Source organism: Elgaria multicarinata, chromosome 16, assembly GCF_023053635.1.
Source record: "Elgaria multicarinata webbii isolate HBS135686 ecotype San Diego chromosome 16, rElgMul1.1.pri, whole genome shotgun sequence".
Lineage (NCBI taxonomy): Eukaryota > Metazoa > Chordata > Lepidosauria > Squamata > Anguidae > Elgaria > Elgaria multicarinata.
This window is the reverse complement of record NC_086186.1, coordinates 13,580,994-13,653,082: the sequence shown is the minus strand read 5'-3', so window position 1 is coordinate 13,653,082 and position 72,089 is coordinate 13,580,994. Positions and strand designations below refer to the sequence as shown.

Below are 72,089 nucleotides of genomic sequence, written 5' to 3'. Positions count from 1 at the left end.
TGCAATCCCATTCTTGCCTACTCAGGTAAGTGGGTCTAGGCTTGTGGTTTGTGCTAGTACACTGCCCAGAGAAACCAGCATTTCCAACCATTGCTACCACCACCACCACCACCATCAGCATCAGGAGAAGGAGTGTGTTTAGGGTGACCAACTGTCAGGATTTCCCCGGATTTGTCCTGGTTTTTGTTCTTTCCATGGTGTCAGGGGGGATTTTCTATAATTTTCAATAATGTCCTGGAATGACACACCTTCCCCTTTAAGGCTGCCATTAGCATGGCAGGAGGGAATGGCATGCTTTCTTGAGGCACATCAGTCCCCCACCCCGAGCTCCAATGGAGGTCTTAAAGGGGAAAGTGGGTCATTCGTGGACATTATAGAAAAGGCCCCCAGTGGAGTGGATGGTGGTGGTGCAGAATGAAATCCTTTCCCCTCCTCCACTCCAATCGGGTTCTTTAAGGTGGCGGGGGAATAACGTACTTTCTGCAGGACTCAGAAAGCTGCTTCCCCACACACACACTGGGTGTCCTCTTTTTTGGTTTCCCAAATATGGTCACCCTAGTTTAGACAGGGAGCAGTAAGACAAGAGGGAGCCTCCATCTTAAACAGGAACTGGCGTGTGACGACCTGATTTTGGAGGGAGCTGGCCATTTTAATTTGAGATGGTCACACTGGCATGGATGCATTTTTGGACTTGCAGATATTTGAAGAGTTAGTCCAGGCTAGTGGCAACAGAAATGACTGCCCGATTTGGAGGGTTGACAGCAAACCCCACAATTCGAGGAACCACAGCAGTAAAGACTGAATTGCCTTGGATTAAAGTTAACTTTTTGTAACCAAGCTCTGTCTGGGGCTATGAGGCACCAGCAGATTAATTCATAGCTCAAGGCTCATTTGGCAGGTAGAGCATTTGCTCTCATTGGTGTGCATCGGAAGGGAAATGTTGAGAAGCTACAGGAAGTAACAGGAGCTGATGCCAGGGGGAATTCCTCGTTCATATTTGGAACAAGCTAGCATTGCCAGCAATTCTCGAGAGTAAGGAAATGTTACGGTGTTGCTTGTTGTGCCTGCACAATGTTTATAGAATGCTCTGTCCTCACCCACTCTGTCAAAACTAGGGATTCCATCTTTGCTACCAGCCTCTGTATTTTATTTATTTATTTATTACATTTTTATACCAACCCAATAGCCGAAGCGCTCTGTCATCTTCGAAAAGTGGATGGACAGAGCTGTCAATTTCAGTTTCTCTCCATTCCTCATTTTTCCAGTCTTAAAATCAATCCCCCCCCTAATTTTGAGAATCTTTTATTTAATTTCACATAAGCAATTTGCGCTCCTTTCTCTTAATCCATGATTTTTGCATGACATTTTAGCTAGCATACATATATTTTGGCAAGCAATTCTCCTACTATGAGGTTTTGAATGTTGTTTTATTTGTTTAAAATTATTTTTAACAGGGGTGGAGAACCCCTTTCAGCCCAAGAGTGGAATTCAATAAAAACAAAGGTTGCTGATTTTCCCACTCCCCCACCCAAAAAAAATTCAATAGAAACAGAAGTTACCTAGAATGAGCACTCCAACAATGTATGGAAAGACCAGCAAGAACAGGTGAGTCTTCAGAGCTTTCCTGAAGACCTGCAAAGAAGGAGCCTGAGAAACCCCACTAGAAGATTATTTCAGAGGTGCAGAGTCACCACTGAGTAGGCCTTCTCTCTTTTATTCATCAGTCTAACCCTCCTTGATGGCAGGCCAGTGAAAGGGCCTCTACTGATTATCTCAGAGTGTGGGCAGGCTCGTACCGGAAAAGATGGTCCTTCAAGTAACCTGGGCGCAAACCATTTAATGCTTTCAGTAATTTTCACTAATATGCACAATATTTGTGTATACTTTCCCTAATGCACACATATTTGTATGTTAGTTTGTTTGAAGAACTCCAATCGTAAAATTTGGGAAAGTATGAATTTTGTAGAATAACTAAGTTTGCATGTTGGTTTGAAAGTGTGAAATTAGGTACATTCACATTAAAATATGAGCTGGATAGATTTCTCCCCCATCTTTAGGGTCAATGACATTAACAGTTAATGCCATTTATTCCTATGAAATTAAATGCTTCTCTTGTGGATTTCTACCATTCAAGCTCCAGCCAAAAGAACCAGTCCGCAGGCCAAGCTGGGAGGTTTTTCTGATCAGTTGGCAACCCTACTCAAAATCAATATGCAGGTCTAAGAAGCCATTCCAATGAGTGTCTCTTTTAGTGATGAAATTACAGCTTGAGAAGCACAGGAAACCACAGCATTATTGATCACTAGGTGACCCAATGTCATTGTTCAAAGAAAGCTAGCAAGAGATTGGTAAAAGTAAGGACCCTAATGGAGAAAAGAGAGGCTGAAATATTCCGTGGCCGAAGCAAAATGAATTGTGGGTTTGAAAGAGACAGACGGAAAGGTTTGCTCAGTTGATTTCTGGGGAAGAAGCGTTATTGGAGGATGAAAGCAGGGAGACATTTTAGGAAGGTGGGGCGGGCCGGCCTGCCTTCCCCTGGGATATTTAGTATGTCCTTTACAGAGGTTATTTGAAAGTGTCCTCTATTTCTTTTCTTTTTAATTGTTTTTTCAAAATTAAAATACATTGAACTCAAAAGAAGACTACACTGATTAGTGCTTATTCCAAATCCCTCCCCATGCTTAGTCAATTACAGAGTTTTCCTTCTTACATCTTTCATTTTCTTATCCAGGGTGGTATTTTTTAGAGAAGAGCCTAAGGGCTTTGCTAGACCTGCCGGGTTATCCCGGCAGGGAGGCGGAGCCGAGGCGCGCTAACGTTAGTGCGTCTCACCCAGGATTCCAGACGTCGGACGCGCAGGGACGTCGGATCCCTGCGGCGTCCGCCATTTATTTATTTATTTTTTAAAGGGGCCGGGTGCGGCCCGAAGACGGCGGACTGGTAAGTCCTTTTTTTTGTGTGTTTTATACCGGGGGGGGGAAGGATGGCAGGGTGGGTGGCAAGGGGGGGGTGAGATCGCGCCGCGAGCCGCCACCTCCCGAGCAAGCAGGCGAGTGGCGCTTGCCCAGGCAATGCCGCCCCATGCCAGGCATTGCCCGGGCAAGCGCCGCTCGCCTGCTTGCTCGGGCGGCGGCGGCGCGCGGCGTGATCTCACCTGCCCCCCCTTGCCACCCACCCTGCCATCCTTCCCCCTCCCCTCTCTTCCACCCCCCCCAGGCCGATGGGCACAGCGCTCGTATGAGCACTGTGCCAGGTCCGCAGCTTTTTGCGGCTACTTGCGAGTAAGCGAGTAGCCACAAAAAGCCTCGGAAGTCACTACACTTCCCCCAGCCCCGGCCTGAGGCTGGAGCTGGGGAAAAGGCGCGCCATAAGCAAATTTGCTTATGGCGCGTTAGACCAGGCCTCAGCTCGGCCTGCTGCCGGATTCCCCTGTGCGTCATGTGGACGCAGAGGAGGGAAACCGGGTCTGAAGGCGCGCTAAGGCCTCGTCTAGGAAGGCCCTAAGGGTTTTACTGTGCTGTCCAATTACACGGCCATAAATCTCTGGCCGAGAATGCAAGCAGAAGCTAGCAGCGGTCTTGATTCATAAAGCCAAACAGAGTCCCGATCACACAGAGTCCAGAGCCAAGCCGAAGTCCAAAGTCCTGTCTTCTCCAAGAGCCGAGTCCATTGTCCAGAATGCCAGGATCACACGTACAAGCGAAGTCAGTTAACCGGTCCGGGTCGAGAATCCAAGATCAGAAGCCGGGAACAGAACAAGGAATGCACTGGCTACCACGAAACCAAAAGGTGATTGCCAGATCGACCCCGCGTTCGGCTTCCTCCTTTTCAAGCCCTGCCAGCATGCCCCCACCCTGAGTCCAGCTGTGCCTCATTACTCCATCCTCTGACCCAGCCTCCTATTTAAGCTTGGCGTCTTTTCCCAACTGGTTTTGCACGCACAAACTCCTTCTCAATGCCTGCGTCTGCGCTGCCCTTTTCCTACGCCTCCGCTCCCGAGGGCTAAGTGGTCTCCCCATCTCTGTCTCTGATTCTATCTCTGGAGCGTCAGACAGGGCAAGGGTCTGGTCAGCCCCCGGTTCTTCCGAGGGACCTGCATCACCCTCCCCTGCTTGGCTTTCTTCTTCCTGCGTGCCTGCCTCTGGCCTGGCTGTGGGGGTAGGAAACACCCTCTCCTTCAGGTAAGTTCGCCGCCTCCTCTTCATCTGAGGAGGCTTCCTCGGGTGCAACCCTAACACTATTATAAATTTCTATTTCATTTATTAATCAGGTGTGCACAGCTCATTTCATTAGGATGTACACCTTAAAGGCCCCGATTGGAGCAGTGGGGTGTGTGTGTGAGAAAGTGCGCTTTCCAGAGCCTCCAGAAATTGCGTAATTCTCCCCCACTATGCTAATGGTGGCTCCCATTAGTGTGGCGCCCCCCCCCCCCGAAATTACACACTTTTCAGAGGCCCTAGAAGTGCCCTTATCCCTCCTTCATTCCAATTGGTGCAGTGGGGGTGGGTAGGAAAATGGAGGTGGCCCTGGGAAATTAGGGTGTTCCTGGGCACACCTGGCACACCCCATATGCACTCCTATGTTAATCATCTGCTTTTCATGAGTCCCACAAGTTTCTATAGGCTTCTGCCAAAGTTATTCTGTCTTCCCCACCGTGGTGAAATGTATTTACTGTATTTCTATTGAAATTCTAGTAATCTTTCTTTCCAAACGTTCATCTCCAGCTAGAAATTAACATATGCCAATGTTCTGCAAATTGGTGCCCTCTTTTGTTCGTTTGTGGGTCATATATTTCCAGCCTCCTCTTTGGTGATGTGTAAATGGCTTCTTTAGGTGGTGGTTTCTATAAGCAGAAGACTGTCTGGGTCACCCACTGGAATCAATGGAACATTAAAATGAATGAAATACAAAACCAATGAAATTCAAACAAAAGCAAAAACGGAACAAATGGAACTTTTTAAAAAATGAACGGGGAAGTGATTCCTCCCACCCCACACTTGCACAGCCCTGTGGGTTTGACACACATAGACCTCAGTTATGAATGGTGGTCCATGAGTACTTCAGCTCCGTTGGATCAGGGCAACAGTTCTGCACATAAAACAGTAGCTACCACATTTAAGGAATCCATCTCTTCTTCCCATAATAGCAGGAGAATGTTTCTAGTGTCAGAGTGTGTGCCACAGACATAATTCAACAGGCAGTGGACCACACAGTAAAGTTCTGTGTAATTTTCTTTTCTTTACTTGGAAGGTTGTAGAAGTACACATAATTTGATTTCTTTATGTTGCATATTCCTACGACTGCACATCAAACAGCTTTATGTCTGGCATGGTGGCACAATATTTATGAGAGAGAGAGAGAGAGACTGCTTGATTGCTGCTACTGCTTCTTTTTTAAGAGTAAATCTCGGTCTTTCCGGCAAACAACTTTTTAAAAAAATTAGTTTGCAAACATTTCTAACCTGATCCCATCTTGTCCATCAGATCTGTACCTCCCCTCCAGCCCAAAAGCCCCAAACAGTTAGGATGGCATACGTCGAGGGCTTTAAAAGCCAACTAGAAAATTCCTGGAGGATAAGGCTATGAATGGCTATTAAAGGCTATCAATGGCTGTTGGTCAAGATGGTGGCACAATTAGGGCAGGACCACTGTGAGGACCTGCAACCTGCCCCCACCAAACAGTTGTGAGGCCAAGAGGGGGTGAAGCAGAGTTGGTTTCAGGTTTGCAGGAGGTGGGGCTAGAGATGGGTCTCCTTCAGCTTACCTGGTGGTAGAGGAGGCAGTGGTGCCAGCTGCAGTGGGCATTGGTCTAGACACCACCATTTTGAATTCCCTCATTGCCCCAGAATGGCACCATATTGGGGACGTTGTTCCCAGAAGCCACCATTTTGAATCCTACATTGCCCCAGAATAACATCACAGTGGGGGCATTGATCTCAGAAGCCATAATTTTGAATCCCCACATTTCCCTGGAATAACACCACGTTGGAGGCATTGATCCCAGAAACCACCATTTTGAATTCCCACATTGCCTCAGAATGACATCGTGTTGGGGGTGTTGATCCCAGAAGACACCATTTTGAATCCATACATCGCCCCGGAATGACACCACACTGAAAGCATTGTGAGAAATTAAAATAGCCACTTATGGGGCCCAGGCCAAGAGTTACCAATGAACCCTTCTGTGGGGCGCTTCTCTATGATGGTGTGTGATGATACCAGGCCTGAGACTATGGGTGCTTTTACTAGTCCAACAGTGGAAACAGGGTGGCTAATAGAACCCATAAAGGATGAAGTGGAAGCCAAGAAACTATTATGAGAAAGTAAGGTATAGCACCTCTAATGTTTCCTAGCAACCAGCCTTCCTCTGCTTTCTGAGGAGAGCATGAAGCTGAGCTCCCCCGTCCATATGCATCCGATCTGAAGGTTGGAAACAGGGATGACCCACACTTGGGCTCTGTGCGAAAAACTGTTTCAGAGCCCAATAAAACATGGCTAAGTGTCAAGCGGCATCTGCCAAGGGCGTTTATTTCATTTAAACAGTTAGTTGGTTAACTCTTTGCAGTTCTCTGCTTTTAAAAAAAAACAGATGCAAAGAGGTAGCAGAGAGATTTATAAAATAGAAGATAAAAAAAATGAGTGAACAGAGAAAATAATTCACACTTTTCCTAGCTAGCTAGTTAAAATTCACTGGAGGCTGACAGCTCTGATGTCAATGGGGCAGAGAATCCGCTCCCGGTTTCAGTCAGAACCCTAAAGCAGCTATCCAAGGTTGAACAGCTCCTTTAGAGTTCTGACTAAAATCCAGAGTGGATTCACTGCCCCACTGACATTGGAGCCACCAGCCTCCGCTGCTAAAATTAGTTTTAGGACACCTTTATGGGCAGAACTCTGGAAATACAAAATTTCTCTGCAGAGATGGGCATGTAGGAGATTACACATTGAAAAGGGGAGTTCAGCAGGTGTCATTTGTATATATGGAGAACCTGGTGAAATTCCCTCTTCATCACAACAGTTAAAGCTGCAGGTGCCCTGCCCTCTTTTAAATCTGGTCACTCTAGTATAGCTCCTGCAGCTTTAACTGTTGTGATGAAGAGGGAATTTCACCAGGTTCTCCATATATACAAACGACACCTGCTGAAATTCTCTTTTCTATGCAACTGTTAAAGATACAGGAGCCCTGTCCTCCTTTTCATATGGTTACCCTATTTTTTAAAACCACTATATCAACTTTAGAAATGATGACCACCACCCCCAAAAAAACACCCCAGACCCAGGCTCATTACATATTGCTAAATGCCTGGGAGAGAAGAAAACTCTTGACTTAGCACCGAAAAGATGACAATGTCGGCGCCAGGCAGGCCTCAGCAGGGAGATTGTTCCACAGTTTGGAGGCCACCACAAAGAAGGCCCTCTCTCTTCTCTGTGGACATTACTACTCCCTCTTTTGTGGACATCCTGACCTTTCTTTTATTTTCATTTTTAAATAAATAAATAAATAAATAAATAAATAAATAAATAAATTGCAAAATATATCTATTTCACAGTTTTAAAAAGAAGAGAAAAACAAGAAATCAGGAAAACTTGAGCTCAAATATCTTGATGCCTTAATGCGGATGTATAAGACACTCGTCAAGCATGTGCACTAAGTGACACTCGTGGTTTGTTTGTTTGTTTTAATTCCTGCTTTGCTTTAAAAAAAAAATCTAACAACCAGACCCAAATTTTGGCTTTTAGACAAACAAAATCTGGCAACTGGCCCAGATGTTTAAAACGCAAACAAAACGCTCGGCTTTTATTTTCTGGTTTGTCGGTTGGCACTTCTACCAGTGTGAGTGCTGGAGTGAGCGAGAAAGAGAAAGGAAAACAGACAGAGGATTGTGATGTGTGAATGTAGCTGTGTGTGAAAAAGATTAACGCAGTTCTATAGAATTTCGTGGGTTTCCACTTGAACAAATCCATAATTATAGCAATTTTTCCTGAATGCAGGAAGAGAGGGAAATCAGGGTGAGGGTAAACTGCAGATGAAACAAATTTGAGCTTCCCAAAATCAGAATACTAATAACAAGGGGGGGGGTTTCCTCCTCTTTGGAGTTGATGGTATTTGTGGACAAGTGCTGCACCATCTGAACGGAGGCGGATGACCCATCAGTTTTCAATTCGGGGGCTTATTCCCATTTCCCCAAGGATACCAAGTAGGAGGGACAAACGGAAAGGTCCCATGGGGCATGTTCCATCTGTGGGTGGGGCCAAATGTGTCCATTGCCATTTTATGCCTACTCAGAAGTAAGGAGGACGGAATCACTCAGCAGCACTTTCGAATAGCATCCACTCTAAGTAGGATTTATGTTGGATCTTACCCATCTTTCTGAAAGATAAAATATTGCGTAAAGGGTCCCCTCCCCAAAGTTTCTACAAATTTCCAATGTTTGCATGTTTTTCCTGATTCTCTTCCCCCACTCCCCATTTTCTTGTGATTTCGTATCTCTGTTCTTCCCCCATTTTATTCTCGGTCCACATCTCTGACCCGAGGGATCAGATGATTATCTTTGAAGGGTTGGCAGCTCCATGGCATCACTATGCCCCATTCCATGACATCGCCATGTCCCATTCTATGACATCACTGTGCCCCACAGTGGAGATCTGGCAACCTTAGCTTGGTCCTAAGAATGCAGATTGTTTAGAGCTGGACCCACATTCTTATAAAATGATTTGGGCAATGGAATCGGTGTTAGGGGAGCTGTCTGGAGGGGTTTTCACACAGTTCCCCTAACACCGATTCCATTGCCCAAGTCATTTTATAAGAATGTGGGTCCAGCTCTAAACGATCCGCATTCTTAGCACCAAGCTAGGTGCAACGCTTTTAACACAATTACCAGTTGCATGAGAGGCTTAAAGGGCGGGGGGATTGCAGATCCTGATCCAGATCCAGATCTTGGCATGAGGGGTAAAGGGGCTTTTAATCCTTTCCCCCCCCCCGGTACTGATCAAAATTCAAGGCCTTCACATAGTGATGGGAGAGAGAATTTGTTCATTTCACATTTGAATGTGCACTTTCCGAATTCTGAACTTTAGAACCACTTTGTGAACCGAAATTCACACTTCTCCAAATTTTGCAATAGAGTACTACAGTGTGTATATTAGGAAAAAAAATGTCCAAATGTACATCATATTAGGGCTGTACACCCCCACCCCCCGAACCGCTTCGGATCCTGATCCGAACCTTCTGAATTGGGCCCGAACTGGTTCGGCTCGATCTGGACCTCCCCTGATCCACTCTAGAACCAGGTCCGGAGCAAGATCCAGAGGTCCACATTGACATTTGGCCCCCATTTTGCCCCCCTTCCCCACTTACTTGCCTCCACGGCAGTCAGCGAAGGCAGGTAACTGGGGAAGGGGAAAATGGGGGCCAAATGAGCCCCCTCCCCCTTTACCTGGCTCCACCGTCCACCGCTGCAGACTGTGGCGGATGGCAGAGCCAGGTAAGCCCCCCTCCCCCTTACCTGGCTCCGCCACCGTCACCGCATGGACCATGGTGGCAGTGGAACCAGGTAAGCTCCCCTTCCCCACTTACCTGGCTCTGCCGCCGTCATTGCACAGACCGCGGCGGCAGCAAACGGGGGAGCCAGGTAAGCTCCCCCCCCCCACTTACTGTTCCGAACTGCTTTGGGTCGATCCAGACCTCCCCCGATCTGATCCGGAACTGGGTTTCAGAGGTCCGGATCGGCCCACTCCACTTCAGATCCAGGGATCCATAATGGAGGGGAGAACACCCCTACATCGTATTTGGGAAATTGCCTGCAAAAATGTGTTTATTAGGCAAAAATGCATTTTAAAACTTAAGGTCTTTGAAGAAATGTGCACAAAATTGCTTATGAATTTGGGGGGAAACCCTTTTTTAAAAAGCCCTCAACGTTTAAGACAAATTGAGTTTCAGACTGGAAAAATGTGGAAAAAACAGGTTGACAGATTCACACATCTTTAGCTGCACACCATGCCTGCTATTTGCATGGGGGGGGGGGAGCTTTCATTGCAGTGAATGGCATCTTTCTTCCTCAATGCATATTGGGACAATAGTGGGGAGGGCTTTAAAGCCCTCCCTTCCTCCCCATGCCAGGGTTCTGTTCTGGATCAGGGGGGGAAATTCCTGCAGGTGTTTTTATAAGCATGTATGCACAAGCCTATCTGCAGTGTGCAATGTTCTATATGTTTTCCAATGCTAAAAATTCCATGCTACTTTAGTAATGTGTTGGCTAGTATTATATTTTACAACCTCCTGAAGAAGGCCTTAACATGCAAATAGGCTGAAACCTGGTGGTCTTTTTTTAACAAGTAAAATCTTTATTTCGGTGTCTTGAGGTGTTTCTCTTCTGTTCCCAGATAAGGAGGCCCATTCTGGCAATTCACTTTTAAAAAGCAATTCACGCAATTAGTAATTGGGCGAGTGTTGCTGCATCCAGTTTGACCCTGGGTCGCAGAACCTCAAGGAGCAATGTTTCAGCTCCCGGTGACTTCAGTCGCAATGGCAGATTTTCAACCCGTTTCTTGATCCGAGCCTTCAAACAGCAGATGTAGGGTTGCATCTCCAACTAGAGCATCCAGTCTCTGCTATTGGAACAGACATCTCGGAAGTCTGTCGTCTGTGTGTGGGCTGCATCATTTGCATTTAGCATCTCCTTACACCTTTCTCTTACACTGGAGTGATGGATAGCACACACACAGGCCGTGATTCTTTAAAAACAACTGGGCTACTTACGTGAAAAAGGAGAGATGCATATGACAACAACAACAACAACAACGCACACCAGGTTTGGGATTTTGCTTTTGGAAAAAAGAGGACTTTGAAAAATACACACACACACACACACACACACACACACACACACACAGTATCATCGTAGCCAAATCTATCTTCTGCAAGAAGGTGAAGGCCATGGTACAAAGGCTATAAATTCTGTGTGCAATTTGCAAGGAGTATTTCCCTGGAAACATGTTTTTTTTAAAAAAGAGAAGATGAGAAATGATGAAAAGGATCAGCAAATGACGCTCGTTCTCGGCTGTAAAAAGGAAGAAAACAACAGGGCAGTCTGAGGCCATCACAAATTGGAGTGTCCTTTTCGTACCGTCTGGAACTGCACATAAAGAACATGTGGAGGGAGATTAGGATCATCCCCATTGGGTTGTAGGTATCCAATGTAAGTCCTACTTAGAGTAGAGCCATTGAAATGAAGTTAGGGGACAGAGCAATCCTACAGGCATCTAGCCCATAGGACACCACACCCTGATGTCGGAATGGTCCAAGAATCCAAAGCCCCACCAGCAAGAGCCAGGCAAGGCAGGAGGGATGGCGGAGGTGGTTTTCCTTCATATGTACCTGTCTGGATCCTAAGATCATCCTCAGGGGTCCTTCTCCATGAACCCCTGCCAAAGGAAATGAAGTAGGTGGCTAACAGGCGGAGGGCCTTTTCTGCAGGGGCACCCCGGCTGTGGAATGAGCCCCCTAGAGAGGTTCGCCTGGCACCTACTTTATATTCTTTTCAACGCCAGGTGAAGACCTTTTTATTATTCCAGCATTTTACCATCTAAGTTTTTTTAATTTTGCTGTTTTAAATCTGCATTTTAAATCTCTGCATTGCTGCTCGGTTTTATTCCGGTTGTACTTTTACGTTGCATTTTTATATTGTGGTTTAAATTTTATACTTTAAGTTATACTTTATGATTTAAATTTTTGTGAACTGCCCAGTGAGCTTCAGTTATTGGGTGGTATAGAAATGCAATAAATAAATAAAAGTATTTAGAGCCAGACAGGCCTCCGAGCCCTCCTAGCTTGCTCACCTGGCAGTGGGCAGGGATGAGAACAAGGAGAGTTCAGAAGACACCTTAAACCATGGCTTTAACCAAGGCCTTAACCAGAAAGCCTTATTCACCATGGTTAAAGCCATGTTTTAAGGTGTCTTCTAAACAAGGCCTGGCTTTCTGGCTTCACCACCATGGTTAAAGCCATGGTTTAAGGTGTCTTCTGAAAAGGGCCTTATGAATCCAGCAGCTCTGTGGCTTCTCCTCTCCCCTCTCCAACCACTGGCACCCACCTTTTCCACTATCCACATTCTCGTCCGTGGTCACAATGGCATCCTCGGAAGTGAAACCGCCATGCCCCCCCCCCCAGATGTCATTAGAACAGCCACTTACAAATCACCAAAAATATTACATGCGCCACCAAATAAGGGAATAAAAGAGGATGCCCATTTGCATAACATTTACATGCGCTGATTTATATGTATAGATGCAAACTGAGAAATCATTGCTATGATTCAAAGAGAAATACAACCTCCTTCACCATAGTGTGTAACACCACAACCAACAACCTCCGGAGGGCCACAGGTTCCCCAGTCCTGCTGCAAGGACCTGGAGCGAGTTCAGTCAATAGTCTTGTACAACACCCCTGTAAGGTAGGCCAGTTCTAACACCTTTCAGAAAACCCCTTCCCCGCATGTTCAGCAAACTCATGAGTGGAGAGTGGGATTTGCTGGAGATGGGAGAGCGAAGGTGAGAGATGAGGGCTCCCCTAAGACTGAAACAAGGACTTCCTAGTTCACGCTGTCTTGGGACACCTGTTTGAGCTTAACACGAGAGAACAGGAGTGTTAAGGCTTTGGAATCTCCACTTTAGGAACCTGCTTTTAAAAAGGTAAAACCAAAGTTCACGTTTTGCAAATGTTTCCGAGAGACCAGAAGAGAACGCTCCAGCTTGCGGTTGAGGGGAGGGGTTAGATTCCAGTCAATAGGCCTCACAGGCAATGGTTGGCCATAAATAGGGTTGCCAACTGATCAAGGGAAACAATTCTGCCCTGCCTTGCTCCTGTGCCTTCAAGAGCAACTTGGTCTATAGCAATTGGCGAGGGCTTTTCATAGCAATTGCCTTTCACAGAAATTGGCTTTTCATTATTATTATTATTATTATTATTATTATTATTATTATTATTAATTTATATAGCACCATCAATGTACATGGTGCTGTACAGATAACACAATAAATAGCAGGACCCTGCCGCGTAGGCTTACAATCTAATAAGTTGTAGTAAACAATAAAGAGGGAAGGAGAATGCGAACAGGCACAGGGAAGTGTAAACAGGCACCGGGTAGGGTGAAGCTAAACAGTATAGAGTCAGAACAAACTCAATATTTGAAGGCTATAGGGAAAAGAAAAGTTTTTAGCTGAGTTTTAAAAGCTGTGGTTGAGTTGGTAGTTCTCAAGTGTTCTGGAAGAGCGTTCCAGGCGTAAGGGGCAGCAGAAGAAAAAGGACGAAGCCGAGTAAGGGAAGTGGAGGTCCTTGGGCAGGCGAGAAGCATGGCATCAGAGGAGCGGAGAGCACGAGCGGGGTGATAGTGTGAGATGAGAGAGGAGAGATAGGCAGGAGCTAGACCGTGAAGAGCTTTGAAGGTCAGCAGGAGAAGTTTGTATTGGATTCTGGAGTGAGTTGGAAGCCAATGAAGAGATTTCAGAAGTGGAGTGACATGGTCAGAGCGGCGGGCCAAGAAGATGATCTTAGCGACAGAGACCAGCGGACTGATGTGAGACGAAGGAAGGCCAGAGAGAAGAAGGTTGCAGTAGTCCAACCGAGAGATAACTCATAGCATGGGATAAACATATCACCTGCGAAGGGTCTCTAAATTAAACTCTTGTTCAAAGTACAAAAAAATTCAAGCTGGATTTTATTTATTTATTTACGTTGGCAACTCCAGCAGTGAATCATCTTGGATTGCGAATTCATTCTGGTTAGTGGGCATGTGTCTTTATCAGTCACAATAAGAATGAAGTTATAGCAATGGTATTAACTGTTCTCTGCAGCTCTAAGAACTGCTGTGCTTCACGTGGAGTGCATTGCCAGCCCCAGAAACACTTGTGCACCACCAGGATGCCAAACGGAGACCATTTCTATAACCAGTCAGGCCTAATTATTGCCATTGGGCTTGCAGTATGATTTTTCCCTTAACTCCAGCAGAGTAATTAAAGTCTTAACCAATTTAAATTAGCACTTTCTCCCTGCAAGTCATTTAAATACAACTATTACTAATTGTCTACCCCATTCAGTTGCTTTTGTACGCATGCATATACAAGCAATATACAGGCATACATAAGTATGTATGTAAGTATGCCCTAAACAACTTGGGACCAGGATATCTGAGAGAGTACCTTCTCCCTTACTAACCTGCCCGGTCAATGAGGTCATTGCAGGCCGTGCTCCCAGTGGTTCCGCATGGACCTTTGGCCCGATTGGAGTCCTCCAGGAGAAGAGCCTTTAGTGTGGTGGCCCCTTCCCTTTGGAACTCCCTGCCCCTGGAGGTCAGGCAGGCGTCAACACTGTGCTGCCTCTGGCGCCTCTTGAAAACAGCTCTTTTCCAGGAAGCTTTCCTCAACTGAACAGCCACTGTTTTTATCAGTCCGTTGTTTTAAATTGAAAAATTTTAATTTGCTGCTTTTATTCTTCTTTCTTTTTTCTGTTTCATTCCTATGTGCATCGCTGCAGAATCTATTTTAGATATAGAGCGGTATATAAATATTGTAAGCAAATAAATATTGGAGGGAGGAAGGGAGGGCAAGCATGTGATGTATAGAAGCAGGAAATTAACAGAAACAAAAGGAAGCAGGCACAGAGGTGTGTGTGTGTGTTTGCGTTATCTTTAAAATCTCTGGGTCAGTTTAGGGGTGCCAAAACTAGGGGGTGGGAGTGGAAGAGACTGAGGCTACAACCCTAGGCTGGTGCGGGTAACAGCAGCAGTTCAGAACAAGCTGTTGCAAAGGATATCGTGACTACAATGTCCAAAAGGTAAAAAAAAGAAAGGGAGCCAGACCAGTGAAACTTGTTAAGAGAACAGGTGTTAGAAGCGAGAACTGCAACAAAATGTTGCAGTGTGAAGGGGCTCCTGTTCACGGTTACAAGCAGTCCTTTTCAGTTCTATTCTCACTCCAACCTGGTTTTCTGTTGCCACCCCCCACCCCCACCCCCACCAAAATCAATGGGGTGGCAGAATATTTGTATATTCTAGTTTCTGGGCAGAGATGCAACGTTAGAAATGATTACTACCGTCTTAAAAATAATAATACAATACATGAAAACCAGAGTGAGGCTAACTGACCAGGGGACCTGTTGAGCACACTGCTCAGTCTGTGGTCTGGTTGTTTCCTGCGGGGGGGGGGCAAATTCAAGGCCCCTGCAATCTTTACTTATGATGCTTGATCTTTAAATTGGACTTGGACTGGCCAGTCCAACAATCCCAGCAGGGCGCTGAACCATTTTTGGGTGGGCGGCTGAGTTGCCCCCAAAGGACCCAATGTCATCATGGGAGAGAAGGGGGAGCAATTCGTCTGGGGAATCTATGGGCTCTTCCCAGCAACTTTCAAGAAAGAGGCAGTGGAGGCTGGCGGCTCCGAGGTCAGTGGGGCTGTGAATCCACTCTGGGTTTCAGTCAGAACCAGCCAGGGCTCTAAAAGAGCTCTCTAAGGTGCTCAACCCAATCCCCCAAACGGGTTCAGCACTTTGGAGAGCTCCTTTCAAGTCCTGGCTGGTTCTGACTGAAACCCAGAGTGGATTCACAGCCCCACTGACCTGGGAGCCGCCAGCCTCCCTTGGAAGGAGGTCATCAATCGAATCCGAAGCGAGTTTCTGCAGCCGAGCAATGAAAGGAGGGGGGGGGGGGCTGGATATCAATCCAGCTGAATACTAGATTGGGACCGGGGGCGGGGGGAGCACTCAGGAAACAAACTGTTCCTGCTCCTGCTCCTGCCTCTGCGTTCCCCCCACCCCCTCCCGGGCTAGTCCTCAAAAGCGAACCAGCGCCGCCCGATTCCCTCCTTCGCTCCGCCCGTGGAGGCAGCCCAGCGCGTTTTTACGCGAGCGGGAGGAGGCGCGGCGGCGGCGGCTTGCGGCGGAGCTGATCCGGCGCTGGGCTGGGAGGAGGCGAGGCGAGAGGGCAGCCTCTGGTCTCCCTCCCTCGCTCCGAATCAGCCCGGCAGCCCACTCCTGCAAGCGGCAGCGGCGGCGAGGCAGCGGCGCTCCAGCGCGATCCGAATTAGTGCCGAGCAAAAGGCGGTGGCGGCGGCTCCTCCTCCTCCTCCTCCACCATGGATTCGGATTCCGGGGAACTGAGCGACGGGGAGCTGGTTTCCTCGGCAGGTAAGCCGGGCACTTTCGGGGGTGGGGTGCGGGGTGCCCCCTCTCCCAAGGCGAGGGGAGGCTGGGTACCCCTCCCGGGCTGCAGGCACGAGGGAGGATCTTCGAGGGGGGGGAGAGTTATTAGTAATTGCGGGGGGGGGGGAGAGCGCTTGGCTTCTTCAAAGCCCGGTTGAGGGGGAGGGATTCTCCGGATTTGCTCCGGCAGAAGCGCAGCGACGAAGTTCTTCCTCCTGCCTCCCTTTCCCCCTCGCGCTTCCTCGCGAGGAAACTCGCCTTGGAGTTCGGCCGGACGTGGCCAAGTTTGGAGACCTGTGGAAGAACGCCCCGCCGTCACCCGTTCGCACGCTTTCTGCGCTGGCTGGGTTGGGCGGGGGTGGATGTACATCTCTGCACATGCTCAGAGGCCCGCTGGTTTGGGGAGGTTTATCAAAGGTGGACCTGTAACGTGTGCCAGGTGTGTGAATTTGTGGGTGGCGTCCAACATTAGGCCTGCGTAGAGCAGATCCGTTGAAATGTGTGGGATTTAGGTGAGGCATGGTTAACTTATATCCCATTCAGTTCAATGGGGCTACAATGTAAGTCTAACCTGTAAGTATGCCCTGTAGGGCGAACCATTTTGGCGGCACTGGAGGAGAGGAATCCGGTATTATTATTATTATTATTATTATTATTATTATTATTATTATTTATTTATTTATTTATTTATATAGCACCATCGATGTACATGGTGCTGCACAGACCACACAGATGGTATACTAGCACTGCTACCTTGTATAGGACATAGGCAGTGTGGTGGAGTGGTTGGAGTGTTGGACTTAGATGAAGGAATGCTCCTCCTTTCAGATCCTCACTTGGCTATAAAGCTTACTGAGGATGTAGCTAGACCTAAGGTTTATCCCAGGATTGTCCTGGGGTCAAACCTGTTCATCTAAGTGCCACACAGGGCATCCAGCGCTCAGGCAGGGATGAACCCGGGATGATCCTGGGATAAACCTTCGGTCTAGCTACGGCCCGCTACTTCTCAGCCTAATCTACCTTGCAGGGTTGTTGTAAGGCTAAAAGAGGAGCATGTGGACGAAGGGGGTTGTTTTTATATTCCTCAGGTGGGGTTTCCTAATACCAGTTTTGGCCCCAGAGACATAGTTTTGGACTTCAGCACAAGGGGTATGGGTGCGGAGTAGCCCTGCCGGACTTTTAAAATGGAGCTGTATCTAGAGGCACCACTTTCTGCTCCCAAGCCTTTACTGGTACTTCTAAGATGTATGGATTTATTGCCGTGAGCGTTAGCTTTACCTGTTCCAGAACTGACCTCAGGCAGTGGCAAAATCACTTTTTCCCGGGGGAGGGGGGGCTATGCTTTGGTGAGATTAAAAGCGGTGACTGTACGGTCAGGTGTGGAAATTGTTTGTGTAGCTTTGAGAAAGGAGGAACCTCTAGAATTTTGATCATTCTTGCCTATTATCTGGATTGATTCACACACACACAATTGCCACCACTGTGAAGGGGGGGGGAGGGGAAGCATCACCTATCATAATTACCCACAAGTACTATATAAAGGGAAGGGGTAGAGTACTTAGAGTAGACGCTTGGAAATGAATGGGAATTATGCTAATATCGGATACTACCTGTTCACTCGTGTGAACGTCCAAAGAGCTATCTAGTCCAGCATTCAGTTCCCACAATTTATTTATTTATTTTCCTTTGTGCTCTACCTTTCTACAAAGAAAATGGCGTCCGAGGCGGCAGAGATCTACATAGGACGCCCCTGAGCAGGACATGGGCGCAGACACACCCTCCCGCTCATGTTCCCCAGAAACGGATCAGTACCATTTAATGTGAACTGCCCAGGGAGCTTTGGCTATTGGGCAGTATAAAAATGCAATAAATAAATAAATACCATGCTACCTTTGCAGCTGGACGTTCCATCTAGCAATCCATGCTAATGGTAATGGTCTCTCCTGCTTTGAAAGCCCTCCAAAAGTGCAATCCTGTACATGTTTAGACAGGGGGGGAAAGTCCTACAATTCCCAGCGTGTCCCAGCCAGCTGGGAATTGTAGGACTTTTTTTTTCTGCCTAAACATGCACAGGACTGCTCCCGCAGCCTCTGACCCTGGCCGCATCCTGTTGCATTGATTCTTAGCACGCCTTGAACTAGGCCCTGCGTCTGATGCTCTTTCTTGAAGGGAGATACAACCGGTTCACATATAGCACTTTTTCAAAACAGCCCCTATGTCAGAAAACAGCCGTGCTGTTAGTTAATTTCAGACTCTCTTTAGATCCGTCCGCCTCAGATGTTTCGAGCCCCCCACCATCCCTGATCGTTGGTTCACCTGGGTGGGGCCGGTCGGCGTCTGCAACATCTGGAGGGCCCCAGGTTGGGGAAGGCAACTTTCAGTGGTGCAGCGCATTCCTCCATTTCTGTTATGATGTGCTCAGCTTCTCCTGCTGTGTTTGGGAGGTCCTCTTGCCCATTTTGCTGAGTGGAGCCCTGGACCTCTCCCCGAAGTCCTGCTCTAATGGCGCTGCTCTTAGTAAGACGGCTTTGCCCAGACCATGTGTGTATGTGTAGCTGTGTGTCGAGACAGTAAATGCTCATCTTGCAAACGCACCACCATCAAGAGAGTCTCGCCTGGCGCCTGCGTGGTGCTCTTTTCAGCGCCCCTTGGAGACCTTCTTACTTCCCCATGCATTTTAGTTTTCTCCGTTTCTGTTGCTTTAACTCTGTTGCTATCTTTTAAATTGTTGCACTGCTGGCAGGTTTTAGTTTAGTTTTATTTTATTTTATACTGTGGTTTAAAACTTTTTTATGTATTGTTTTATCAGGTCGTATTTTATGGTTTTAATTGTTGTGAACCGGCCGGAGAGTGTCTGCTATCGGGCGGTATAGAAATGTAAGAAATAAATAAAGAAGTTCCATGAATTTGTTGCGGGGAGCTATTTCTGCTCCCCGCCAACCATATATGAGTGTGTTCAGAATCTGCCGTGCATTTCTAAAAGCAGCCTGTGCTATGGGAATGTTTCGTTTTGGGAGACTATCTGGAAACCCACAGAGAAGTATGCTGAAGGGGTCTGAAGGAACTGTCTCCCCACCCCCCAAAAAAGTTTAAGGACACATCCTAGGCATGTTTAGACAGAAAGAAAAAGGCCTACAGCTCCCAGCATTCCCCAACTGGATATGTCTAGCTTTACTCCCATGTATGTAAAAACATGAGCATGCAAGGAAAAAGGTGATCTAAAAGAGACATTTGCTTATTTGCATGGAGTGCTTATACCCGGTGAAAGACCCTAGGGTGCTCCCCATTTCACATGCTTGTATGTAAAGTTTCTTCCAATGGCAACTTGCATAGGAAGCTGTCTTCTACCAGCTTGGATTATTATTGTTTTATATAGTGCCATCAATGCACACAGCACTGTATGGAATAAAACAGTAACAGCAAATCCCATTACAGGTGATTTGCCCATCCAAGCCGGGACGGTCTACTCTGATATAACAGACGCTCGTCAGGGTCTCAGCCAGAGGAAGTTTTCCCCATCACCTGTTACCTGATCCTTTTCTGTGGCAATGCCAAGGACTGGGACCTTTCTGCATGCCAAACAGGTGCTTTACCACTGAGTGACGGCACCTGCATTCTTACCTGGGCACTAGCATGGGTAAGGTGGGTCCATTTTGCCCAAGTGCTTTCCCTGGGATCTCTGGCCTTTGCCACTTGGGGCGACCCTTTGTCACTCCTGAAGGGAGAATCAACATGCAGGATTTGGGGTTGTTTCACTGTCAAACTGAAGCTTTTATTTCTGTTGGGTACCTAATGTAAGCTTAAAACCGACACTGGATGGAATGCTTCTCTGCACCATGGTGGTGTAGAGGAACAAAGGCTCACAGGGATGCAGCACTGGCATTTTTTTATTAGTGGGATTGCTGACATCATCTCTCACCACCTGAGACTTCCCCGTTCCCTCTGAGCTTGGCTGCATGCCTCACAGTATCTGGGGGGAAATGAATTTTCCCTGCAATAATATGTTGTTCCCTGCTGTAATGCAAAACAGTTTGGGTTAGCTTGGTCTTAGAATGTCTGTCTGTCTCTCTACTCATCAAAAGGTTTTATAAATAAAACGAATGTTTCTGTATCTTCCTCCAGCCTCTTCTGATTTGCCAAAGCTTCCTTATCTGGTCGCCTGAGTTTGATTCTTACTCGCCATAGGAAACCAGACCAGTGGCTATTTTACATATAGATGGTGTGAGCCTCTCAGGCTTTGGAGAGATGGGGCAGAAATGTCTTAAATATGGAACCCTAAAACAATGTCTGTTGCAAGGATCCAATTTCCTCAAAGATGGCATTGGAGTCTATTAGGTTTTTGATCCATTAATTGGATTCATCCGAACAACAACGAGAACTGCCTTAAATAAACAAGGAATGCAGATGTCACTTTTTCAAAATGCATTCTTCACCAACAAATGCCGCTGATGCTCATGCCTTGAGCATGGGTGGCATTCTGTTTTGAGCTGATCTGGCAGCATCTGAAAAGCAGCCGTGAGCTCTCGCCTTGCAACTTGTGCCGCTGCTTCGTGGAGACTATATAAACCAGCTGTTTTCCATGGATGGAAAACAGATAAGGCCTTTAAAAGGCACCGGATGGAGAAATGTGTCCCTCCCAGATCCAATCCCTGCGTAGTGAACAGATCAAATGAGTCATCATTGTTATGTCCAGTACATCCAGACAGCAATGGCCCTCGTTGCTGGGAGTCGTTCCAATACGATCTATAAAAGCATTATTACCTTCCCAGGGAAGGTCCCACCCACCCCGCTGGTACTTAACTTCTGTCACCTCATATGAGCTGAGATGGCTTATGACTTGGTAGAGACTGAATTCACTCCAGCTGATGGAGGTGAAGGCACGCTATAGGTCCAACCACAGTGTAAAAGCAGATTGCCCAGCCGGCTGTCTCAAGGCAGAGGACATGGTACACTTCCTAGCAGAGGGCCCATTGTACGCAGAGCTGAGGAAGCAATATCTTTGAGCCCTTAATTGTTGGGTTCAATTATACCTCCTCTGCAAACATAACTCTATCACTACTGGCTGGTACAGATTATTACATGTCATATAGGACTACCAAGGTTGTCAAACGGGCTCTGGAGACACGAAAGTCACTGGCAGCCATAAAAGATTAAACTTACTAATATAATATAATATGTCAGCAAATATTTCCAGGATTACAAGATGTTACAGGAAGCCAGATTCCGGCTGGACATCAGGAAAAACTTCCTGACTGTTAGAGCAGTACGACAATGGAACCAGTTACCTAGGGAGGTTGTGGGCTCTCCCACTCTAGAGGCCTTCAAGAGGCAGCTGGACAACCATCTGTCAGGGATGCTTTAGGGTGGATTCCTGCATTGAGCAGGGGGTTGGACTCAATGGCAAGCTTAGACAGAAAAAAAAGTCCTACATCATCCTTGGCTGGGAGTTGTAGGACAACTGGTTAAGCCTCATTTAGAGTATTGTGTCCAGTTCTGGGCTCCACAGTTCAAGAAGGATGCAGACAAGCTGGAGCGTGTTCAGAGGAGGGCAACCAGGATGATCAGGGGTCTGGAAACAAAGCCCTATGAAGAGAGACTGAAAGAACTGAGCATGTTTAGCCTGGAGAGGAGAAGATTGAGGGGAGACATGATAGCACTCTTCAAATACTTGAAAGGTTGTCACACAGAGGAGGGCCAGGATCTCTTCTCGATCCTCCCAGACTGCAGGACACGGAATAACAGGCTCAAGTTAAAGGAAGCCAGATTCCAGCTGGACATCAGGAAAAACTTCCTGACTGTTAGAGCACTGCGACAATGGACTCAGTTACCTAGGGAGGTTGTGGTCTCTCCCAGACTAGAGTCATTCAAGAGGCAGCTGCACAACCATCTGTCAGGGATGCTTTAGGGTGGATTCCTGCATTGAGCAGGGGGTTGGACGCGATGGCCTTGTAGTCCCCTTCCAACTCGACTATTCTATGATTCTATGTTTTAACCTGCTCTTGTTAGTCATTTTATTAACACTTTGTATTTTGGTATTCCCTCTGGCATGAGGAGTATTTTATTATGTTTCTGTATGTGCATGGCCTGACTGGCTAATAAGCAATAAACTGTTGTTGTTATGCCCAGTAAGGAAAGATGCACACAGGCGAAGAAGCCTGTGGATATAATTTTGGATCGTATCTCCTTGTTGGGGCCATGATGGTACCTTTCCTTAGGTAGGGCATACTCTCCGATATACCCCAGTTGGAAATAGATAGGCACTTGTAAGCCTTCAATTCTTATCCACCTCCCCCTTCCTTTTATAATATATATATAAAGAAATACAGATAAGCTATAAACGATATATAACATATATGCCAAAAACAAAACGGAAACCCCCAGTACCCATGTTTCTAACATTCACACAAAATATTCTAAACAGCGATTAGAGCAATTAAAGCAAAACAATCAATCAGTTGATCAAAAATTGGCAAAATCCACGTCTTTATTAGACTATAGCAAGGAAAAAACATATCTGTCAATATCCAAGTTTTATCTAGCCCTAATAAAGACAATAAAAGGGCACCAGACATTGGGGGAGAAAACAAGGGAGACTTTTGCCCACCGTCTTACTCATCTCCGTTACGGCTTTTAAGGTTGTTTTTAATGATTTACTCTGTATTTGTTTATCAGTTTTGTTCTCTGATATATATTTTTGTAAACTGCTTTGGTATAGGCAGTATACCAAGGCGGTATAGAATGCAGAATAGAAAGGCAGTATAGAAATGGAATGAATGAATGAAATTGTAAGTATTAGTGGTGTGGCCACATTTGAAGGAAAACCAGGCCAGGCGCTTTCCAGGGAGGACTTTCTCCCAGCCACTAGTCCTGCTGGCCACTCTGATTTTACTTTTAAACTTTCCTGCTCCTCCACCTCCTGCCCCTGCTGGGTTGCTGGCAAAGGAAAATCGTGTAGTGGCATCTTTCTTCAGCCTTGCGCCATTTTAAATTAGATTCCTAAGTTTAAGCTGGACCAATCAGATGCTGCCTTTGGAGGCACACGGCCAATGAGGGATCTTAATCAGTGAGGGATGGTTTTCTAGCTGCTCCATTTCCCAACTGGCAATGGCGCTCCACGGTTTCAGACCTAAGTCTTGCAAAGCCCTATCTGGAGATGCCGGGTATTGAACCTGGGACCTGCTTGCCTCGGATATTAGAAGTAGCATAAAGCCATCAGGACTAGTAACCATGGATAACCTTCTCCTCCTTGGATTTGTCCAGTATTTATTTTGTTCGTAGCGCCTCTGAGCCAGAGTCCACTTGATCACATGCATGAAATGTTACCCTCAATTGCCAGAGATAATACCCACCTACATATGTAGACCAAAGTCGGGGGAATGATATATGAAAGTGAGGCCCAAAGGTCCAGCAACACAAGAGATTGTTGTGTTTGATTATTATGCAGATCCCAAAATGAAAATAAGATCCAGGCAAAAAGGGTGGATCGGTGGGTGGGAGATGATAGATACATGGAACAGATCCCTGTGCCGTACATAAACCGTTTAGGGTGACCCTATGAAAAGGAGGACAGGGCTCCTGTATCTTTAACAGTTGCATAGAAAAGGGAAGTTCAGCAGGTGTCATTTGTATATATGGAGAACCTGGTGAAATTCCCTCTTCATCACACCAGTTAAAGCAACAGGTGCCCTGCCCTCTTTTAAATCTGGTCACTCTAGTATAGCTCCTGCAGCTTTAACTGCTGTGATGAAGAGGGAATTTTAGCAGGAGCTGCATACAAATGACACCTGCTGAACTTCCCTTTTCTATGCAACTGTTAAAGATACAGGAGCCCTGTCCTCCTTTTCATAGGGTCACCCTACATAAACCTGCATCGACAGAGCAGGTGAAAACTTCTCTCTCACATCCCATTGGCTCCTTTGATTGTGTGTACTAAAGGTAACAGATGTGCTGAGGTTTGGTTTGGGTGTGCAGATACAAGAAGCAATTTCCTTTTTGGAGCAATTGCACTTGTAGATCATCTCACACAGGTGCTGGCAAGGTCCGAAGCTTATTTCCTGCATTTACGGTCCGACCTTTTTCATTCTTTGGGTCACAGAAATAAGGAGCAAGCTGCCACAACTCCCATCGGGACTGATCTTGGCGCTACGAGAATCTTCTTTTCTTTCGTTGCCTTTTAATGACAAAGGAGTTGTGACCCCCTCTTCATGACGGGATTCATTTAGCATCTTCGTACATTAAAGCAACGCAGAGACATTTCCCTCAAGTCTTCTACAGGAGAACTGCTTCTTTCTCTTATATATTTTTACATTCCAGCAGCTGTTCTACCACGAGTTGCACATATTTTTCTAAGCCGCTCCACCAGTTGCTGGGGAACATGAGTGTGTGTGGGGGGGGGGGGATGCTGTTGCACTCATGTCCTAATTTTGGGTTTCCCACAGGCGGCTGGTTGGCCTCTGTGTGAGCAGAATGCTAGACAAGATGGACTTTTGGTCTGACCTGGTAGACCAAACCCAGGTCAGTCTGGGTTATGAAATGATCAGTCTTAAAGGCTGGCATTCATTGGCCACATTTGGAATGGACCTGGCCTCCCACGGGGCTCATGCATGCCCCCCCCCACTCCATCAGCACAGTTTGTTTTGTTTTTGATGAATTGTGGCTTGTCGCAACATCCAAACACAACAAATGGTGGTTAGTCTGAACTACGGTGTGTTTGAAACAAGCCAGCTTATTATTATTATTAATAATAATAATATTTATTTATGAAGCGCCATCAATTTTCATGGCGCTGTACAGAATAAGATAGAACAAGACAATCTTCTATATGGCTTACAATCTAAAATCACCGTTACAGACGGGAGGGAGGGGAAAAACCGATAGGGGTAGGGACATTAAAACTAAATATAGACTAGTATGACCATGCTACGGTTAAAAAGCTTTCGAGAAAAGAAATGTTTTCAAGTGAGAATTAAACACAGAAATTGACGTCGTGGTCCGCAAATACAGTTGAAGAGAATTCCAAGCATAGGGGGCAGCGAGCGAGATTGGGCGAAGGCGAGCGAGAGACGTGGAAACTCTTGGGCAGGTAAGAGACATGGTGTTATTGGAGTGGAGGGCACAAGCAGGATAAACCACCATTTCTTCAAGATAAACCACCATTTCTTGGATTTAGATGATGCGGCAGGCCATGGTTCATGATCTGTTCCTCACAGCCACACCGTAGGAGAATAGTGGGTAGGGACACGCCAGCCCTTGGGGAAGCTAGATTCATTCCTATCATGATAAACCATGGTTTGTCATGATGTCCAAACATAGGCATTATTTTCTAAAGGGAGTTGTATCTCAGCACTTGAGATAACTATTAATATGTTCTAGTTTATGACTAAATAAGAGACCACTTATCCAGAGAGAGTTCTCTACAAGAACATGTTGCCCCTGACTTGTAATGCATTGAGAAACACTGTGTGCAGTTCCCCAGGTAGCATGTGATGATGCACTAAGTTGCCACAGGCAGTGGTCTTCCTGGACTGGAGCAAGAGCATCCATGGGCTTTTTGTGCATTACATTTATGGCTTATCCTTTTTTCCCTCGACCCAGACTTGCTTAGCTTTGCAAAGGTGGATACAACATGTCCTTTCAAATTGTGCCTGCATTGTGTTCCAATACAAAGTTTATCCATGTAATAACCTCCTCCCAAAAAAGGCAACTATTGGGCATTGCCAAACATAAGGTTAAAAGAAGCATTAGCTGTATTATCCCTCCAGCAATTAGCCCACTTAGACCAGCCCTTATTAAAGAGACATTCTGGCATCCAATAGACACAGAACAAAAGGTTTTGCTGAATAAGGCATAGCCTGAGATCCATAAAACACTTCGCATACAGACGCTAAACCAGAGATCTATTGATTAGGCAATCTATTGATTAGGCAATTGATTAGATTATGATGCAGAGTTGTTGCAAGCCTCTTGATGCTGGATTTTGTTGGTTTTTCTTTAAAGCCTTTATTTATTTAAAGCCTTTCTTCAGCCAAAAATGTTCCCAGAGAGGTTGACGCAAGATCAATACCAAGTAAGGCAGCCTCTTCCCACAGAGGCTCGCTAAATGAAAGGAAAAGGGGATGAGGAGGGAAGGGGCGGGGAGGAAAGTTGGGTGCCAGTTCTTAAAATTACGGCGTTCTTTTAGACCTTGTTCAGACCACAGGCGAAGCTAAGGCTTAGCGGCCTAACCATGGCTTGGCGTGTTGTCTGAACGAGCCTGTAAGGACCAGTAAGAATGGAAACAATTCAGGGGAAGGTCTCTGGGGAACAGAGCGGGCCCAGCGCCCCATCTTTCCTTCTGCAGACGAGGGAGGGAGGGATGATGATGATGATGATGATGATGATGATGATGATGATGATGATGATTTACCTACTTGGCTCTGCTTTTTTCCCCCTCATTGATATTATTATCGTTGCACTGTTTTCTTGGTTTAAAATGTTAGTAGCCATTTGGGGGGAAAGGTAGGGTAAAAAATACTTTCCATTAATAAATCATTTCCACCTAAGGCAGGCACCTGTATTATTATTATTATTATTATTATTATTATTATTATTATTATTATTATTTATATAGCACCATCAATGTACATGGTGCTGTACAGAGTAAAACAGTAAATAGCAAGACTCTGCCGCATAGGCTTACAATCTAATAAAATTGTAGTAAAACAATAAGGAGGGGAAGAGAAGGCAAACAGGCACAGGGTAGGGTAAGCAGGCACAGGGTAGGGTAAAACTAACAGTATAAAGTCTGCACAACATCAAGTTTTAAAAGCTTTAGGAAAAAGAAAAGTTTTTAGTTGAGCTTTAAAAGCTGCAGTTGAACTTGTAGTTCTCAAATGTTCTGGAAGAGCGTTCCAGGCGTAAGGGGCAGCAGAAGAAAATGGACGGAGCCGAGCAAGGGAAGTAGAGGCCCTTGGGCAGGCGAGAAACATGGCATCAGAGGAGCGAAGAGCACGAGCGGGGCAATAGTGTGAGATGAGAGAGGAGAGATAGGAAGGAGCTAGACCATGAAAAGCTTTGAAGGTTAACAGGAGAAGTTTATAGTGGATTCTGAAGTGAATTGGAAGCCAATGAAGAGATTTCAGAAGCGGAGTAACATGGTCAGAGCGGCGAGCCAAGAAGATGATCTTTGCGGCAGAGTGGTGAACAGAAACCAACGGACTGATGTGAGAAGAAGGAAGGCCAGAGAGAAGAAGGTTGCAGTAGTCCAACCGTGAAATAACCAGTGCATGAACATAGGAAGGGTTTCCTTAGAAAGGGTGGTGGTGTAATACCAAGGGAAGGAAGGTTTGAATTCCCCCTCCAGGCCTGCTGTGATTGCGACCCTGATCAACTCACTTGCCAGGTGACGCTATTTGTATGTTACACACACACACACACACACACACACACACGGCATGTTAAATGCAAAGAGGCATTTTATATTTTGTATGGTTTGGCCCCCCAGGCGTTCCCATACTGCTGAAGGCTCTTTACAATTCCCTCATCGGAAAAGGAGGGGGGATTGTTTTACTATCTGCTCATTATTTGTTTGGATCCACAGAATACGTTTCCCTGGCTGCACTGTTCTTACGCCGCTCTCTTTCCGCCCACCTCTCTACCGTACATGGTACAGGACGCAGGTTTCCGTGGGAGTTTGATACTTATGCTGTCAGTCACCACTTGGAGTTTAGTTTCTGGAATAATTGTCAGAACCGTTTTGACAGAGACAGACTGAGAGCAATACTCCCGTGGAGGCAGCCGGAGGCATTTAGCCCACGGGGTCGGAGGCAGATTAGCGCAAAAGCCTCCAGGGAGGCTAGAATGGCTGAGCAGAAATTCTTTTGCGCCGAGGTCCTTTTCAGAAATTTGGCATGTCGCCCCTTTAGCTCCAGATCCGCGGGGTGGTGCTTGTTTATTTGATGCTATATATCTCCTCCTATCCAGCCAAAGTTGTCACCTGCCCCCAGACAATTCACGGTAATTAAAAAATTAAAGGCAAATTGGCCTCATCCAACCGCTGTTCAGCTCCTCCCATTCCAGTGTGGCTGAATGCTCCTCCTGGTCGTGCTGGTGTAACTTAATTACATAACAGTATGAAAGAGTTGGGATCTGCCACTCACTTGGTTTCCTTTTACTTCGTTTTTTTATAAAATCACTTATCGGATCTCTTAGGTTCTCCCCCCTCCCCTCCAGCCCCTTTTCGACACCCCTGTTGAAATCGATGGAGCCGTACCGCTCCATTGACTTTAATAGAGGTAGGGGGAGACGGCCTTGCAGGTACTTCAGGAAAGTCACGGCAGATGCTGGCCCATCCATGGGTGCCACCTTGCCCAACCCTGTTCTAAGCCATTCTTTTAAACCCTAACCCAATTGGAGTGCTTTGGCAGAGAGGTGGCATCTAAATGTATTCAGAGAGTTGATAGAACGCCTGCTCTGTGGGCCTCATTTTTGGAAACGCTTCAGCTGAAGTCATTGGAGGTTAAGCCTGCGACAATCCGGCATCTGCAACCCCAGACAGAGTCTGCACATGGCAGCAGAGTTGTCTAAACCAGTGGTTCCCAATTAGCTAAGTACTGCGGAACTCTTGTTTTTCAAGTGCCAAGCCATGGATCCCCTCCTTTTGAAAAAAAATGTTATCTCTATGGTAGTTACCTGTGCGAAGCAATTTTTTGGGGAGAAAATAAGGGGTAGCCCCTAATAAGCAAAGGATTTTAGCTATACTAAAAAACAGACCATAAAATTTGTGGTATTTGTGATATTACCACGCAAAAATGACAATGATTTAGTTAGGAATATAAAGACGAATTTAATTTTACTAACGTCTAGTTTACAATTGAACAAATTATGACTTGTCTAGCAGCTACTAAACCTAAATGTGATGGGAGAAATCATGCCTCTTTTTGTCCTGAGCAATCCCTTCCACATCTGGTTCAATATTTCCTACTTTTAATCTCAAATCTGGATCGACATCGAGCCGATTTCTGTGCTTGTTCTTCATATAACAAAATGTCGAAAAAGTTTGTTCACAAAGATATGTGGAACAAAAGGGAACTAGATGTTTCAAAGCTTTTTCACTTAACTTCTTATAATCAGGAAAAACCTTCACCCAGCATTGGTCCAGTCTATATTCTTTGAAAAATGATTTCAATGAACCATCACAAGTCCCGTCAACAAGTGCATCTTGCTCTTCCGCAGAGAGAGTTGTTAGTTGTACATCACCACATTCGAAAGGATTCCTTCTCCATGAGTTTTCAGGATTAGGTGCGGGGAAGGAATCTCTGAAGCTAGTCGCTAAATCACGCAGGTGCTCAGTGATGTTATATTTTACTTCTGGTAGGAATTCGTCATCAGTGGACTCCAGAAATGAATGGTGAATATGTGAATGGTGCCACGGACCCCCTGGGTGGGTTATGCGGACCCTCTGGGGTCCACGGACCACCAATTGGGATCCACTGATCTAAACCCATTATATGCCTAATCCCAAGACTCTACCCTCTGCCAGCTGCAGCCTCCAGAACCATTCTTGCATCTTTTATTCTGCCAGGAAAGGGTTGATTATTATTATTAAATTATATGATGTATCATCTCCATCGGATGAGGGGGGGGGAGAAAAACGTTGCCAGTAAACACAGTATCAGATTTAAACATTATTTATGATAGGAACTCAAGCTCTAAAGACATGCCATAATTTATTTGTTTTGCTCAGTACCTTTTATTATCTAATTTGCAATGCCTAGCAAATCATTTTCTCTGTAAACTGTTTATCATACTTTATGATCTGCATGCATCGGCCGGGGCAGAGGGGGGCGAGGAGTGTGGCGGAGGGCGGTCGACGCTCAGACCTGTTTCAGATTATGTCTGTCTCCTGGGCAGAACCAGGGTGTGTTGCTTCTCTTTATCAAATTTCCCTCCCCATGAGTAAGAATTTCCCTTCCTGGAACAGCATTTCCCACCAGAGTTGCGTTTAAGTTATTGGAATAAATTGATAATAGTGCTGAGCGAAACCGTTCCTCTTCCTTCTCTCCGGCAATCCTCTTTGCATCCTGAAAAGTTTGGCCGGGAGAGAGCATTCCGGAGAATCTAGAAGTTTCTTCTAATGCAGTGGTCTTCAACCGATGGGTCGCTACCCAAAAGTGGGTCGTGCGATCAGACCAGATGGGCTGCAGCAAAACTGTTGCTGCCATGTTGAGCAAATGTGAAATTGTGAATGTGGGTCCCATGCTGCAGATTGGGAGTCTGAGGTGGGTCTCGGGTCAGGACCAGTTGAGAACAACTGATCTAGAAAGTTTTCCCTATGTACCAGTGGGTCAGTGTCAGTAGTTGTGCTTCTTGGTACTGCTGGATTCCATTTACAAAAATCTCTTTATTTTTACTCACTAGTCACTACACTGGGAGCAAGAAGCATTCCCTTGCTCTGATTTTGCTTCCAATGTTACCAAGTAGCTAAATCTCATTGGCCAAGTGATGGCGTCATGAAGCCAAATCGGAGTAAAGGCAGAAAGAATGCTCCCTGTCCTCACTCTGATTTGGCTTAATGAAAACACCACGTATCTTCCTGCCCTCTCTCTCTCTCTCTCTCTCTCTCTCTCTCTGATTTGGCTTCATGTGTGTGTTGGGGCGGGTGGCTACTTTGGAGCCATAAAAAGTTCACTTCATTTTCAACTCAGCACAGATTTGACGTACTAAAAATGACCAATATAACTCATACCACAGGTCAGCAGCGAGGCATAACTGCTCACCTTCCCAGTTAATCACCAGCATCATTTTTATTCATATTCTGCTTTTTCAAATAATGCTCAAAGGAACTTGTAAGAAAAGTAAACAAATCAATATATTCTGCAACTTGAATAGCTCCTTTAGAGTTCTGACTGTTTCTGATTGAAACCCGGAACGGATTCATAACGCCCCACTAACACCAGAACCACCAGCCTCCACTGGTTTAGCAGTATCTCTGTTTTGATCTTGTTATGTTCTCTACTTCCTCTTCCTCCTCCTCCAAACTCTCTTTTTCCTGTGCCGTGCCGAGCAAAATGCTGCTTCTGAGTCTTTCTGAACACCTTTTGCAACACCAACGTTGATTTAAAAGCCCAAAGTTGCGTTTCACAGGCAGAGAGCATGATGCTTTCTGGGGAAAACACACCTTACTGGGAGAGAGGGGTTGTAGATTGCCAGAGGAGCGATCATTTTTGCAATTGTTTGCTGCATGTTTTATGACGGCGATCCAAAGAAACACCTCTCACCGCGCAGAACAGTACACAGGACTGCATGGCGTTCATTCTTTCTCTCCATGTTTCTGCTTTCCTCTCCTGCCGCCTCTTTTGTGCTGCAGACATATGAGTCAGCAACGTTTTAGGGTGGCCAGTAGGAAGAGATTGACTTGGCATTGCCACGATTCCAAAGTATTTCTCAAATATCCGGGCAGCATATTGAGAAAAGGTTGCATAAGCTTCCGCCGATGCTCACGGGCCTTTTTGGAGCAAAACCGGTCCTGCTGATCGGATAACTGCAGAAGACCCTTTTGCTCTTTGAGGTTTGTAATGCTTGCCTCCCCCTTGAAAGACTCCCAGTATATCCTTGGCTGTCACCTGGAGCCCGTCTACACTTGTCTAGATGAAACGTAACAAGTTGGCAGAGATGATGTCAGCAGTCACGTGATGCTGTTGTTGTTACGTTTCTTCTGACTTTTAAAACCGTTCCACTTTCTGTTAAAATCGTTTTAAAACTAACAATGTGCCCCAACCTTTCGTTGTATTCAATGCCGTCTTTCAAAGTCATGTCTCGTGACCATGGTCTTTGCTTCCTGATTAGGACGTGAGGGCTTTTCTAGAGGAGGGAGAGCTGGCACAACGAGACAAGGGGGAGGGGGAGAGGGAGGGAGGGCGGTGAAAGAGGGAACAGAGGCTTAATTTTTTTAAAAAAACGCTTATCTTTCGGGGCGCACGTGGCCCCTTTAAGACGCTGCAGGGCTTCCCTCGTCCCTACGCGTCGCCCCGCCTCCCTGCCGGCTTATCCCGGCAGGTCTAGCTCAGAGTCACCGGAAGAAGGAGGTTTACTTCAGAGCTAATGAAGAACGTTCTAAAGAAGAGTGTGCCCGGGTAAAACGATAGAAGAAAAGGTATTTCGATTGAGTGGGCTCAAGTTGCATTTTGTAACGTAGCAAGGGAGGACGCAACAATGCACTTAAACAACGGTGTAATGAATAGTGTAGATCCTGCCCTGCTCTCCACGCTGTGCTGGCGTGAAATAAAAAGTTGTGCCTCAGGCTCACCGAAGCGGCGCTGAATTCAGCAACCTTTTATACGTTATAAACAGTTTGGAACGTAGCAAGCTGCCAAATACCAAGTCAGACCCCGGTCCCTCTGGCCCAGCATTGTCCACACTGACTGGCAGCTGCTCTCCAAAGTTTCGGGCAGGATTCCTTCTTTGCTCTACCACGAAAAGCCGGGGATCGAAGCTGAGGGCTTCTGCATTCAAAGGCAGGCGCTCTATCGCACTGAGCTGTGCGATTCTGCATAAAAAATGAGACCGTTCCCAAGAAAACGGCTCACTTGGAAGCAGGCTTAATTTTCTCTTAACTTCTCCCCATCCCAACCCCCTCTCCCCATACCAACCCCACCACCCAGTTGCCATAAATATGAGATAGTGGTTTTAAGCTCCTTCCCTCTAATAGCAATCTCTAGTGATGAGTGCCGACAGGACAGCAGGAAAAACGGGGGCCACTGAGAAAGGAGAGGGAGGTACGGGCATGCTTTGGGGAACCGCATGGTTTGCAGGACTTCAAAACTTCTGTGAGAGGGCAATAGAGACACACACACACACATACACAAGTAATCCTCAAAGCTTTATTCAGTAAATAAACACCTGTTTGCACCTCAAGAGAATTTAAACCTAGGAACCTTCCTCTAAGGCTAACACTTGACTAAACTAAGCGAGACCATTGTCCTTTCAACAAAGGCGGTGGCCTTTTCCCTGAGTCCCTTTCACTTCAAGGAGGATTTCTTTGAAGAAGCCTTTGGCAAGAAGCAAGCTGAGCTTGACCACCTCTCGCCTACCTTTAGCTCCACCCGTTTGAACCTACAGCATACTCTGGGACAGGTCAGCTCTGAAGTCCCCTCCCCCTCAGAGGATTCCTGAGTTCCCACAGGCCGTGTGTTGTTAATGTTCTCACTGATAAGGTCCTGTGAAGATTCATCCCTGGCAGGTGAAGAGCCTGGGAGAATCAGCTTCCTCATTTCCTGTGTAAGGTGGGATGTTTCTGGTCCTGTTCCTTATTTATTTATTTTATTTATTTATTACATTTTTACACCGCCCAATAGCCGAAGCTCTCTGGGCGGTTCACAAAAATTAAAACCATAATAAAACAACCAACAGGTTAAAAGCACAAATACAAAATACAGTATAAAAAGCACAACCAGGATAAAAACCATGCAGTGAAATTGATATAAAATTAAAATACAGAGTTAAAACAGTAAAATTTAAATTTAAGTTAAAATTAAGTGTTAAAATACTGAGAGAATAAAAAGGTCTTCGGCTGGCAATGAAAGGAGTACAGTGTAGGTGCCAGGCGGACCTCTCTGGGGAGCTCATTCCACAACCGGGGTGCCACAGCGGAGAAAGCCCTGCTCCTAGTAGCCACCTGCCTCACTTCCTTTGGCAGGGTCTCACGGAGAAGGGCCCCTGTAGATGATCTTAAGGTCCGGGCAGGTACATATGGGAGGAGGCGTTCCTTCATCTTCAGAACTGATTCTGATTGATAGCCTGAAACTCCTTCCCCCACACCAAGGGGAAAAGGCCTGGTAATGACATCATGAAACGTTAAGTGTCCATTGGTAAAGAAAACAGAAGTGGAGAGAAATGCCCCCCCGCTTCTGCAAAGCATTCTTGCAAAGCTCTGTGTAGCAGGTCCTGTTAAAAAGGAGACTGTGGAATAAAAAAACCCTAAGTCATCTTAATCACAGTTGACATCTTTTGCCAACTGTAACAAAGACAATTGGGGAGGATTGGGTGGGGTGTTTTTTGGTTTTTTTAATGAGTTGTGACACTGTGAATCATGCCAGATAACATGGTGAACGCTAAAGTCACGGTAAGGAATTCCTGTTTCCCCTTCAAACAATGCAGCTAAAGAGGAGTGAGTAATGTTTTTTCCATCTTTTCATTTGCTACTGATTCAGGCTGTTTAGCTTTTCTGGCAGGAACTGCATCTTGGGAATAAAAATAGAAACCATAATTCGAAACTTCAATTTCATTTCTTCCTTGTTTTTGGAAAGAAGAAGCACTTAGTTGTCCGTTGTAAAGAAATATTTTTTTCTCTTCTTAGGAACAGATATTAAACAATTTGCTGATGACGGTTAAAAGTCAGTTTTATTTCTATTTTTTTAGTCTTAGAAGCACTTCGCGTAGTCCTAGCAATAATCCTTTACAACAGCCCTATAAGGTAGATCAGTATTTTCTATCATGTTTTAATACATTTGTTTTATTAATGAATGTTTTAAACTGGTTTTATTTATGATTCTAAGCCCCCTTGAGTGCCATCTTTCTTTTGAGAAAGGCAGAGTATAAATCAAATCAATAAGAAAACTGCCTATCTCCCCCCCCCTTTTTTTTTAATTGATTAAAATATTTCTTAAAGGTCTCTCCAAGGCGGCTAACGGTCATAAAAATATAACATGGGTCATTAACAATACAGAGCTCATATCGTCAGAAAAGCAAATCAAACAAAGAGGAAAATCAATAAAAGTAGATATTTAAAAGCTGCAGCAATGGTTACCTACTAGTTTCTGGGCCCACCTTATGGTGCTGGTGGTAATGACCATTAAAGCTCTAGCAGTCCATTTCTTCACATGAAATGAACAGTGATGGAACACCATCTTACAGTACCGGTGAAGCTAAGTAGGGGTGAAGAACTTCAGGCTCTCAGAGGTTCCCCTGACAGCTGTGGCCCCTCCCCCTGGCCACACCCCTCCCTTGGCCACACCCCTTCCCCAGATTAGGTGCAGTTTTCCCTCAGTTCCAACACGTCTGTTTCCCGTCTGGCCAGCCTCAAAGATTACCAGTTTAATTACTCTTCTACCAAGAGACCGAGTAAAGTTGCAATGGGCTTTAGAACACCATATTTTGATCCACAGTTCTCTTTGGGGATTCTTATTATTGAATTTTCAGCGCTGGCACCCCATTTAAAGATTGCTCTCCCTACAGGAACTTGCCTGGCACCTACGTTACGGTCTTTCCAGTGCTAGATGAAGGCCTTTTCATTCTCCCAAGCATTTTAAGAACTGGTTTTGAGTGCTTTCAGTACCCTGGTCTCCTGCTGGTTTTAATTTGATTTTGTGACGATGTCATGGTTTCATTCACCACTGCTGGTTTTATCCTGCACTGTTTTATTTTAAAAATTTAAGAACGTTTGTACTATCTGTTTTTAATGTATTGTGCACCACTCTAAGAACTTCAGTTATTGGGTAGTTCAAAAACACAATAAGGGGGCGATCCTATGCATGTTTACACAGAAAAAGCGCTAAAGCTCCCAGCATGGCTGGCTGGAGAATGCTGGGATGTCTAAACATGCATAGGATTGCACCCTGAATGGAATGAATACAGCAAAAGTAGGTAGCCAATTGCAGACAGCAAGGGAAAAGGCTACCAGTGAGGACTGGGGGAGGAATAAAGTTAGGTAAGGGTGAGGCAACGTAGTTTGGAAAAAGAAAAAAGTGGTTTATTTTCTTTGTTTAGAATGAGTTCTTAATGGTGCAATGCTGTTGGATCTGCCATGGGTACTCATAAGCCTCCGAACTCTGTATCCAGTGTGATGTGCCTCCCGCTCTGTGTTTTATTGAAATGGGTGTTTTCTCCATCTAGGGGAGGCTTCAGAGAGGAAGAGGAAAGGAGACTGGGACATCTGGGATAGCTCAGTTCCCCGTGTCCCCAGTCTCCTCCCATCCCATCCCCCAACATGCCTTTCACTCCTCCACGAACTCGCAGCCGGCATGGTTCTCTCCATGGTGGCTGTGAGGGATAGAGAGCATGGAGTTCAGTTTCTCGGCTCCGAGCTCTGAGTGCCATCTCCAGCCTCAGATCCAGGCTGGATTCCTGCATCGAGCAGGGGGTTGGACTCGATGGCCTTGTAGGCCCCTTCCAACTCTGGTATTCTATGATTCTATGAATCTAAAACTTCCTGCATTCCTGACCCCATCTTGCTTGTTTACCTGTGGAAATTGGGAAAGCTAAACCATGCACCTCTATTTGAAGAATAAGACGTAGCCGGCATGCTTCCTGGATGGATGCAAGTGTGTGGGTAGAGAGTTAGAACACAGGGTGTTTCATTTTATTGCCAAGTGTGTGTTGGGGGGGGGGGGGAACCTCATATTCTGTTTGCCATGGGGGGAAATTGGATCCACTTCAAATAATGCTTCACACTTTATGACTGTCATTATTATTAACATTTGTCAATAACTTTCCAGAAGGTTATTGGAAAGAGCCATTAAGTGAGTTTGAGTGGGTCTGTTAATGCTTTTTTCAAACGCAGCCTGTTCTCAGGGGAAAGGAAAAATTGTAAATTGCATGGATTTTTTGCAGACTTGTCACTTTTTAAAACTTTCTGCGGTAGTTATGATGACTGCCACCTTTCTTTCTCTCCCTTGCTCTTTTTTTTTAAGTGACAAATGGGCAAAAAGAGCAAATATGTCCAGGGCTTGGCATGTATTTATTTTATTTTAATTAAAATATTTTCTGTACCACTCGTTGACAGAAAGCAATCTCAGAAGTTCATGGTTTTAACTTTGGTTTGTGAACTACAAAAGTACAGATTTAAAACAGCATAGTTAAAAGACTAGGATGGTAAAATGCTAAAATACTGGAGTAATAAAAAGGCCCTCGCCTGGCGCCGTGAAGCAGTACAACATAGGTGCCAGGCGACCCTCTCTAGGGAACGTGTTCCACAGCTGGGGTGCCACAGCAGAAAAGACCCTGTGTTACATTTCTATACCACCGAATAGCTGAAGCTCTGTGAGGGGTTTACTCGTCATGCCTGTCCAACTCTGTCAGTTGCCTGCATGCAACCATGCCTTTCGGTCTTTCAGATGCCCACATGTTGGCCATAATGTGCTTGCATGGATGAGGCCTATGCATGGAAAGGCCAGTTGTACATCAGATTTAACTGAATTGCATCCCAATTATTTTATGTTTCAGGCAATCAATCAATTGTTACTTATTACAGTTGCAGACCAACAAAATCAATATAAAACATGCAAAGGATAGATAAAAAAGTGACATAAAAACAAAATATAGCTTTGTGCAATTCCTTCTCTCAGGAGGATTGCAATGTTATTTTTCTAAGTTGCATTGAGGTCATAAGAAACTTAAGAGACCCTTTCAGTAATATGGGAGGACACGTCCCTTAAACAAATCAATACCAAAGTTGTGGGGTTACATCCAGAAAAGGCTGTTAATAATGGAAAGATTAGCTTCTTTCTGCATTCCTCATACATGTTACAATGCAAAATGACATGTTCGACAGAATCTATTGCTCCAGAGCCACAGGGACAGATCCGTCCATTAACCGGGATTTTACTAAACCGTCCTTCTAGTTATGTTTCAGGCAGAGATTCCAGCCATGATTTCTACAGTAGTGCCTCCTGGCTTCTGGTGCAAGCTTAGAAGTACAATAAAGTAATAAGCATTATGCACAAGAAGCCGTCGCTTGTGAGAAGTAATGAGCACTGTTCAGATGTTCAGCTGAGCTCAGGCTAAAAGTGTGTAGAGGGGGAGAGGTATGCATGTATGCCCATCCCCTCCCCAACATCCATGTGCTTTTACCCATTCAGCGTGAAGGTCTGTAAAGAGTTCCAAAGCGTCTTTGACCGGATGCACTTAGAAGCCTCGGCACTATTGAGAACCCCAAAAATATAGAGTAGAGAAGCCTCCATGCCTGGGGCTCTTGGTAGTGACTCTTTCCCACCACCCAAACAGGGCTGATATTCCACCCTATTCTGCGCTGGTCAGGCCTCATTTGAGTATGGCATCCACTTCTGGGTGCCACATTTTAGGAAGCATGTGGACCAGTGGTAGGCAACTTGTGGCCATTGGATCATGGCTGGCTAAGGCTGATGGGAGTTGTGGTCCAACAACATCTAGAAGGCCACAGGTTGCCCACCGCTGATGTAGACCAATGAAGGTAACCAGGATGGCATGGGGTCTGGAAACCAAGTCTAGATCAGCTTTACCCAACCTGGTTCCCCTCCAGATGTTTTGGACTTCCAACTGCCATCAGCTCCAGCCAGCATGGCCAATGGTCAGGAAGGCTGGATGTTGTGGTCCAAAATATCTGGAGGGACCAGGTTAGTCCAAGGGACTTTCCAGCTCTAATGGTCTATGATTTCCCCAGTGTTTATAAGAACATAAGGAGAGCCATGCTGGATCAGACCTAAGGCCCGTCTAGACCAGCACTCCATTCACACAGTGCTGCAGCCTACTCCACCTTTTAGGATAGCAACTGTTCATTTGACAGTGACCATCCTAGGGGATGGTTACTTGCTTCTAACATGTCTCATAAGCTCTTCTTTCTCAGTTGTAGCCAAGTTTGACAACATCCCAAGTTGTATTTACACAATGTCTAAAAGCTGTTTCCCATTACCGTCAGAAGTAAAATGAAATATTCATTGATTCCCCCCCCTCCAAGATTCATCAACCTTTACATCATTAAATAGAGGAAGTAAAACAGACTCGAGGGGTAATTGGAGTCATAACATGGAGAACTATTAATATCCTGTCAATAAAAGCCATGTCCTTTCTCTCTCTTATCAATTTCAGACCCTCAGCCATTGTTAAGAAAGTGGATTGAGGAAAAGCAAAATGATTTCCTAGTTCTTTCTCGTGTTTCTAGAACCTGGGGACACCCAATTAAGTTGATTGATTGTCAGTTCAAGACACACAAAAGGAAGTTTTATTCACATCATGTATTAACTAAATTATGAAATTCACCATTGGGATATGGTGATGGCCATTAGCTTAGAAGGCTCTACACCACTTCTGCTGTATTAATTTGCCATCTTGCAGTTTGGGGCAGGGGCACAGTCAATTTCAGGCTTGCGGGATCTACTTTGTGTAGTTTTTCCAGAGGTCCGAGATCCACCAACCAGGAGCCCGGTGCAAAAGATGCAGACTAAAATAAAGAATTCTGAGCCCAGGAATTTTGTTTTGCTTACCAGGATTAAACAGAGTTTATAGTCTTTTAACACAAAAACACACTCTTGGGTACCCTCACCCACCCCTGCTTTTTGGGTTTTCTTCATTTCAGCAATCATTTTGTTATTGCTGTCATTAAACAATTGGGAATCAGAAATCCTTCCCGATCTGCTTTGGATCACTGAAGAACTATCAGTAGATCCTGATTTTCCTTCTGCCAGTTTCTCTGGTAGAGCATATTCTTTGCATACTGGGGGTTCTGGGTTCAATTAATAGCATTCCAATTAGCACCCTCTTTCAGAGACTTAGGGTTGTTTCCAGGTGAGCCATTCATTGCACAATCGTCCTGCTTCCAACATGGAATTTTCCGGGGTGTCCAGATGGCATAGTCTTCACTTAGTAATCCTTTGGTCATTCCCCACTGCTTCTTCCATCTTTTGTCTTACTACAGCAAAATCTGTTAAGGAGGAAAAGTCCAAATAGCTGCACAATTGTCAGTGCTAGAAGCCCTCTGTCTGAAAGTATCTTTGAAGCCCTATCCAGGACTTCACTACAAACTCAGAAAGAGGACAGTGGAGCCACACATGCAGTTCCAGTGTCATGTCTGCAAGCTCAGAAGCTCTGCACCACCTGAGTACTTTTGAGCCTGAGCCACTGATCACCGTGCTTCAGGAAGATCCCTCAGCATCCCCTTGTATACTCTACAAATGGAGCTCTCCCCTCAGACTCCCTCACAGAGTGTCCTGTCCCTTAGCCATACAGGAGCACGATGCTACAGAAATAACCTTAGGCCCTTTAAGACCTGCATCCACCAGGGGTGAGTCTCTGAAAGTCCTGTCCATGCCAGCCTGTTGCCTTCGCTGCAACAACATCTATCTTTACAAGGGAATAGTCCAGCATCTCTTACAGTACGCTGTCCAAGGTCCTGACTGTTCTTTAACTGATGTGACCCTGCTTTATGTGACCTGATGCAGAACCATCTGTGCTAGCCTGTGCCATACGCCACTTCCCTTTGGCCTCTGGCCTCCCCAGAAAGCCGTGTCCTGAAGGTGGATGAACCACCCAGAGAGCTCCGGCTATTGGGCGGTACAGAAATGAAATGAAATAAATAAATAAATAAATAAATAAATGGTTCCCAATCATGGGGAGGATTCTGCACATGTCCAGCTGAACATGCTTAAAATTCCCCCATCAGACCTTCACACTCAACACATGAAGGTCTCCAGTGGAGACAGGGATGTTGGGGTGTCGGGAGGCTGCATGCTCGAAAGGACAATGTGTGTGAAGGCTACTGCTTGGCCAATGATACCAACCCACCTCAACAGCTGGGTCCCTGTCCCAGACCTATCAGATTGGTCACCAGAGTCACACACACACACACACACACACACACACACACACACACACACACACGTCTTTGTAGGGGGCAGCTGTAGGGCCTTCAACCCCTGGCCCTGTATACCCTGTGGATGATCCTGCATGTAGCTGCCTCTTTCAACAACCGGAACAGCTGGTCAAGTTTAGTCCTCTTTTGATCTCTGCACATCGCAACTCTCTCAAAGGTACAGAAGCAGGCTACACTAATTACTTTCCCCTTCCCCCTGCTCAGGTGAGTCAGCGCCCCTCCTGATGGGTTAGAAGACCTGGGTTTGAATCTAGGGGGTCCAAATCCAACAGAGGAGCTGGGTTTTGCATCTGCCGGGATTCTGGAGGAGACGGAATTTCAACCCTGCGACAGCACTGCTTCTGAAATTGCTGGAGATTCCACTGCAGCCCCCTCAGCAGTAAATTTAGCAGCAGGGGTGGGGTGCATCCCCCAGTAGGATGGTGAAGCCCCCAACACTTGAAGCTGCTCACCCATGGTTTAAAAGGTACAGGAGCGCCCCTGTCTTCAACTGTATCTCATTACCCGCCTTCTCAACTTGGCATCCTCCGCCTAGGTATCCAGTGAAAGTGAAGCTACCAACTTCTTCTGTGAAATGGCTTGAACACACTGCTGTGCCATGACAGCAGCCCATTGGTGTGGATTTGCCCCATCCCTGTGTTGGGGGAAGGGAGGCTGTATCTGTTGGACTACTGCCTGGCAGGGGGTTGTTGCAGGCAAAATGCCTGCCTGCCTGCCAAAAATAAGCAGCGACGCTGCGGAGGGATGGGTTGGCAGGGGGCCTCCCAGAACAAACCGAGTCTTATTTTAACACACATGCACGCAGTCGCTTAAAAAACAGAAACCTGGGCTAGTCAGTGGGCCACGGAGCAGCTTAGCAATTTTCCACGTCTTCGTGGCCTTGCCTGCCTTTCACTTCATAAGTGTGGGTCAAAACTGGAGATTTTCTGTTGCCGTTCAGCGTTTGGGTCATCTCTAATGCTGTGAAAGAGATGATGGCTTCATAGATCAGGAAACATCCCAGATTTCCAGCCGTCCTTGTGCACCCACTGCGCGTACAACCGTATTCTTCTACCCCTGTATTTTCCCTGCCAAATCTTCAGAATGGCCGAGTGAGCGTATGAATGGACTGATGAATAACCATGCCTTTCTTCAAAGGCCGGTTCTCCGTTCAGGATTTTCAGCGCACTCTCCATCCCTCTCCGCTCCTTTCTCTTCTCCGACTAGCTGGCAATCCGGAGCGTTTCTAGCTGCCATCCGTTGATTTTGTGTGTGTCCGTCCCCCATCACCATTTATTTGTTCCTACCTCCGAACTGAGAGAAGCCTAATCAGAAACCGTTCGTGGAATGATGAGTATTTGCAAGAGAAGTTGGAGGGGAGCAGAGAAACTGTAGAGCTGAATTCTGTTTTAACTTCCACAGCTAAACCCTTTTCCATCATGGGAAATTACTCACCTCTGGAAAATGTGTAGAATTCAGCCCACAGAATGGCAGTTAAAAACAACTCCTGGGCCTGAGCCAACGCCCATCTGCTTAACCTGCCCCTGTTTTTCTTTTTGCCTTTGCTGCCACTGGGGCAAACATTTATATTATGACGTTTTTTTGTAAAAATCTCTTTGTGTCATGCCAGTTTTGTTTGTCATGGTACCCTCTAAATCAGGAATTGGCAATGTGGTGGCCATTCACATGTTTCTTGGTGCACACGAAAATGCCCGGCACGTCTCATACATTTTCTTCCCAGCAGCTGGAATTGCTTTGAAATGGTTTTCTGTTGGTTCCAAAAACTGTGGTTTTCAAAGGAAATGTATTTAGTTCATTAGTCTGTTAGTTTCTATACCACCCAATAGCTGAAGCTCCCAGGCGCTTCACAAAAGTTAAAATCATAAATGCAACATAAAATAGAAGGAGAAAACTTAAAACCACAATATAAAACTACAATACAAAAGTACAGCCAGTATAAAATCGATTAGCAGTGCAGAGATTTCAAACACAGATTTAAAATGTAGTTTTACAATAACAGTTTTTTTTAAAAAAAAAAAAAAACACCACTAGGATACTACATTGCTAAAATACTGGGAAAATAAAAAGGTTTTCACCAGATGCTGGAAAGAATACAATGTAGGTGCCTGATGAACCTCTCTAGGGAGTTGTTCACTGTGTTAATAGCTCTTCTGCCTTGTAATCAGTCTTTTGGGCATGTTGGTTGTCCTTGGCGGCAAGCCACACCTCCCAGGACAGCCATTTTGTGCTGGTATCCGGGACAGTTGCTCAAATTGCCAGATGTGCCCACAGCCCCCAAAAGGTTGCCCACCCCCATTATCAATCCATGGAACTCACCTATTCAGATCAGCATTTCTCCAAGGAGTTCGGGATGGTGAGGTCACAACAAGCCCATAATGTCGCTTATGCTGAGGAAGAGTGATTGAGTACAATGCAGGTCTCCCCGAGTTACGTTCCACTTCCTGTCTGCTGCATCAGCTCTAGAGTTTTTTGTTTGTTTGTTTAAAGCCTTGTGTTTATTTATTGGCTTTGCATTTGGCTACTACTCAAGCCCTATTCAGGTGTTCTAAATCTTGGTACAGTAAAGGGAAGAGAAGAAGGGGAACGCTAACCCTGCCCCATCCTTGCACATTTCACTCGCCCTCTACTCATGGAGGGTGACTTTCTGAAGAGAACCGCCTCCTGTATCCGTGGAGGCTCTCTATGCAACTTTGAATGCTAGGAGTCAGAATTCACTGTACCAAGATGTAGAATGCCTGAATAGGGCTTCAATGAGCTGCATGTGTTTACCCAGGAAAAGATGGGATGCAAGAAATAATAGTCTTCAAATATCTGAAGGGCTGTCCTGCAGAAGATGGATTGGACTTGTTCTCTGTTGACCCGGAGAGCATGGGACAAAATCCAGTGAGTGGGAATTGCAAGGAAGCAAATTTGGGTTAAGATAAGGAGGAACCGTCTAACGATAAGTACTCTTCAGCTGTGAAACAGGCTGCTTTGGGAAGTGGTGAGTTCTCCTTCATTGGAGGGGGGGATTTTAGGTTAGGCTGGATAGCCATCAGTCAGGGATACTGTAGTAGCATTCTTCATTGAGTACGGGGTTGGGGGGTTGTACTAGATGACCATTGAGGTCTTTCCCAACATTATAATTATCTGGTTCCATTTCGGCAAAGAAGTTTAACAGCTGTGCAGCAGGTAGAGAAGTTCAACAGGCTCAGCTTCCTCCATGGCAGATGAATCTGTACCTGTTGAATTTTTGCCTGTTGCTGACCCATCAAAGGTGTGGAGCCTCTAGCAGGACAATGCTAACTTGGCAAATCCCCAGTTAATTAAACCAACCCCGTAGCTGAAACCCACACAGTACTTAGCATAGTAGTTAATCTTTTTCTCTGCTGAAATGGCGTCAGTTGCATCTCATCTAAATGCAAAGCCGATAAATTATGAGAAAGATGGGGATCTTTTGAAGGGGATTGTGATAGTTTAGTTTAAGATCCGGCCTCTTATCCCAATGGGCAAATATTACAACTATGAATCAACCTTATCCCACTGTGTTGTGATTTATGTGCTCATTAAAATGAATAGTCTCTTTCTGACTGCAATCCTATTCCCATTTTTCTAGTACTAAGCTCCATTGAACACAAGCAGACTTACTTCTGAGTAGACACATATAGGCATGAACTGTAAGTTGTGTATAATGTCCATGTTCAGGATTACAGTTAAGTGCACCTAAACAAGCCAGGATTTATAAACCAACAACAAACCCTGATTTAAAGCTGCCTTACAAACCTGGCTTGTTTGGGCTCAGTTAGCCCTAATCTGAGTTTGGATGTCACACCAAAGCTCTCTTCTTCCTGGTTTGTTATAAAGGAGCAAATGGACTGTGCGCACCACTATGCAGCTCATTCACACCATGGTTTATTAAGCCAAGATTCCTGGCTTATCAGGTGTGAATGGGGCCAATATGGAAAGGATTCCCAGAAGCTAGAAAGTTTGGAAACCAGTAGTGAAATAACTGAAAGTCAAGATCCTTTAAATGAAATGGGTCGTGTGTGTGTGTGTGTGTGTGTGTGTGTGTGTGTGTGTGTGTGTGTGTTCTTTTGCTCCCTTTCAGGCTCCCCTCTCTCTCTCTCTCTTTCTCTCTCTTTCTCTCATCACTGTTTAACCTTTTGATGATGGAAAACAGTCATAGACTAAAGTGAGCAAAAGTGGCTGTCGTCTTTTGGAGACCCGGCGGTATAAACATGTCGTAATAAAGATCAACTTTGGAAAGCAAATGCATAACTATTTACTCAAACTTGTATAAATATTCTTGAGGCTAACATAAAATGGACTAGAGTTAACAGGGGCCGGGCGAATAATGCTGCGAGGTGCGCAGATGAGGACGTGGTCCTGAGGAACAACATTCTGGATAGGAATTAGGGGAAGCCGTGATGCTGGATTCCATCATGATAATTGTTAGCATGCGTCCGGCACTCTTTTTGAGCTCATGCTGTTTGTGTTTATCACCTGTGTAACCTAGGGATGATTTTGAAAGGGGTTGTAAATAAAACCTCTAGTGTATTGGTGCCATTGTACAAATCGATGTGTGGCCAGATTTGGAATATCGCAGTAGAGGCTGGTGACTCCGATAACAGTGAGGTGGTAAATCTGCTTCGGGATTCAGGCCTTAGCTAGACCAGGCTACATCTGGGGTAATACCCAGGGTCATTCCTGTGCATCCAGATGACGCACAGGGGATCCCGGGATCAGGGAGGGATCATACCTCCCTTGCCCCGGGATATAGCCCTACCCTTTGGTCCCGCTTTTTCCGTGGTCTTGGGCTGAGCCCGAAACTGCAGAGTGTGTGGTCCATTTCCGCGGCTTGACCCCGCTCCGCGCGATTACTCACATGGAGCCGGGAGGAGCGCCCATCGGGGCGAGGGTGGGGGAAACGGGAAAATCATTTTTTTTAAAAAAAACCAACACTTACCTTGAGTCGCTCAAGCACTCGTGCGCTGCCAGCCCTTTAAAAATAAACAAAATGGAGGGTGTGACGCCTCTCTTCTTGAGGTCATCACACCTTACATGTAAACGGGGGAGAGATCTCGCGTTATTCACAACGTGAGGTCTCCCCTCCTCTCCCCTGGACTTTACAGTAGGTCTAACTAAGGTCTCCGTTAGAACTCTAAAGGAGCGATCCAAGGTGCATTTGTTTATTATTGCTTTTATAGCCTCGCTTTTTTAACCTCTTGCAAGGAACCCAAGGGCAATTTACATGGTCCTCTTCACAACAGCAACCCTGTGAGGTAGGTTGGGCTGAGAGCCTGCGACTGGCCCAAAGTCACCCAATAAGCCTCCATGGCCGAGTGGGGACTAGAACCCAGATCTCTCGACTCCCAGACCATCGCTCTAACCACTGCACCACGCTGGCTCTCTTTACGATATTTTAAGACATGTGTGTGCTACTGGTGCAGACTGAGGTTCTTTGCAAGCGTCCCCATAGGAGGAACGGCCTTTCTCTCCAATCTAATGCATGACCAGGGCTTGAAGCCCCAAGTCCTGTCCAGGCGGTTGTAAAAGTGTTTGACGTCTGCAACTTCTGGCTGCCCATGCTGTCCTGTGACTCTCCACACTGGCCTTCTGCCTGGAGTAACACTCGAAACATTGAACAGGGGAGGTGAAGAGGGCACACTCACAACCGAAGGAGGAGGCGTTTGTTTGTCCGTCCGGCCCTGTTTTATTTATTCGTTTGAGTTGCAGGGTTTGCTTTCGGGTGGTTTTTTGCTGCAAACAGACTGGGTGGCGTTTCCCTGGGAGCTTCAAAGGGGAAGATCTTTTAAAAACCCAGTTCTTCCAGCCCTCTTTGGCCTTCTCCCCCTGCCAAGCTCAAGGGACCGGCTTTGCTTACTGTTTTTCTTCATCCCCATTCAGCCGGTTGCCTTTGAAGCTGATCCATCCCAATGCGACCCTCGTGCGAGAAGATTCGGGTTTCCTTTTTCCTTCTTTTTTCACGGAGAGGCCGAGTCCCTCTGGCTGCCGGGATGGAAAACCAACGCTCAGCTTTGCCAGCGTTGATCCCCTCCCTTGTCTCACTGTCTGCTCCTTTTCAAAGTTTGTTTTGGAAGCCGCGCTGGGCCACCTCCTTCCCATCAGCTGCCCGTCACGCCACGGTCGCTTTGTTCCAGCGGCCTGGGCCGAAAGAAAATGTAGCCTCCTGCTCCTTTGCAAAGTCGCTCTCTAAATAGTATAGAACAGCTGGTTAAGGTGGCTGGGGGGACCATGAGCATTGCAGACAGCCAGAATGGATTTCCTAGCATGCTTTGCACTTGCAAAAAAGCAGCCGGTGACAAAACCTCTTGATTCAATTTCACGTCGAAGCACGTTCGCTTTCCAAACCCCGGTGTGTGTGGAGCGAGCGTATGGCAGGTTCGTAAAATGATGCACGCCATGAAGCAGCCTTTCCCCTCCAGATGCCTTGGATTGCAATTCCCAGCTGGCTGGGGATGCTTGGAGTTGTAGTCCGACACATCTTGAGGGCACACTGTTCTGGACGTGTGATGATGCTCCTGAGCCACGAAGATTCCACAAGCCTGAGGTCTGCTTACCGCTCTACTAGTGCGCACCCCAACAGAACACATCCAGCACATGGCTTCCTGTTAGACTTGCCTTCTCCTTATGGACAGGTAGAGGTCAACAGGTGAGCCAGGGGTGATGCAGTGATGGGAGAAACACGACCTGCTTGTTAGGCCTCCGTTGAATGTAGGGAGCTTCTACCCATAAAAGGGGCAGTTTTACAACTTATGAAGTCTTAGAAAACACGGTTGTCCAGTGAATTATTAGTTGGTTGAATTTTTATCTAAATGAGATGGTGTATATAGTGGGGGTGAATATAGTGGGGGGAGAGGACCCCAGAAAGTACTTTTGGTAATCCTCATTAATTTTCCAAGCCTCTGAGAAATACACCGCTATCCAACACATTAAGTGTGTCTAAAGATTCGTTCTGGGGTTTGCATTTGAACTGACAAATGCCGGTGTCATTATAAGGCCGATTTCTTTAAAAAAAAAAAAAGTTTCCATGCCTTAAAAGGCAAAAGACCTTTAAGGACACATCTGTTTGGGCAGAGAGCTCCATCCATTCCTGCCAGTGAGCACTTGAGATGGTTTAGATTTGAGTTTTCGGAAGAACAGAAACGGAACGACAGGTATGTCCGGAGTGACGCTGTTGAGCAAAAAGCAAAGGAAGCCATGTCGGTCCATAAAGGGGTGGGGGAACTAACATCCACAAACCACGCAATACCCTTCATTCAGACTGACCAAAATCTCAGTAAGCTTTTGAGTTCTCCATAATCCTTCATCAGGCTGGATGTGGGAGCAGACAGGAGAGAAGAAAGAAAGCTGGCTTGCTGTTGAAACCACTCAGCTTGCCTTTAAGCATGGTCTTAAGATAGAGTGTAGGTAGAGATAGCAGGCCGAAACTCTGGGAGCAAACTCCATTGAACTGAATGGGTGTTACTTCTAAGTAAACACGCATAGTTGGCTTTCCCTGTTGATTGATATAGGCTCCGCTAGGCACTACACAGGGATTGTGCCTAGGGGGGATTCCACATGTCGTACTGAGGCCGCTTCCATGCGCCCCCAGTGCGGCCCCAAAGCGATGGTGTAGCTTGCCTGGAGAAGAGATGAGGAAGAGGCATCCTTGCCGCCGCCACCCACCTACCTCCTCGCCGGCTGGGACGGAGAGCTCGGTGGAAGAAGGCAGGGTGGAGAGCGGAAGAAGCTCTCCGCCCCGCCTTCTTCGGCCGAGCTCTCCGAACCGGCTGGCGAGGAGGTAAGTGGGTGGCGGCGGCAAGGACGCCTCTTCCTCGTCTCTTCTCCAGGCAAGCTACACCATCGCGTTGGGGCCGCACTGGGGGCGCATGGAAGCACCCTCAGTACGACGTGTGGAATCCCCCAAGGACTCCTAACACAAAGGAACACCGTTTTTTGAAAAATACAAAATCCAGCAGATACCTAGACCTGTCTCCAGGCTTAAATGAAATCCACAAGTTCCTTGTTAAGTAGGGAACAGAAGTCAAACAAAATATCAGGAGCGCATCGTCTCTGTGTGAATGATCCTCTAGCATGCTGGTGAGCAGGGTTAGGGGCCATTACTTATAGCTTCAGTTCCTACTCAGAAGGAAGTGCCAACAAAATCAATCAGCCACTGATCATTTCATGGTTTCCCAGGGTGGGGGTCTCATTCTAAAAGGTTGTCATGGCCCTCCTAAGGTTTTGTTGCTGGTAGTAAGAGCATTAGGCTAAAGTATGCTGGTTGTTGGCCACGCCCCCTTTTGCCTCGAATCCCGCCCACCACTGAAATACAACCCCCGAGGGCTTCTCTAGCATTGAATTCAGCTCTTGAGCTAAAAGAGTTCCACACCCTTGCTGTACATGGTGCGTGTGTCCCCCTGCCCTTTTGAAACTCCGCAATCTTGGGATGTACTTCTGTCGTCTGGTGCTCTCGAGCTGTGTTGGACTGCAACTCCCATGATTCCCAGGACATCTGGAAGGCTGGAGGAGGCTGAGTCTGACTGAGAACAAGCGACAGGCCCTAGATTACCTATTGAGTTTCATAGCTGAGCAGGCATTTGAACCCAGGTTTAGTGGGTAGCGCTCTAGCTGAGTGCACCACACTAAGCTCCCATTTTGCCCATGCTGACCCTGTTCAGATGACATGCTAAGCCATGGTGGTTAAGCATTTTGAGCTAAACATTCTGGCTTAGCGTGTTGTGTGAACCATTCCTTACCATGGTAGCTTCATAACTACAGCTTAAACACGCTCACTAACCATTTGCTGCAAAAGGGCTAACGGCCTAACCATGGTTTAGTGTGTCGTCTGAACAGGCCCACTCTCACGGATGGTGTGCTCAGTCTATTCCAAATCATTGCTCCACCTTCTTCCTTGGTAGGCGGCCTTTCTTAAAGTACTATTTACTCTAGCTAGAATGAGGGTGTGCTGCTCTTTTTTTAAGGCCGTATTTCTTCCCGACATTTGCTTACGCTCAAAATCAACATCCAAGCTGCAGCAGTGTTAAAAGTATCTAAATATTTTTACAGAGTGCAGGATTCAGCCTATTAAAAGAGGTTATTTTAAGCCAAGGATGGATCGTTTCGGTCGACCAACAGGCTAGGCAGTAATAGCCAATTGTCACCAGGACAATAATTGCATATTTCCAGCAAAAAGGGGCCAGGATGGGAAAGCATGGCTCATTTCATCTGTTTATCTTATGCGTTCTCTGTAAATACCTAACTGTGGCTATAGAGTAAGCATTATGTCCAAGTCTCCTTTGCAGCTACAACTTTTGTGATGCAAAGGACTGCATACTCAAAACAGCAAGTATTTGAAATTTAGAGTTGTGATCTTTTATTAATCCTTTATTAAAGATTATTTATTAACAGGAGGGGGTGTAGCTGGGGGTGGAAGGCTGGGCTGTAGCTCAGTGGTAGAGTACATGCTTTGCCTGGAGAAAGTTCACTGCCTGGAATCTCCAGTTAGTGGGCGAGGAATTTTAACACAAAACTATAATACAGAATGAAATAATGGTGGAAGGCCAGATTGCCCATGAAAGGCCTTCTGTAGGCCTGATGACATTGGTGGCCCACTGACACCTTTATCCCGTTCCCCAGCCCATTTTAGACTTTCTAAAGAGATAACCACTCTACAGGCAGGACTTGGAGCTAAGCTCCACTCCCTGGAGGAACCCATGTCTCAGCAAGCCAGATTGGGGCACCCAATGGGCCATGTAAGATCCGTAGGCTGCAGGTTGCACACACACCCCTGCTCTAAACCTGGTCAAAGACAACTAGTTAATACTCAGGTTTTATAGGCAAAGAACTCTGAGGCTAAGAGAAAAATAACTAGCAGAACATCAGAGATTGATTTTGACTTTAACTCTCCATTTGACCTGCTATTATTAAGCTATTAGGAATCAGAAACCCTTGCTAATCCGCTGCAAATCAGTAAGAAATCTACCGGTACATCTTGACCTACCTCCTGGTCACCCCTGGTCTATGGAAACCTCAATCATTGTTGGGACTCATTGATAGTTTTGCCATTCCCCATTTTGGTGGCCTTGGTGTGGGAGATGGTGACATGGTCAGAACAAACCCATGTGATGCAAATATTCATAGGCTACGGACACATATTGCTAATCATAACACAAGAAGAGCCAAGCTGAATCAACAGTCCATCTAGTCCAACATTCTGTTCACACAGTGACTAACCAACTGTTGACCCAGGAACCCACGAACAAGACACAAGTGCAACAGCATCCACCCACCCATGTTCTCCAGCATATCACCATCAGGACTAGTAGGCATTGATAGTCTGATATCCTCCAGGAAATTGAATAACCCCCTTTTTTAAAGCTTTCCCAATTGGTGGTCATATCTTGTTGAACGGAAGCCGCTAAAATCTCATCCATGTGGAAGGGGATTTGGTGGCTTCCATACCACTTCAGTTCCATATTAGCTGGGCCATGAAATCGGTTATCATCCAGTTTACGTCTGCGAAGCCATGGAAGTTTGGATGTTTTGTCGTTTGGTTATCGGACGAATGGACAAGGAGGTATATGGGGGCGTTATCATAGAATCATAGAATAGTAGAGTTGGAAGGGGCCTATAAGTTCATCGAGTCCAATCCCCTGCTCAATGCAGGAATCCACCCTAAAGCATCCCTGACAGATGGTTGTCCAGCTGCCTCTTCAATGCCTCTAGTGTGGGAGAGCCCACAACCTCCCTAGGTCATTGGTTCCATTGTCATGCTGCTCTAACAGTCAGGAAGTTTTTCCTGATGTCCAGCCGGAATCTGGCTTCCTGTAACTTGAGCCCGTTATTCCATGTCCTGCACTCTGGGAGGATCGAGAAGAGATCCTGGCCCTCCTCTGTGTGACAACTTTTTCAGTATTTGAAGAGTGCTATCATGTCTTACTGTCCAACGAAGCAACTGATGTCCGCCAAACCAAGAAAATCTTTCTCCCCAAATAACATGACGCTTGTGTCCCAAAATAATTCCAGAAACCATCTCCCCTAACAGTTGCTGCTAATAGGGTCAAATACTTCACATTACAATGGTTCAAGTCTTATTTTCGTCATATCTAGGAACAGAGAGCTGGATCTGCTTTGTGCATCGCATTTGTACATCGGTGCGGTGTCTGTATTGAATCAAAGCATGTTTGCATGCAAATAATGTAGTTGAGCATCCCACCCACCTGAAACCTACAACAATGTGTACGTTTCATCCTGCCATCTGGAGGCAAAATATTTTGAGAATCTCGCAGATGCACTGGTAGTTTGCATTTGTAATCTGGGGGGTGGGGGTGTTGGGTGGAAAAATTTTTTTAAAGGATTCCATTTTAAGAACATTTTAAGAATATTCTGCATCAGTTGTGTCCCTTCTATAATTGCACAAGCACACGAGTGCCTGCATCAGTAATGATCCTGAAAATATCATGTGGATTCAAATGAGTTCACATGTCTGTGAATCTGATCTGTGGATTTCCACAGTGGGCCCGCTTTTTCTGAGCTGCGTGGATTCTGCACAGTTGCAGGCCAGGCTTTTGTGTTGTTTTTTACTTTGGGGAGGGAGAGTGGTGCAAATTCGCACTTCCATTCGCGCAAATAGAACAAAATTCTCCTACAACCTTAAAAAAAAAAATTCTGATTCTGTCAATGAGCAGATGATGGAACAAACCATGCCTGAAAATCCACAAAACACAGGTGGAATGGATTGAACAAAACCCATGCACCCCTGCATCTGATGGGCTAGCCTCAGGTCACCTCCATTGGTGAAGGTGCAGGCCAAGATGCGCCATTGACAACACAGATTCTATGATTCTATACATGCAGTCCTGCATTGAGAAGGGGGTTGGACTCCATGGCTTTATAGGCCCCTTCCAACTCTACTTATTCTATGATTATCTATGATGGTGAGGACAAGAGAGAGGGGAAATACTTTCCATATCTTTACATTTTTACAATATGGTATAAAGCTTCTGCTTAGCCAATAGATGGGGATGTTTCATTTATTTATTTATTTATTTATTTATTTATTTATTTATTTATTACATTTAGCTGAACCTCTCTGGGCAGTTTACAAAAGTTAAAAATGGTGAACATTAAAAAAAGTATACAAAATTTAAAACCATTAAAATATATAAAAACAACAGTATCCATTTAAACAACAACAATTCTGGGGTCCATTAAAAAGCAAACAAACTTCGCATATGTTGTTAAATGTTGTTAAATTAATGGCATTCTAGCTGCAAAGAAGGCATCTGAGATGTGTGTGTTTGGCTGGGCATGTAGTTGGAAAGGATGCAGACAAGCTGGAGGGGGTTCAGAGCAGGGCAACGAGGATAATCAGGGGTTTTGAAACAAAGCCCTGTAAGGAGAGACTGAAAGAATTGGGCATGTTTAGCCTGGAGAAGAGAAGACTGAGGGAAGACATGATAGCACGCTTCAAGTACTTGAAAGGTTGTCACACAGAGGGCCAGGATCTCTTCTCGATCATCCCAGAGTGCAGGACACATGGAAGAATGGGCTCAAGTTACAGGAAGCCAGATTCTGGCTGGACACCAGGAAAAACTTCCTGACGGTTAGAGCAGTACGACAATGTAACCAATGACCTAGTGAGATCGTGGGCTCTCCCACACTAGAGGCCTTCAAGAGGCAGCTGGACAACCATCTGTCAGGGATGCTTTAAGGTGGATTCCTGCATTGAGCCGGGGGTTGGATTTGATGGTCTTACAGCCTCTTCCAACTCTACTATTCTATGATTCTATGAAAAGAGCTCCCGACCTTGAGATGCAGGTCTAATCTTTCGTAAATGGTTCGTGACAAGGAGCCGTGGCATTGTGGTTTCCAAAGGCATGCTGTTTGCTTTGAGGGACTGATGCCGCTTTTCAGGCGATTGCCGTCTGTCTGGGAGCTGGCCATCTCCACCGTGCTCGGTTTATGTCATTGTAAATAAACAGATAGTACAAAAGGCACCGCATGTCTCTGACGATCTCTCATCCAAAAGGAAAGGAAATTCTGCCATGCTGCCTTTGGAACGCTCAGGGAAGTATGTCTTTGATGCGTGTCATACTTACGACAGACAAGAATGCCGTTTTCTTGTGCTTGGTATCTCTGTGCGATCTGTAAGTAAGGGTGCATGTTACAATCACTAGAGCAAAGGTCATAGAATCATAGAATAGCAGAGTTGGAAGGGGCCTACAAGGCCATCGAGTCCAACCCCCTGCTCAATGCAGGAATCCACCCTAAAGCATCCCTGACAGATGGTTGTCCAGCTGCCTCTTGAATGCCTCTAGTGTGGGAGAGCCCACAACCTCCCTAGGTAACTGATTCCACCGTTGCACTGCTCTAACAGTCAGGAAGTTTTTCTTGATGTCCAGCCGGAATCTGGCTTCCTTTAACTTGAGCCCGTTATTCCGTGTCCTGCACTCTGGGAGGATCGAGAAGAGATCCTGGCCCTCCTCTGTGTGACAACCTTTTAAGTATTGGAAGGGTGCTATCACGTCTCCCCTCAATCTTCTCTTCTCCAGGCTAAACATGCCCAGTTCTTTCAGTCTCTCTTCATAGGGCTTTGTTTCTAGACCCCTGATCATCCTGGTTGCCCTCTTCTGAACACGCTCCAGGTAGGTCACTTCAAAGAGTCTAGGGACAATTCCCCACCTGTGGAAACCCATCACCACCATCCCGAAATTGCTGCTGCTAAATTGCCACTGATTTTTGTATAAATTCTAGGAGGACCTAACGGATTATGAAGAAGCGAAAGTGTACAACTTGAAAAGCAATGTCCCCAGAACCCGCAAGATCTGCCTTCAATGGCACACACACAAAAACCCAAACCCACACACCATTTTCGCTTTAAAATAAGGTGTCCAAGCAGTGCACTCCTTGTATTAATGCATAATCGTGCTCCTGGAAGCCCCAGGGGAGCACGGAATTGAGTTCTACCATTCCTTCCGAACTAGAGAAGATCTCCCAACCCTGAGAACCAACTGCTATTATGAACAGTTTTATTATTTGTTTACAGCCTATAGCTGAAGGACATTGACTTGCAGGTTCTGGGAGCATTACTTTTCCAGTTGTACACTTTCCCTTTTTCATAATCCCTTAGGTCCTTTTGGAATTTAAATGCTGTTAAATTAATGGCATTCTGGCTGCAAAGAAGGCATCTTTAACAAATATATGATGTTCTTTAAGAAGGAAAACTCTTCCTTCAACTGTTCATTAAACTCAGCAAATCTATCTATGAAGCCTTGGGCTTCCTGACCTGCCATTATGATATCTTTAGTTTTCTGAATTTCTCTTCTGATCTGTTCCATTTTTTTTCTTAGAAGCTTCAAAAGTGTGTCATTGCTTTTGAGGTCCCTTCCCATGGGCGGAAGCTGCCTGGAAACTAGGGCTGTGCACCGAGATCCGAACCCTGAATCCGAAACGAATAGGGGTGTTTCGGACCATTCCGAAATGGATCCAAAACGGTTCAGCCGAGGTCCGAAATGATCCGAAGCAGTTTGGATCGATCTGAAATGTTTCGGAAGTATTCGAAGCTTTGGACGCCATTTTAGCTCAAACCGTGTTTTGTTTTGCCATAGGATTACATTGGCCTAAAGAAACACCCATAACTTTTTTATTTTTAATGATAGAACAATGAAATTTGGTGAGCTTACAGATACCTTAGAGATGCTTAAGTGTGTCCAATTTTAGACAGATCTGTGTGTTGGTTTTCTTGCAATGAATTTTTTAAAATGTGAGTTCCAGTCATTTCAAAGTGCTATAACTTCCTCATTTTTCAAGAAACACACATATAACTTTGTGTCATGATAGAACCTAAGCAGGGCTTGATGCATGGCAATTTTAAAGCACATCTGCACATCCACTGATTTTTAGGATTATTTTTATGATTTTACCCTCAAACTATCCCCCCATTTACAAAAATGCATTTATCTCCGTCACTTTTAAAGGTAAAGACATGTGACTTGGCAACTTGATAGACTCAAAATATATCCTTAGGCATGGCAATTTTGAAGCACATGGCTTCATCTGCTGATTTTTAGGAATTTTTAAAAAAGTTTTGCCATTCCCCCTTTACAAAAATGTATTGATCTCTGTCATTTTTAAAGGTAAAGACATATAACTAGGCACCATGCTAGCCTCTAAATAGGGTCTTAGGCACACCAAGTTTGAAACATATTGGTTAATCCCCAGATTTTTAGTGAATTTCTACAACTCAAACCTCATTGAGGGCTAGTATCTTGAGAGGTACTTCCCCCACCCCCAAAAGAAATGAAATTACAGATACAGACCTGAAAATTAGCACCATAGTAGGTCTTCAGAAGGGCTTGATGCATGGCAATTTTGAAGCACATAGGTCCATCCACTGATTTTTAGTGATTTTTAAGGTTTTTAGGCAAATTAAGAAAGCTCTGTGTGTATTGGAAGCCGTAATTGACAAGTTCTTACCTAAATTGGCAGGAGGAAGTACAGGCTGTCCTTAGTACACAGGCAATACTAAGGACAGCCTGTACTTCCTCCTGCCAATTTAGGTAAGAACTTGTCAATCACGGCTGCCAATACACACGGAGCTTTCTGAACTTGCCTAAAAACCTTAAAAATCACTAAAAATCAGCAGATGGACCTATGTGCTTCAAAATTGCCATGCCTAAAGATATATTTAGAATCTATCAAGTTGCCAAGATATGTGTCTTTACCTTTAAAAGTGATGGAGTTAAATGCATTTTTGTAAATGGGGGGATGGTTTGAGGGTAAAATCTTAAAAATAATCCTAAAAATCAGCGGATGTGCAGATATGCTTTAAAATTGCCATGCATCAAGCCCTGCTTAGGTTCTATCACAATGCAAAGTTATATGTGTTTTTCTTGAAAAATGAGGAAGTTATAGCACTTCGAAATGACTGGAACTCGCATTTTAAAAATTCACTGCAAGAAAACCGATGTACAGATCTGTCTAAAACTGGACATGCATAAGCATCTCCAAAGTATCTGTAAGCTCACCAAATTTCATTGTTCTATCATTAAAAATAAAAAAAGTTATAGGTGATTTTTCAGACAATGCATGACAATGGGGAAAAATGGCGTCTGAATAGCGTTTTGGAGGTCCAAATTTTTCTTCGGATTCAGATCCGAAACGAAACAGGGGGTCCCCCGAAATGACCCGAAATTAAACAGGCCTGTTTCAGAAGGTCCAAAACGCGCTCTGAAACGAAACGGGGCGGCCGTGCACAGCCCTACTAGAAACCATTCCTTTGGGACAGGGGAGCTTCTCATTGGAGGCTGGGGTTGGCAGCTTGCAGCCCGCCCACTTAATCTGGCCCAAGGAAGGCCGCCATTGACCCACTACGCCCTCACATGATCAACCGCTTCATTTTCTCCAGCACGGCCACAATGTTCCTCTTGCAGACAAGAGCCTGAAACCTCCAACGTCGAACGAAAACTGGGGAGAATCCTTAGCAGAGTGGCACAGGGGTAGCTGTTCTGTGACAAGCTCATTTCTCTCCTACTGGTTCGACTCACGGCCAGGGAAGGAGAAGGCGCCCAGGTTGCTAGGCAGCTCTTTGTGTGGTCGGTGCCGCCCCCTCCCTATGCCACAAATAAACAAGCTTTCTGAATCTTGTTCCAGCAGCAACGCGGGCTCTGCCGTGTGAATAACGAAGGGGCAGTTCCACTGGAGGCTCTTTGGGGCAGGGTTCCTGTCCCTTGAAGAATCACATCAGAGGCAGGATTTTTCTGCCATGTTGTTGTTGTTATTCAGGGTAGTTTCCGACTGGGGCATTCTGCAAGCGCTAATGACATTGCGCTTTCAGTGGGTGGTGTAAGGGGAATCTAGCCCAATGGGACTTCCCTCATCCTCTCCCCTTTTCAGGGAAGCTCGTAAGACGGCAACGAGGGAGAGGGCCTTCTCAGTGGTGGCCCCCCAGTTATGGAATGATCTCCCCACTGAGGCTCACCAGGCACCAACATTGTTATCTTGTTGGTGCCAGGTCAAGACTTTTCTCTTTTCCCAGGCCTTTAACAGCATGCCATGAGTTTTTAATCGATCCCAGGCATCTTTTAAGTTTGTCTGACAACTCAGTGGCTGTTTTTAGATGTATGTTGTCTTTGTGTACAGTGTCTTACTTTATGTTTTTATATTTTGCATATCATTTTTAGTATTTTAACCGTTTGTGAACTTCAGCTATGGGGAAGTATAGAAACATTAATAATCATAATCATAATCATAATCCCCGCATGTACCACGTATCTGCTCTGGATCCTCTGGAACTATGTTGAAATTCTGCAGCTTCACAATGCGTATTTATTTTCTTCCAGTCTCAATTGGTGGGTGATGCTCAATGGAACTGCGGGGGAAGTGGGCATGTGGAATTCCATAAAATTTTGGTTTGATCCAGTCCATTTTGCCAGTCTCTCTCAGAAGGCAGATGGCCTCTTCCCTTCAGATTTATAGAGGGGCGGCAGGGAGAAGACGGATACCGGCCCATACCAGACCAGATGCCTTAGAGTAAGGAGTGCCTACACACACACACACACCTGGGGTGGGGACAGGGGGAGCATTAGCACCTAGGATCCCTATGCAGGACCACCTCTCCATCCTCCGGACAGCCGTATGCGTCATCACTAGACCATTACACTAGGCCCGTTGCATAAATCCTTCTCAGGCCAAGCGCCACCACTTGAAAACCTGAGGGAGGGTTAAATAAAACCTTTCCCTTTGCTATGAGGGTAACAGGTTTTATACAGGATCTGCTCTAAATATACTGTGGGTATAATATGGGGTGAGAGCCTTGTGTGGCACAGAGTGGTACGCTCTCCGCACGGGCTGAGTTCGATCCCAGCGGAAGCTGGTTCTCAGGCAGCCGGCTCAGTTCGACTCAGCCTTCCATCCTTCTGAGGTCGGTAAAATGAGTAACCAGCTAGCTGGGGGAAAGGTAACCGCGACTGGGGAAGGCAATGGCAAACCACCCCGCTATAAAGTCTGCCAAGAAAACGTCGGCGAAAGCAGGCATCCCTCTAGGAGTCAGCAATGACTCAAGTGCTTTGCACGAGATGTTCCTTTCCTTTCCTTTCCTAATCTGGGGTGGGTGTTCAATAACTGTAAGGCAGGTAAATAATGCCAAGCTGACACACGTGGAATTTGGTAGCTAACAAAATAATAATTTTATTGTTGTTTAAAAGCTTTAAATCAAAATATAATACTTTCAGTCCTGCCTGATCTGAACTCTCCACACACCAACCACCTCACTCTCTTCACACCAATCTTAAGTCTCTAGAATCCAAACTCTTCTTAAATAAATAATACTCTACAACTAAACAACTCTCTTCACACACACGCCAACTCACACCCCTCACAAATTCCCAATGCTCTCCTTATGTTATATACTCTTTTCCCCACCATCTATTACATCAGAAACCACACCCACTCAGTTCTGACGTTCCATACTTGCCAGACGTACTAATCTAGACATATGCAAGATAATCAATTGTGGGGTAACGCCACACCGTACCACCCAACCAACTTCTTCCCGACTCCCCGATTTTGCAGTTCTGTGTTTTCACTCAGCGCACTTTGCTTCTTTCGGTTCAATTCTCATAGAAAAGGGAGAAAGGGGGAGGAGAGACACAGAGAAGGTGGAAGTCACGGGAGAGAAAAGGGGAAAGGAAGAGCAGGAAAGAGAAATGAGGTAGTTGTTTATTGGCTTGCGTGATGTGGTATGTTCCAGTTGTTGTTGGCACAGAACTTTTATTCCACATATCGTTCAGGGAAGCTCTGCCAAATGGTTTGACTCCCCCACTTTTGGCAATTTCATGCGGAATATCTTTTCATGGACTGCCAGAGTGAGGAGGTCTCGAACCCAAGTGTCAATGCTCGGGGTGGTTTTGGATTTTGAGTATTGCGAGATGATGCATTTGGCCCGCACTGTTACTCCAGCAAACCATTTCTTTTGTCTGTTTGCCAGATCCCACCAAGACATGTAGAACTTTTCTTCCAAGGGTGCAATCCTATGCATGTTGGGCAGAAAAAACACCTACAACTCCCAGCATGCCCTAGCCAGCATGGCAGGCTGGGGAATGCTGGGAGTTGTAGGACATTTTTTCTGTCTAAACATCATAGGATTGCAACCTAAGTGATTTAACTAGGACAGTGGTGAGCAGCTTGTGGCCCTCCAGATGTGGTTGGATTGCAATCCCATGATTCCTCACCATTGGCAATGTTGGTTAGGGATGATGAGAACAACATCTGGATGGCCACAAGTTCATAGAATAATAGAATTGGAAGGGTCCTATAATGCCATCGAGTCCAACCCCCTGCTCCAAGTTGATCAGCCCTGATCTGAAGCCATGTTGATTCTTAACTTCTGTCCATGTGAGGGCTATGATTTGATCTTTCCATGGAAGGCCCAGGAACCAGACACAGGAAAAATAACTAAAATGGCAGTGGTAGCTTGAGATGGGGCAAAAATGTATAGTGTGGAGATCCGTAGACATAATTTACAGTCCCGGCCCAACAATTTGGGACCAGGATACCTGAGGGAACACCTTCTCCCTTACCAACTTGCCCAATCACTGAGGTTATTGGAGGGCATGCTCCTGGTGGTTCCACATGGACCTTTGGCCCAACTGGAGTCCTCCAGGAGAAGAGCCTTTAGTGTGGTGGCCCCTTCTCTTTGGAACTCCCTGCCCCTGCATTTCAGGCAGGTGCCAACCCTACACTGCTTCCAGCGCCTCCTGAAAACAACCCTTTTCCAGGAAGGCTTCATCAACTGACCAGCCACTGTTTTTATTGGTCCGTTGTTTTAAATCGAACAATTCTAATCTGCTGTTTTTAATCTTCTTTCTTTTTACTGTTTCATTCCTATGTGCGCCGCTCCGGAATCTATTTTAGATATGGAGCGGTATATAAATATTGTAAGTAAATAAATAAATATTTGCCCCTGAGTGGCTGAGAAGCTGTGTTGATCATCTCCTCCCAGCATGCTTTTCTTCAGCAGGGCCGCAGCCTCTGTCAAATCAAACACTATTTTCATTGCCAACTTGTGCTGGGAATATAAAGCTGTAAGATTAGAACAATTTGGCGGGGGGGGGGGGGGGGACTCTGACCCATCTCTAAATGAAGCTATTTTGCATTCAGACTTGAGACGCACCATTTATTAACAGTTGTGTTGTTTTTTTGTCTTGCAAATAATTTCCCTAATTTGTTTAGATGATCAAAATTGTGCTGAAGATGAAGCAATTCAACAATAGCTGCGTCTTCTCTAACACCCACCCAGCCACCAACCACCCAAAATACCTCAAGCCTATTCAAATAGATACCGGACTATTTCATAATTCACAAGCAGTAAACCACAAAACTCAAACTGGTCTATTTGAATTCTCAAAGCAAAATTTTACAGCTGTGTTAGGGAACAGAGGTACTGCCTACATCTGTCGCTTGTGAACTTTGTCATTTTGTAAAGGAGCTCAGTTGCAAAAGATCACAAATATAGATTGAACTACAGAGTTGGTGATGAAAGGCAATGATTTTTACCTCATATATACCTTAAATTTTTTTTTAAAAAAATCTTCTAGAGGACACTCTTTAGGCCCAATTTAGAGAGCAATCCTCTGCTCCCTAGACAAGGTTAGTCAGGGGGGAGAAACCTTCCAAGATTGGAGATAGCCACACTGCCATGAAGCTCACTGGTGACTTTGGACAAGTCACTGATTCTCTGCTTAACCTACCTCACAGGGTTGTTGTGAGGATAAAATGGCGAACAGGAGAGTTATTACTCCACCTCAGGCTCCTTGGAGGAAAAGGAGGATAGAAACGTAATAAATAAATTTGTATTTTTGCATTGCTGCTGTTTTTATCTTGGTTGTGCTTTTATATTGTATTTTGTATTACGGTTTTATACTGTTGTTTTATACTTGAATTGTCTTAATTTTGTAAACCGCCCAGAGAACTTCGGCTATTGGGCAGTATAGAAATGCAATAAATAAATAAATAAATAAATAAATAAGTGCAAATACCAGGTGAGGGAAGGGTCCCAATCCAGGAGCAGGGCCCACAGCCAGGGTAAAGGATGAAAACTCTCCCCGCGTCCCTCTCCAAGGGCTCTGAACCGCTTCCTATTTGCTCTTAACAAAAATAAGCCCCACGATCATTGAGGTCATTGCCAAGTGCATGAACGGCGTCACGGCTGGTTTGGCCCTGAAAGTGATACCCACAAAGGGCTAGTGATATCCGTTTGGCCCTGGCCACCCAGCTCAGCATCCTGGCGGCCATATTAAAGGTGACATGAATCACCTTTGGCCTTTTTCTCCTCCATTCTATGAGTGATTGCAGGTAGGGAGGTGGGGGGGGTTCTTGGAATTATGGACAACGTGTGATGGGGAGTGTGTTTGGCAGGGGGGAGGGAATTTCAGCCTGTTAAAGGCACACTTTGAAGACATCAGTAGTCCTTGGCCATAGCTAGACGTGGCAAAATCCCGGGGCGATCCCCGAGATTGTCCCTGTGCATCCTTGCCCCGGGATCTCGCCCTCCCCTTTGAGCCTGCTTTTTCCACGGTTTCAGGATGATCCCGAGACTGCGGAACGTGTGTGTGGGCATCACGGATTGTCCCGGTTCCTCGGGACTCGTGAGGAGCCTGGGGTGGGGTGGGGGGAATGGGGAAATTAATTTTAATTTTTTTAAAAAAACTTACCTTTTGCGCAAGAGTGTTTGTGTGCTCTTCTCCTTTAACAAAAACAAAATGGCGGGCGCGACGTCCTCTCCCTCTGAGGCTGTCGCACCCCGTGTGTAAATAGGAGGAGATCTTGCGATAAAAATATCGCGAGATCTCACACCGTCCGTCACTCTAGACCAGGTACGTTTAGATGAGGCCCTAGTCTTCAGTCTGTAAGATGAAGCACAGTTGGTGTTATTATGGAGACTTAACCGGGGGGTCTATCTTCACAGTGCCAGCACCCTCCTCAACCCCGTGCTTTCCCTCTCCTGGGTAATCCCAACGCCAAGGAGAGCGTGCGAGGTTTCTGGGTGGCCATCCAGGTCCCGAAGCCGCCCCTGCCCTCTTCCTGGTGGAAGGCGACCAATCGCTGATCGCCTTCCACCAGGCTCCGCCCCCCTGGATTGGCTGTGGAGCGATGCTACACAGAACAAGCCCTGTGTTGACGTCGCTCCCTTTGAAAAAGTGTAAATCCCTGACTTTTTCATATCGCAGCATCGCTGGAAAGCCCCGCGGTGGCTTTGAAGCCGCGCTTGCAGCATCTAACCGACACGGCGCAGATCCACAGCGACCGTGGGGCTTTCCCCACGTAAGGACAGCCCCTAGGTTAGCCTGTGTTGGGTGAAAAATCAATCATAATTTTGGATTCTACCAAAGGCTAGTGGAGGAAGCCAAGGGATGGCTACTTCGCAACATCTCTGCTTATGCCTCTAGCATTCCTTGGAACACCAGGTCCCTTATGCAGCAGGGAGGAAAATTAAACTAGAACTAAGTAGTCCATAACTTCAATTATTTTAGGTTCTCCCCTCTAAAATTAATTTTTGTAATCCTTCCCCCACTTCATCTTACAAACTGCAGGCTAGTGTTGTTGTTGTTTAACCAAACTCAGCAGCATCTTTTTTTTCTTTCTTTTCCCCCTTTCTCCTCCTTGGAGGGTGGGGGTGCTTAGCTATAAGTGTTTCAGCTGGAGAGGACTCAAAAGCTTGCTCACTACTTTGCAACATTTTAGTTGGCCCTATAAAAGGCGTTGCCTTTTAGTGTGCAATCCTGTGCATATTTATATAGGAAAAGGTCATAGAGCTCTCAGCATGGGTGTTGTAGGGCTTTTTTCTTTCTAAACATGCGCAGGATTGCGCCCTTAGTGGCTTTGGGGATATTTTCCCCTAAAACACAGCTGCCAGCCATTTAGGTTTGAAGCAACAGTGACGCCCAGTGACCAAAATAGGCTTCTCTCCTCTGCAAGCATGGACATTGCAAACTATCTGTAGGCCGCCATCCGTTCAGTTCTGATTCTTCTTAACCAATTCTCGCTGCCTACAGAAGCTTTACTTTCATTTTGAATCCTCCATACGCTTGTGTGCTGTTTATGGAAGGAAAGGGGTGGAAGGCATATGGCTTCGAGTGCCAGTATAGACTTTCCCTCTTCCTTATCCATCTTCATTTCTGGCCATACGTGAACTCCTGGCGGTGTGTCTGTTGCTTCCGCAGAAGTTGGTCCAAAAATATTGGCATTCTCCTCTCTTTCTCTCAAACATTTGCCATGGGGAGTACCGACCCTAGGAGCCCGCTAGGTTACGTGAAATGATCTCTCCATAGACTTAGACTTGATCATTCATTCATTGATCAAGTCTATCTCAAGGTTCTGGATTGAACCAGCTATCTCAAGGTTCTGGATTGAATGCCACACTTTACAACTGAGCGGTGTATAAGCACTGTCTTTAAGGGTTGTAACATTTGGCTATTGGGGGTATAGATATGTAATGAATGAATGAAGAGGATAACAGCATAAAAACGTCAGAAGCAGAAACAGTATAGTGCAGTAAATGCCGGAGAGGGAGGAATGAAATCCTAACACAGGGCCAAATGGGCTTGACGGAGCATCTGAAAGGGCACCAGTGAGCGGAGGCAGTTGAACCTCTTTCAGGAGGGAGCTCAGCCAACTGGGTGCTGCTACCAAAATGACCTTCTCTTGTATCCCTTCCAACCCCACCTCTGAAGATGGCACGACAAAGAGCAGGCATTCAGATCCTGATTGCCGTCTGTGGCCAGATTCATATAGGAGGAGGAAGTTCTTCAAATATCTTGATCCCAAACCATTAAGGGTTTTATAGGTAATTATAAAAGATTTTGTTATTAACAGTTTATTATAAATCTCATTTTCCAATCGAATGCAAGCAGTAAACCCTTTCCTCCTACCTGCATCCTCTCCTCTTTAGGGTTCCCCCCCTTCTTCCTTCACAGCATATTTTTAAGGAGTAAATGTTTCAAGGCTATCAGTAAAATAATCACGCCTGAATTGGATAAATGGAGAGGCATAGAAAAATGGCTTGTGCCGAGGCACGTCTCCTTGCTGTCCTGCGTTATCTTTGCTATGGGTCATGTTTTTATAACTCCAGGAAATTTCCCCATATTCAATGGAATGTGTTTTCTTTTGGTAATTTGGACCGTTTCTACACCTGCCTTCTTTCCTGGGATCGTCCCGGGATCATCCCTGTGCATGCAAATGACACACAGGGGATCCCGGGAGCAGGCAGGGATGATCCGTCCAGGATAATCCTTAGGCGTAGAAAGGGCCTCGGTATAATACACCTTTTCATGCTAGCATTTTGAATCGTGGAATGGCACGGCGAATGATTTGCAATTTATTTCTCTCTCTTGTCTCTCCTCCATTTCCCCTCTGCTGTTCTCCTTTATCCATCTCTTTCCCACCTCCCAACCCCGCTACTCCCCTTAGGTCCTGATCATTTTAGCTCAAAGAGTCTTGCGCTGCAAGCCCAGAAAAAGATCTTGAGCAAAATGGCCACCAAGACCATGGCTAACATGCTCATCGACGACACCAGCAGCGAAATCTTTGACGAGTTGTACAAAGTGACGACCGAGCACCTGAAAAACAAGAAGGAAGCACACAAAATCATGAAGGACTTGATCAAGGTGGCCATCAAGATTGGGATCCTCTACCGAAACAATCAGTTCAATTCGGAAGAGCTGGAGATAGTCGAAAAATTCCGCAAGAAGCTGAACCAAGCGGCCATGACGATTGTCAGTTTTTACGAGGTGGAGTACACGTTCGATAAAAACGTTCTGTCGGGACTCCTGAACGAGTGCAAAGACCTTGTGCACGAACTAGTAGAACGGCACCTGACGGCCAGGTCCCATGCACGAATCAATCACGTCTTCAACAATTTTGCGGATCTGGAGTTCCTCACTGCCCTCTATAGCTTCGGTGGAGACTGCCGGCCACACCTCAAAAAGATCTGTGATGGGATCAACAAACTACTTGATGAGAAAATCCTTTGAAACTTTGCCTTTTTCAAACAACAACAACAACAGACTTAATTAAAAGATGCAAATAGAGAGTTGGGACAGAAATATGAGAGTAAGCTTCCTTTATAATACCCTCCCCCCCCCCCAAATGGAACACCATCATTCTAGATCACTTGCCGTTCAGTTCGTAATGAAAAGCAAAACCGAAGCGAGTCTCGCGTGGCCCTCAACTACACTGAGCGTTTTAGAAGGCTGGGCAGTTTGGGATGCTAAAATGACAACGTGCCATTCGTGCCACAAACTCATTATCGCTGTGTTGTGGTTAGGGTTTGACGTTGCAGAGCTAAAAGTGGAGAGCTATGTCACAAAGCAAACAAAGATGCCCACATTTGCACCGTGGAACAGATCCATAAAGTGAAGATCCAGAGTGGGCTCTGGACATCTTTAACAAATTGAAAACCTCCTGTTGTACGCATGATCCAAACTGAAAAAAGAATTCCATAGGCCAAGGAACTAACAGCTTCTTTGAAGGTGTTCCATTTTCCACTGAGAATAAGAAAGTTCTGTCAATCCTGTTGTTGAAGAATGGCTCAAAGCCGCTTCAAGGGGGAGTTACAGAGAGGTTGTGAGCACCTTAGAATTGTCAAAGCTGTTATCCGTTAGTGGTGTTAGTGCCAAAGCAAGCAGAGTTCTGTTTGGAGAGCAGAGGAAGACATCTGGACGATCCAGACAGCTCTGTAGGGGAACTACTTTCATCTAATAAAATACCAAGAGCAACATGAGATGCAGGGATGGGTCTAGGTTGGAGGATGCTCTGGAGACCTTCCTCCCCATCACCTCCTCACAGCCATCGTTTGCTTGCTCAGGGAGCTGGCAGGTGAACAAGAAAGTAGGCGACAGCAGTGAGAGGACCAGCAGTGTAGATCAGGTCTTAGCAGTGTGGCCTTCTAGGGTGGTTGTGGACCAGCACCTCCCCATAGAAGCCAGCAAAACATCTGGCAGCCTCAATGTAATGAGATACTGAATGAGAGGCAACAGAAAAGGCCTAGCTGGGGAGAAGAGCAGCAAAAGTAAAGCAGCCACGTTAGAAGCTAACTTTCCCTATTCTAAAATTCCTCGCATAAAACGTCAACCCCAAGCACCTGAAATCTTTAAGATCTTTCTAACACAGCATCCCAGATCTAGGCACCTTGGGAAGAAATCTGCCTACACATTAGAAGATGGGTGCATTTATAAGGGCACAGAAAGCTATCGGCTTTCAGTCCCATGGATCTTACTCCCACGTCAGGACTGCAGTGTAAGAAACTCCAAAGAGGCCTTACGGAGTAGTAGCAGATGCCTGGCTGTTTTGGACCACAGCTCCCATAATCCCTAACCCTCACCCATCCTGGTTGGCCTGACAGGAGCTGTAGTCCAAAACCTATGGATGGCACCAAGTTGCCTACCCCGGCCCTAGATTAAGCCCAGATCCTATCAGTTGGTTCAGAGTAAATTCTGGAAAATAGAAAAGGGGATCTCCCACAATGCAATTCCCTGCAATTGATGAGATTATTCATGAGCCACTTGCCCTTGATGGCTCTGTTGGCTGACTTCCCATTTTGTTTCAGTGTTCAGTCACTGGATAATGTAATTCATGAGGAGAGAAAGGCTTTTCTTTGCCAAATTGGAGAAATCGAAAGAGTTATTCGCCCATTTCACATGTAACACATGGTTTAGTGATTTGTGAATGAGGACGCACAAGCCTTCGCCTCATACGCTCTCCCCCTTCAGTGCGGTTACAAGGAGATTAGTGAAAACCAGGAATCAATCATGGTTTATTGTCGCCATGTAAGCACAGAACAGTCAGCCAGGATTCTAGCAAATCCTGGCTTATCATACACCCAAGCCTATTCACTCCTGCTTGACTGCTCCCACTGGTACAAGCAGCTAAACTAACCAGAAATAGGAAGCGTTACTGTGATATCCAAACCTGGGAACCAGGTTCCCGCACCTTTCTAAGCCAGGATTCGTTACAAGTCCTGGCTTGGCTGGGACCAACCAAAATCCTGGGTTTGGATTTCACAGTGAGCATTCTATTTTTGTTTAATTTAGAATTAGCGTAGGGACCAGTGTGCCTCTAGACATCTTTCTTGGTGCCCACCAAGGTGGCTGGAGGTGTGTGTTCATGTGTGAGAGTTTAAAGATTTCTGTTGGCACTGAAAACTGGGTTCAAAGGAATTGTTTTGTGTGTTGGGGCTCAGATCCCACCTCTGCCTTGTATTCCATCTTTTAGGCATGACAGACATTTTGTGGTGGTGCCCAGGGAAGTTTCCCAAATTGCCAAATATGTCCATGGGCCAAAGAGGTGACCTCTGGTTTAGGCACCCACCCAGTGACAGGAGCCAAGCAAAATTCAACAAACAGCATGCACTCACCACGTTCCATGGATGTCTGTGCAAACACAACCAATATGTCCATGCAGGCCAAACAATGGTTTAAATTCAAGCCATAGTTAATTAAGAAGCCAGGATTATAAACCATGGCACTATCCCGGCTTGAGTAAACCACAGTTAAACTAACCAGAGTTTGAAAAAACAATAAGCAACAGTTAGTCAAAGATAGAAATGGATTCTTCTAATCTCCTGGCAGCCACACCGGATGAGGAGGAATAGCACGTGATTTCCAGGCTTCTTCACTTATCACTAAACTACAGTTTAGCAGTATGGACAAAACGTGCCAATATCAGTTCCTCAGTCTGGCCGAGACCATGCACAATTACTTTCAATAACCTGATTCTCACAGCAGCACTGGGAAAGAAGTAGAAGAAGGGGAGAGAGGTTGTTTATACCTTGCAGATGTTGGAAAGAGTCTCATGTCTTGTCACTTATATTTATATAAGCCTTGAGTAGCCTTAAAATGGAAGAGGGACGTATTATGCATTTCTCATGCTGTATATTCAACGTTTACTTTTATATTGGTGGGTTAACATGTAAAAAACAAAAAAAAATAAACCACGGTTCCAAAATAGGAGTAGAGATTTGAGTCAGGCACAGTGTGTGTTGTATTATTATAAATTATGCATTAAATGATTTGTGATTAAACTGACTTTTGTCCTTTGGAACGTTATTTGCTGTATTACGACTTCCCCATCCTCTGTCCCTTTGCTGTTGTTTTATTATTAAACCTGGTTATCACAAAATAAAAATAAAAAAAACTGTAGGCAAAATGTCTTACATTGTCACAATTGCTTTTGCTACAGGAAAAGAGAAATCCTCGGGTTGTATCCAATGTTAGATCTATGTAGAGGAGGCCCATTGAAAGGAATTACATTTTGGCCTCCAACTTCTGTCAGCCGTGGGATGATGGGAGATGCAAGTGGAAGACCACAAGGTGTCATGTCTAACCCTACTGCCCCTGTTTTGAGAGAAGGTGTTTAAGGTAATCAATCAGAATCAGAATCAGAACTAGAAGACACAACACCAGACACCAGCCAGCCTGTACCAGTGGAGGAGGAAGCTTTCAAGGGCAATACCCCAGCTGGGAGTCAGCCCTCTCCAGAGCTTATCTCCTCAAGGCCAAATCCTACACACTCAGTAGGAAGTGAGGTTGCTTCCGGAGGTGAGCGTCCCGACAAGCTAGCTGATGTTAGGGTCCACCGGAAGCTCAAATACACAGCGCGGAAGGAAGGCGTGAGAAAGTCAGTTTGATTACACCAGAACCTGCCTCTGCACCAGGCTCTCTGAAGTTACCGACTTTTGGGAAGTGGCTTCCTATTCTTCTTGAGTGGACAATTGTCTTGCTTCGTTTGCATAGTTTTGCCTAGGGGGACGTTTCCAAGAGGTTAGACTCTCTTCAGGTAGAAGAGATTTTGTTGCTTAATAAAAGCTTTGTGGATTACTTAGCAAGCCTCAACATTTGCCTCCCATCGAAAGCAGGCGTGTTCTGAGAAACACATGTTCCTCACCTCTAGAGTGAATATACCTTTAAAGGAACACCTAGAAATACAACTCTCATTTCAGCGTTATTAGACTGAAATATTGTAACAAAACCAGAGGCGTTTCAGCCTGTACTTTATTCAAAGGCCTTCCTCAGGGGGTTGTGAGGAAAGACCGTTTCTCCCCTTTTTTTGACCTGTGTTGGATCCTCTCCTTTTGTTTTTGAAATACTGTAACACCACAAAAACTATACATAGCACAGTGGCAAACACACAGCAATTGTCCAAAGCAGCAGGATATTTTATTATGCTGCACTTTATTAAATTACAAGGTAAGGAGAACGAAAAGAGACACTTTTCATAGACAAATTTAAAATAGTGTACCACAGGTACATGTATGCAAATCCATAGACATTCCCCAAGGTTTGATTGAGGTCTGCCTACCTGGCAGATAAACAGTAAAGGATTTAAATATTTCAAACAAAACGCAAAACAAAACTCAGCACATGCGTGTGTGCAAACAGCACACACTTATGTCAAATTAATTAATAATTAATTTTAATTAATTATGTAAATTAATTAATTATACACTAATTATGTAAAACAGGATGTGAGAAATCCTGAGGCGGAAGGGATAGAAAAACTGCATAGGAAACCCAATCAGAAGCGGAGAAAAGGCGTGCTCTGGAAGTCATAAACATCCCATTCTTGGGCAAGGGGAGTTGCTGAACAACTCCTATCTCACATGCATGAAACTGTTGATCTGGATCCGTTTCAATCAGGTTTCAAGCTGGGTTTTGGCACGGACATTTCCTTGGTCACCCTGACCTGTGCTGGGAGAGGACAAAGTGAGTGCAACCCCGTTGATTCTCTTGCACTGCTCCGCAGCTTTGAATACCATCAACCAACGCATTCTTCTGTATAAATATTTTTGAAGCAGGAACCGGAGACAAGGTCTTTCGTCAGTTTCATTCTTACCTGGAGGACTGATTGCAGAAGGTGGGTCTAGGGGATATTGCTCAGCATCTTGGTACCTGTATTTTGGTGACCCGCAGGGCTCTACCTTGTCTCCCATGCACTTGAACATTTACAGAAGTCATCTGGAGTACTGGAGATGGATCAAATCCATCTATCTCTCTCCCCCCCCCCCTTCGTTACATCCACTGCAGGTGAGGCGAAGGTAGTACCAAATGGTGCTTGGAATCAGCAAGGCCAAGACACTCAGGTCATCTTTGGGGGCCCTCCTCTGCAGGGGGGGAGGCAGTGAATGAAGTTGGGTGGGCAGCTACTAGAGAGAGGGCTTTCTCAATTATGGCACTCCCATTTATAGAACAGACTTCCCAAGAAGGCTCACATACAACCTGCATTATTATCGTGTTCGGTGTCAAGCAACCGCTTCTCTTCTCCCGGCATTTTAGATTCTAGATTTTCCACTTTAGATTTAAGAACGTTTAATTAACTGTAGGGTGCTGAAATGGCTGCTCTGTACTGTTGATTATTACTGTTGGCTGCTCTTTATTGTATACTGTGCTTTTATTCTTGAAGAATCCTGTAATCTGCCCAGAGAACACTTGGTCTTGGCCAGACTAAAAGTATAAAAATACGACAAACACACAAACGAGGGTCAGTGTATCTTCAAGACAGTCCTCAAAACCAAACACAAGATCTTTCTGAATATCAGCAGGCTAGTGGCAGCCTAGGTGACAAAGACAATCCCGGTCCGAGTCCATGAGCACAGAGGCAAACAGAACAAATTACATTATTTATTATGAGCTGCTCCAAGCTGCTTTTTGGGGCTGAGAAGAGAGATAAACATATTTAAATAAATACACACATTAAAAACAACACTGTTTTTAGCCTGACCCCAAGAAACAAGTAAATCAGGTGTGCCCTGCAAGTTGCTCACTAGTATTTTGCTAGAGACACAGAGGCATGACGTTGGCACAGAAGACAAAAGATGCCAGTGAAAATGTTTAGGAGTGAAAATGTTTAAGAGTGTTAACTTTCTCTTCAATTGCATATCTGAAAATCCACATGGGTTTTCAGTTCTTACATTATGTTTTCCTATGCATATTACTCCTCGTTCCAAAAGAATTCATATGTAGGACATATCAGAAGAGAGCCATCAGATCAGTAGTCCAAAACCTAGGAACGTAGGTTTTTGCAAATCAAAATTTTACAATGCAGAAAAGTGAATTGTGTCCACTCATCACGAATTATATATATATAAAAAAATGTGATCTCATCTCACAGCTTTGTTTTTAAAAGAAAGTCACACATTTCCACTTTACAGATGGCTAGCCATACAGGGAGCATTATTGGTGATCATTAAAATTGCTCAATTTAACACCAAGGTCAGCAGTTCTACACAACCAGCATGGTGATTATAAAGATTAACTAGCCTAAC

At 45.5% G+C, this 72,089-nt stretch overlaps 1 protein-coding gene across 1 annotated transcript; it reads left to right on the top strand.

The window, feature by feature from the left end:
- Positions 1–16,097: 16,097 nt before the first annotated feature.
- TNFAIP8L3 (TNF alpha induced protein 8 like 3) lies at positions 16,098–65,923 on the top strand. Its single transcript, XM_063142292.1, has 2 exons — positions 16,098–16,173; positions 65,240–65,923. The coding sequence occupies exons 1-2, from the start codon at positions 16,122–16,124 to the stop codon at positions 65,800–65,802; spliced, it is 615 nt and encodes a 204-aa protein (XP_062998362.1). The 5' UTR covers positions 16,098–16,121; the 3' UTR covers positions 65,803–65,923.
- The last annotated feature ends 6,166 nt before the right edge of the window (positions 65,924–72,089 follow it).

Coding starts and splice junctions, on each gene's coding strand:
- TNFAIP8L3 (XM_063142292.1), top strand. CDS start 16,122: ATGGATTCGGATTCCGGGGAACTGAGCGACGGGGAGCTGGTTTCCTCG. Junction 16,174..65,239: donor GGAGCTGGTTTCCTCGGCAG/GTAAGCCGGGCA, acceptor TACTCCCCTTAG/GTCCTGATCATTTTAGCTCA.